Raw genomic sequence first — 72,089 nt, forward strand, 5'->3', positions numbered from 1 at the left:
GCATTAAGCAACTCAATGAGACCATGTCTCTAAATAAATACAAAATAGGGCTGGGGATGTGACTGAATGGTCAAGCACTACTGAGTTCAATCCTCAGTATCCTCCCCCCCAAAAAAAAAAAAAAAAAAAACTTATCTGGCTCACCTGAGATGTTCACTGTACAACCACATACTTCTAGTGTTTTTACTTTGTCTTAGAATTGGGTTGGCACTATGTGATCACTTATGTGATGTTTAACATTTAATTTAAATGTATTGGTAGTCATCATGTTGGCATGTACTGGCTTCAAAATAAAAACCATTCTGTTTGATAAGAATCATTGAATTATCTTACAAGTTTGAAAGCTGAAACTACTCATTTTTAGTGATAAGATACAATTGAGTTTAGTCTCTTATTTTTTTTAAATAAATGAATTTCAATTTCACATCATTAAAATAACCCTGGTACTTGAATTGTCACAGACTAATGAGCAAAAAGCAAGGCTGATTTAATACACAAATGATGCATTCGTGTAAAATAAAGACCAAATGGGTCACGGTATCCAGTATAAATGAAATTTTACAGTAGTTTCAATACAGAAACTTTGTGAGGAAATTGAGTCTGAGTCATTACAGGGCTAATTGACAACATGGACTGAACTAAGAAGAAGCCAAGCAAAATAGTCCCGTTTGTCAAAATATAACCAACTGATTATGAGCACAGGTTTGATTCTGTGTTTATATGACATAGCAACTTGCAAATATTCTCTGTAAAGAGCTTTTTATTAATGTTTTTTAATTACAATAAAAAAGAATGAATCAATGAAAAAAAATTATCATAGCTGGGTGTGGTGGCACATAACTATAATCCTAGCAACTCAGAAGGCTCAGTCAGGAGAATTAAGTTCAAGCCTCAATAACTTACTGAGCCTCTGTCTCAAAACAACTGGGGATGTAGTTCAGTGGTAAAAATGCCCCAGGTTAAATCTTTGGTACAAAATAAATAGATAGATATTTATCAATATCATAGTTTGGAAAACATCATTTTCATATCAGTTGCACCAATCAAAATAATAACTGATAGTTTCCAATTAGTAACCTGATGAGAGGAAAAACAGATGATAATAATGATTATGAGTGAAATGACTGTCATGCTCAAAATCAAATATATGTCAACAATTAAAACATAAAATGCTTACAAGCATCATATTATGCTCTTGTGATCACATGTATATATTGTAATTAAACTAATCATTGGCCATTTAGTTTCAATAAAAAGTTAGCATCTTCACCTTTGTCTAATGTTTTGCATTTGAATTTATTTTAGTTTTCATTTAATCTGTAAATTTGATTTTTTTTCTTATAGTTTTAAAAATTATAGTGAAATAAATGTAAAATTAACCACCTTGACCATTTTTTAAATATACAGTTTAGTAGGGGCTGGGGTTGTTGCTCAGTGGTAGAGTGCTCGCCTACCATACACGAGGCACTGGGTCCTCAGCACCACAGAAATGTAAAATAAAGATGTGTGTCCATCTAAAACTTAAGAATAAATATTTAAAAAATAAAAAAAATATATACAGTTCAGTGGGTTAAGTGTATCTCATAATAATAATTAATTTATTAAAAGAAATAAGAGATCTCAAGAACTTTTTCCCTTTGTGTTAGTATAGTTTTTAAATGAACTATGACTATAAAGCCTGTATACATAATTATATATTTGTATGAATTTAAGAAACAAGGTAATGAAAGTTATTTAAGTTAACACAAGAGAATTTTCCTCCTAAAAGACAAAAAAGAGAGAGATTTGAGATGCACATTAATATGGTAACCCTCTTTTAGTTTAAATGTTTGCTTAACCTGTCCTCTTGGCTTTTCCTCTGTGGTTAGCCTACCTAACAGGCTATGTTGGAGATGACAGTGAGCCCTCTTTTTTTTTGAAAAGCAGAACTAGAGGAGAACATAGCATGATTCCCAACTGAATTCAAATTTTCCTTTTTAAATAATAGGTATAATGCGAACACAATACTGTCTTTCAGATTACTGTTCAAAATACTTTCAAATCCATTATCCTATTTTTGAGGCCCCATTGTGAATCTCTAAAGTAAGTTTCCTTACTTTAAAGTTAAACATCATTGGCAGGTTTCAATATGCTATACCTTTCATCATTCTAGCTAGTGCTGCCAGGAGCCCTGATCCCTAGCAAGATACTAGAAGAGAGAAGCCTGTCTCCAGATGCTGGGATTGTTCTGTGAGTCTGCTGTGGCTTCTCTCAGGTTTTATTAAGAAAACAAACTATGCTGATTAGCTTCTCTGAAAAACTAGATGGAAGTTTTAAGCTCAAAAGCTCTTATTGACCTCTCCTAAGGCTTCATTTTTAAAATGAAAAATTCTTTTTGTTAGGATTTACTGTTTGACTTTTTTTAAAAAAATATTCAAAGTCCCCATAAATATTTCATAACTGTGGGATAGGAAGCAAGATGAAAAGGCAAGAAAGGAGGGAATATTTTTAAGCATTTACTACATGCCAGGCACTATTCTAGAAGCTTTCTATCCTTCATCTTACCTTATTCTGACAACCTCCCCAGGAGTCAGTTCTGTTTTCCCCATTTTATTAGCAGAAATTCTGAGAGATAAAGTAGTTTGCTTAAGGTCACACAACTTATAAGTGAACTGAGATTCAAACCCAAGTATGTCTGATTAAAAGCTTTACCATGCCAATGGAAAAACATGTGAAAGTACATCACAGACTCAGATTGGTCAGTGTTTTCTGCCCCATATTGTATTTGGGGAACTTGGACAATGCCATTATTCATTCATAGAATTTCTTTGCCCATTCCAGCAAATTATCATTTCCTGTTTCCTCAATTATCTGTATATTTAGCAGAAACATTTAACTTTAAATATTTCCCAAACCTGATCAGGCAGCGTGCAGAAATCCTTTTACTCTATCTCTGGAGGTTTCTGCCTTCTCAGCTGTGAAGGTTTCAGTGTAAAGAGCACATCTGCACCTTCCTACCTGCTGCAATGTTTTCTAGTCCTTTCTGGGGCAGGGATCTAGGCTGCTCTTTAGGAAGGCATGATGGATGCCCTCTGGGCTGCATTGTCTATTGGTTTAATAAGCACGTTCCATGGTGCTTTTACAGATTTTTCTCATTTCTTACATTCTGTCTCTTAATCTCTGCTCTCATTTACATGGTGATTTATAGGAACTTTGAATATGATAATCTAAAAGGTATATGTGAGAAGGAGGAATGAACAGGTTTCTGCTTATTAGGAAAAAATCTGCAGTCACCTGCTTCTTTGAAAACCTGACCTTGAAACTGAGCTCAGTCTTGGGTCACAGTGAGGGTCAACAAAAAGAGACCAGCTGTCACTTCTTTCACATTTACTGTGTACTGCCTTGGGTGGTTAATGATTCTTTCCCCTGCTGACATCATATGTCCCCAACTACATTTTAAATAATTGCAGGGCAAGAGTGTATCACTCCTGTTTATACCAAACATAGTATGCTGCACATACTAGGCATTTAATGAGTAGATAGAGGTTGGCTGCCAATCTGTTGAACTCTTTTTTGAATGACAGCTTCATTAGAAATGGTGGCATGATGGAACCAGGCCTCTCATACTCTGGAGTGTCAGGGACCGGCTTCTGCTTCAGCACTCAGATGCTAGCCTGAGTCAGAAGTAGACTAGGCAGCCACTTATGGAGACACAATGCGAAGTGTCCTAAGTGCTCCCTCTGCTAAATCTGCTTTGATGCCTGAGGACCTAGATCTTAGGTTTCTTTGGACTGAGGCTCTGACAAGGTCATGTAAGGCTGGCTGAGCTGAGCCCTGACTTGGTTAAGGTTTGTTGGGGATAGTCATCTGTGAACAGAATGAGTGAATGACTCACATTAGGGAAACTCTATAAATGAGATGCTGAGCTTCTTAAACAAAATAGAGAAAACACGATGGTGAAAACACTATTTGTTAAAGAAATAGAGAAAACAAAATAGTAAAGACACTATCTTTAAAGCCAGTCAGTCATGAAAGATGTGATGTTACTGGGAACTTTTGAATGGTGTTTATTATTACAGTATATCCATCTGAACCACTAAGGTGGTGGCTCTTTTGATTTGACCCAGGTGAAAATTAGATATAAGATTGTTTTTATAAATATTACTGGACTTTTAAAAATTTGAATATTTAGAGCTTGTTTTTCAAGCTACTTCAAAATATTTGCATGAAAAACCTGCCTTCTCAAAATGTCAGGTATCATTTCCATCAGCATGTCAGTTTTTAAGTCATCTTTCCTGTTTTCCTCCTAAATTTGTAACTTCTTACTTAGGACTGAGAAAACAGGCACCTGCACTTCAAACTGAGTATAAAAGTAAGAGTAATTGTGATCTGAGTGAAGGTTCAATGGTTGTGTTTGGAGTACGAGTAGGGGTGTTTAGTGCCTAGTAATAGTATTTCACCTGGAAGGATTAGCTCACGAAACCCTTTCCTTGAGTGACGCCATTGCTCAAATTAGTTCTTCAAGCAGCCATTTTTTTTTTCCTCTTGGGGTCAAAGATAAGGTGGTGTGTGAAGGGACAGCCTGAGTATCCTCTGGGAGGATAGGGCTGTATGTGTAGGGCCAGGGTAGGGGTGTTGAGCATCTTGTTGGAGGAAAGTGGGAGCCCAGGCAGAAGCAGTGAGGGGGTTAGCATTCTGATCATAAACTGTTGCTTTACTATTTTGCAGTTTCTCTGGCTACACAAATTCTCCTCAGGTCAGCTGCTTTCCACAACTATGTTTAGAAATTGTGTTCTAGGAGCCCATTTGAGAATGAGCATCTTGTTTTGAAAATCATTTTGAAACTAGAGTTGAGTGAATTTATTTTTAGTCATAAATGAGAGTAATGAAAATATGACTACTCTGCTTTTTCATTACTTTGACCTTGTAAAAATTAAAAATAAACTATTATTTTTCTTTTTACCTTGGGAGGACTGTATAAAATTCCACATTTTGTGTGCATTTCCTCCATGAGAATCTACCACCCAGAACCCATTTGAGAGGGATTTTTCAAACTCTACGAAACAAAACTTCTCTTAAGTCTCTGAGTAACTGAACTTCACAGGTAACAACAGATTGCAAAATAAAATCAGTTAACCCCTGTACTCCAGGAACATTGACCCATGTCCTAGATAATACAGGATGCTGAAAACTGGTCATGCCCCAGCCTCACCTAAACACGGTTCTTCTCTCCTCAGAGGAGTGGAGCATTTGACCACTGCCATTATTGAGAGCCAGGCCTCATTGTCATGCCTAAATGAACACAGCTACAAGCAGCTGTCTGTGGAGGGCACTGCCTGTGAGATGGCAAAGGCCAGGCAGGTACCTGCGGCCCAGCTGCCACTCAGCCATGAGGCTGGCAGGCCAGCCTAGCGCCAGCCTTTTCAAAAGCAGCCCTTTTGATAACACTGATTACATTCGCCTCACTAGAGCCTGGGGTGATTGAGCAACAGCCAACTTCTCTAGGTAACAAAGAGGAGGGAAAGTAATCCAAACACAGGTTTTATTATAAAAACCAGGGAGTGAGAGAAGTATGTTTATTCTGTAAGATAACACACCTGCTCTGTGCTGGGAGGCTCATTTCCATCAGTTGCCATGGCAAACTGGTTATACTTCAAGGCCATGTGGCTTTGTTTCCTTTGGAGATCTGGTCCTTGTCCTACCTTTTCTAACAACTCCAACACAATGACATGGAAGCCTGCAACAGCATAATTGATTTCTCCTTCCCTCTATCAACAGTTCGCATTTGTTCGGCACAGAACTGAGTCTGCCTTCTCCTTTGAACTCCTTGCTAACCATGAAGGCATGCTTCAGAGAGCTATCCTCATTAACATTCCAGGTCCCTCTTCCCTGTCAGCAATAAACAAGCCCTGCATCAATGGCCTTCTTCCTTCCAGCTTTACAAATGAGTGGCTCAGTTCCATGTTTTACTGCGGATCCAGGTGCCCAGGCATACAACGCTGGGCTAAGAAGCACGCAGGAGAGTCTAAAAATAGAACAGCAGTTTTGGACGCATACCAGAGCAGCTACTTCATCTCAACTTGCTTTGCACACTAAGCCTAATGGGATCCATCAGGCGGGAGTTCTCTTGTGCACTCTCTCTCACCGCCTTTCCCCTCTCTCCCCAGCTGCCTTCTACCATCAGCACCTTCCTGGTGAAGGGAGCAAAGGGAGGTCAGGCAGGGTTCAAAAATAGTGTGCCCTCATGGTTTTAGTTTACAAGCCCCGAGAGACCTGGGAGCTGCAATTACTCCTTTCTTGAGAGAATTTCTAGAAAAGAACAGGAGGCCCAGCACACGGTCACCTTTGCCCATGTACACTTTGGTCCAAAACCAAGACTGTCATATTTAGCAAAGGCTCAAGTAGCATTTCCTAATCTCTCAAATAAATGTGACCTAGGCCCATACTTACAGATTCCTTGAGAAGTTAAATAGAAAACTTGACTAAACTGACTATTCCTCTTAAAGGTACCACCTGCTTGGCTTGAGGCTAAGAACTTGAGATCAAATACACAGTCACATATGGAGGGACTGTCTAGGGTCTGTGAAAGCCACCCTCCTTCCACCAAGTATCCTAATGCTATCCTGCCTGGGCACAAGGCCTCTCAGAATGCCAACTGTACTAAATAAGCAAGGCTCCTTTGTGCTGTGGATACACCTCATGATAAAGAATACTGATCACAGAAAGAGACTTAGCATGACCCGAGTATTTCTTCTATTACTATCTGCAAGATAATGCAGATGTTCCAAACAGGGATGTATTATTCCAACAAGTGCCACCCTTGTAGAGTCAGAGTATGAGAAAGATTGAGTATCACAGAAACTAAAATATAAACCCCTTTTTCATTTTAATTGTTTTGGAGATTAGCCAGATACATTTTTAAAAAATTGATCCAACAGCAGATTTTGTCTACTAGCTTTGTGATGGTGTTAAGGCCTTTTAAGTTATAACTTGGTTTCACATAATACCATTACAAAACAAATATGCCAAACCACCTCAAGAAAAGCCATCCTCCATATAATCAGCAATAATTAATTCCCCTAAGAATTTCTCTCAGAACAAGTTGCAACACGATCATTTAATCCTCCAGCCACCAGAGGACAGAGGTACATCTTCCCTCAGGCCCCCCACATTCGTTGACAACGTTTCTTTTACCTCAGGGAGATCCTGGGTCATTTGTTGAACAAATTTCTCATCAAAATCCAGAAAGCTTTCTAGGTTTGCCAATCAATGGCTGCAGTCTAGGAACCAGAACACCTGGGTGTTAGCCCTAGCTAAACTTTGAGGAGCCACAGTTTCCCTGGGCCCTGCTTTCCTCCCATGTAAAGAAAAGCTTGGTGCTGGAGGGGTGGGGGGAATGTGATTTCTAGGGTCCCTCCCAGACTGAGAATTCCATGATAGAAATAAAGGCTCTGAGAATGTCATTATTTTGGTCCTTGCTTTCTTCCTTGTATTTTGTTGTTTATTTGGTCAGTAGTCTCATACAGAGCTCTTTATCTTGAAAGATAGTGTGTAATTTTTTTTTTAATATTTTTATTTTTTAGTTTTCGGCGGACACAACATCTTTGTATGTGGTGCTCAGGATCGAACCTGGGCCGCAGGCTTGCCAGGCGAGCGCGCTACTGCTTGAGCCACATCCCCAGCCCCGATAGTGTGTAATTTTTCAGGATGAAAGGCATTGCTTCTTTGGGGTATTTTCCCACAGAGTAACCTTCCTTCTCTTTGCATTTTCTACTAGGAGGTGAGTTTCACTGATTCTTCTTGGTTCATTAAGAAGAAACAGAAAGATCCTGTGTTTTGTGAGACTCTTTCTGGATCATTTCCCAATGATCACAGGACTTTGCAATCCATTTGGCAAAGGTGATGGTGACAGTGGGGTATTTGGCAAAGTAGATGAGGTAGTTGACGAAGTGACTGGGCTAAGAAAAATGCTCTTGGCAAAACATCATGAAACAAGGATGGAATGTTCAAAATGGGGAATTTGTACCCCTTGCTGAGATGTCTGAGAAAAACTCCCCTTTAAGAGGTGATATATTTAATAGAAAACAAAAGGGTATCAACAACAGTAATTTTTCGGAGCACTGAGTGAGAAATAACTAATCTAATACTTTGGGTCTAGCCGTGTACCAAGACATCTTTGAACAATATAGAAGTTAAATTAAACTAGACAGGCAGATATTTTCTGAAACCAGTTACAAAAATTAAATATTACCTTTAAAATTCTAAATTAGTCACTAAATATTAGACAAGAATCTAAACTGGCATCAAAAATCAGTTTCGATTTGAATAAAGCCTCGGGTTTAAGAGGTTATTTTTTACTAAGTCAGCCCTACCCCACGTCCACCCCCAAAATATCAGCAGATGGATACATGAAGACCAGGATAAAGTCTAAATAAACCATGTGTTAATCTGAGTGTCAGCGCTCTAAAATAGTTGTTAAAATTCCTTTGATGTTGGTGGTCATCACATTTCATAGAAATTTCAGGGACCAAGCTGCCATCACTTGGCTAGGTGGTGCGCGTGCCTATGCATGCTTAAGTGCTTTTTGTTGTGTTTTGTTTTGTTTTGCAACCAGTGGTACCAGCTGTAACACTTTAATGACTATTTGTGGAACACCAGGGACCTTTCTTTTAACCAGCTGGGATAGGAGGAATAGAAGAAACTCATGGATGAGAGGTCTTTGAAGGGAAAAGGGGGTAATAACATCCAAATTATTAAATCTTTGCAAACTAGAAACAGTTCAGAGTAATAATTGCTGATATCATTTTATTTACATATGTGTAGAATCCTTAATAATGGTGTCACCTCAAGCCAAAAAATAATAATAATAATAAAAAGAGAGAAAGAAGTTTTATGAGTCTGTTTGGGATGTTTTCTAGGAATTTCAAGTTGACCAAACAAGAAAGTTTACTAGGTCTCAAATGCTACAGAATTAAAGACTCTTATCAAAAGGTCTTGCAAATGGGTAATTCAGTTATGCTAGCTTTTCTCTTCCTGTAGTCAGCTCTACCCCACTTCTACCTTACTAGGGTGTCTACTACGTAAGTTAAAGACATTTAACTTACCTAGTAGACATCTAAATTATATAATAAAACTAGTATGCCTTGTAATTCATTAGCAGTATTTCTTATTTATAATGGACATATATGTGGTGACATATAAAGATTGAACTGTGTTATTACAAAGTTGAGACTTGTTTAAGAGGTTAAGGGCACAGACAAGAAGAGCAGTTGGTCATTCTCTGATTGGAGATGGCCCATTCTCTCTTTTCAGAGGGTGCTGTGCTTGAGCCTTACTTAGCTTTTACTTTATCTTCATCTCACTTCAATTCTGCTGTCACTTATAATAAAGTTCTTTTACATGGCCTTTAAGGGGATAAAAAAGAGGAAGCAGTAGTTTCCACTCCCCAAAAGTCTTCATATCAACCTACTATTTGAGTCATAAAGCCTTCCTACCTTGCTAATTTATTTATTTAGATTTTATATACATGTATACGTATTTTGTCTAAACACATGTGTATGGATTCTTTTGAGATCAGATAAGCTATATACATATATATGAATAAATAAATACATTTACAAGATTGTTAACTTGTTATTTTTGAAGATATTAAAAAAGACACGGTTTCTCTTAAGAAAATGGATGTATTAATATGTACAATTTTTATATTTTTATGTATTAGTTAACAATAAATTTACTTTAAAAGGAAAATGTAAATTTATCTCTTGGGGGTTTTAATTATGAAAATAAAAACTCAGTCACTCCTCAAAAGAGAACTTAGAATTTAGGCCCCAGACCTTAAACCTTCTGGGGTCATTAGAGGGATCTTTGTCCTATCATTTTACATATGAATTCCCAGAGTCTCAGAAAAGTGAAAGAGGACTTGCCAAAGGTCAGTCTGGTAGTTAGTGACAAGATCAAGACAGTGTTAGGACTAAAATTAGAAGACAGGTTTCCTAAACTACATCTCTGGCCTGCATTATGCATCCCCTGTCACTTTATACACATACTCAAATATTTTTACATATATTGTCAGACCTTAAGAATGATAACCACACTCTTTTTTTGGTTTGTTTGATTTTTTTTTCTTCTTTTTGCTCTACCACTGAGCTATACCCCAGCCCAGTGATACTGTTCAGAATCATGGTTGTGTCCTATACAAGGTTGTTTTATTTAAAAATTTCTACTGTAAGAATAAAGCTTTCATAATTATGTTTAAAAGGAGTTTTTACCTGGTTTTCATTCTTTAACACAGAGAAGTCTGTTACATTTATCTAATATTATATTTAAGCAACTTTGTTGATGTCCCAGGAAGCGACTGCCCATATCATTATAAATTAGTATCTATCTCCTTTGAGATAAGTGAAACACACTCTTACAAAAAAGCAAATATTTTATTATTTATACATGAATCAGTTTGATGTGAAGACACTCAAACATCTGGCTAATTCATAAAAGTAGCCTGAAGCAATGGGAGTGTGTTTGTGGTCATTTACATTTGTTACAACATTACTTACATTATCTAGTCGCTAAGTACTGAGGGGCACATCAGATGGTTAGAACACATCAGACATTCCCACCTTTGGTGGGGAATGGAGTGCAACAAGTCACAAGGGCAGATATTCTGCAGTACTGGTTTTCTGGGGTCTGAGGGCCTCAGAGGGAGGGAATGAGAAACAAATAGCTGTGAGTGCCACTGACCAGCCTCAGCCACAAGAATGCTGTCAAAACAGGGCCCCAGGCATGGCCAGACTCCAGTGGTCTGGGAATGGCCCCTATCACAAGGGGACCACTTGAAGGGTGGGCAGGGGCCCCCGGGGAGGAGCCACATACTCTTCTTCTCTGAGCAGCCGCAGCAGGATGTTTTTTTTATTCTTGGGCCAGCTGTAGACATGAGTGTTCTGAAGCCAGGTGGGCACATGCTCCTACAGGAGAGACAATGACAAAAGCAAAGGTCATTAGAGAAAAACCTGGATTCCAGATCCCAGGCTTGGTTCCCAAACATCTCTGGCTTTCCCTTCATGGGCGTTTCCTACTGAACTATCCTGGGAGTTGTTCTGTTTTGCTTTTGGAAGGGTCTTAGCATGTGCAATGCTCTTGGCTTCGGGTGCAAGCTGTAGATCTCATTATGGAAAACACATGTGCACAGCATTTTCTGTCAGTCTCCCAGGCTACCTGCCCTTTGCATTTCAACGTGCTTTTCACCACCTTCACATAAAAGGGGTAGGACAGAGGTCACACAGAGTGATGTGAATTCCCCCGTGACTTCAGGAGAAGCATGCCAAGGCTGTGGGCTTAATCTAATTCATCATCCTTTCACTTCAGCCCCAGGTCTGGCCTGCAGTAGAAGGAGCCCATCAGACTCGTGTTGTCAGGCAAAGGCAGAAACTGAGAGCCTGGGGTTCTGGGAGCTCAGTTTCTGACTGCCCTCATGGAGCGGATGTTCTGGCGGGTAGAGGCAGATGATTAGTAAGTAAAATGGGTAGGGCGGTCAGTAGTAATGTGTGTTGTGGAGTAAAATAAAACAGAAAGAGGAGAGGCGGTGCTGAGGCAGGGGTGAAAGGTTTGCAGTTTTAAATAAGATGCCTAGAAAGGTCTCCCTGAGAAAATGAGCAAAGACCTAAAAGAACAGATGGACAGAGCTTTGTGGTTGTCCAAGTCCAGGCAACTAGAAAAGCAGTGCAAAGGCCCTGAGGTGGGCTTCCACTGTGACTGGAGCAGAGTGAGCAGGGGAGGAGGATGTGGCAGGGCCTTGTAAGGCCTATGGCTTTACTTTGAGATGGACTCCTTTGGGGATCCTAGGATGAGCTTAGAAACAGCACCTGGTATGTCAGGCATCATTTTGAGTTTTGAAGAGAGACAATGAAAAAGAGCCCATAACTGCCCTTTGGAGTTCAAAATCTTCTTTGGAGATAAAGTACATAAACTATTTTCTAGGCAGTGGCATATCAAGGGGCAGTGGTGAGAGCCACCTGTCCCCAGTTCTGGCAATAAGGGGATTTAAAAATAATAATAAAACCAACTAGAAGTTGGTCTATTTTATATTGCCATACTCCAGTTATCTTAACAATAATTCCCAGTACCCCCAGCCCCAACCACATACCACTGATTCAAGAAAGACCAGACAATGAAATATATCAACATGGAGAGGAGAGGTCTCAGGGGACCCTAGGGAGGTTGAGTGATATAAGGATAAGCAAGGATTCACTCAGCTGACAAGTTAGTTAAGGGCATTACATGTAGAAAGAACAGAAAGGGCAAAGACATAGACATGAAGGGACATGTCATATGTGAGGGCATGCTGACATGGTCCAGGGTCCAAAGATAGAACATAGGGTAATAAGAAAGAAGACTGAGCAAAGTGGGCACCATCTTTTTCAGAGTGGCCCCATATATGACATGACGCTAAGAAACATAGGTATGATCTTTTATTCTGTGGGAAAATGCCACATTTTTAAACTGGAGAGAAAGACAGATCAGGTGTACATTTTGGGGTGTTCCTCTTTGGTGATAGAACAGAGGATGACTGGTATCGGGTCATAGTGGAGATGGGAGACCAGGAAGGAGACTTACCAGAACAATGAGGGTCTGGGCAAGGGAGGGTCAGGGAGGATGATAAGGCATCCTACGGTACAGGCTGTTTACTGTACAACCCTACATGTCCCATTCATATAAACTGGACCCTCCCTCATCCAGAGCAGAGAGGTCTCAGTGTAGTCCTCACATCTGGGGGTCCTCCAGAGTGAGCTGGGTTTGGGTTCAGGGTGCTGTGGTCTGATTCTCAAGATGTTTATTTCACTACCACCTTTCCTTTGCCACGCCTGGAACATACTCTCCCATGGTTTTGCCCCTGTTCTCTCAACCTGTTGGCATCCCCACATATGAAGTTAGCATATAGCAAAGTTAATTTCAGGTAACCGTAGGTTTAATTCTCTGCCGCTTTGAGAACTGAACTATGTACAACAAAATGCTTATGTGGAAGGAAGTTAGCAAAAATGTCCACATCTTGACTCTTACGTACAAGAGATAAGAAGCATCAGATGAATGTTCTTTTTTGAATTTAAACTCAAGCTACCTCTTTTTGTTACGGGGCTGTTTGAACAATTAGGACAGCCTCAATCCTATCAGACAACACTTTAAACCTTCCTGATCCATGCTGCCAGAGTGAATGGTACAACTTGTTGATCTTTCAGGTAATACTCTTTTCTCTAAGGATCGACAGAGAGTTGACAAGGTTTTCCACTTAAATTCCCAGGTGGCAAACAAACCAGAAATTGAATTGTAAGGCTTCTTGTTTCTTCATTTGTTTACCTTCGTGGCATTTGGGAAGAGTACAGGGATGAATCTGAAATTCATGCTTCCTTGTTTTATGAATTCAATCTGCATCTGAAATGAAACAAATAGAAATGTTTAATTTCAGGGAAAGAGGAGGGATTAATTGTACCCACAACAATGCAGGCCCACATGGTCATTTTATTTCAGTTTTCTTATTTGAGTGCCACATACTTATACCTTTAAACCCTCCCCATTAGAAACCATGCCATCTACTTGTTTATCAATCATTCATTGAAAGCCTATTAAAAGTCACATTTTCTGGGATTTAAGGACTAGGATATACTCTAGAGTACTGGAGCTGGCTAGTTTGTATCTTTTCCCAATTCTGTGTTCAGTGGTTTTATTTTAGTAGCTTGAAAGTGTCCATGGTGAGAGTATTTATCCCAAGAAAATGAGTAAGCACTACAAATCCAGACTTTTTATTTTTTAGAACAAGTTTAGCAGACCACTGATGCAATCCCTGTCCTCCCAAAGCCAGCAGTCTATTAAGCAGACAGATAAGGTACCAACCAGAGGGCGGTGCAAAAAGTATGAATGTTTGCTGTGGAAGTCCAGAATGGGGGCTATCCATTCAGCATCAAGAATTTTAAAGGCCAATTACAAGGGAGAGGACATTTGGGTATGGAAGTAAAGAAATTGTAGCCAGCTAGGGAAATGGGGAAAGCAAAAGGACAGTCACAGCCCAGGACAGAGCATGGGCACCGCTCTGGGGTGTGGAAGCATGTTAATGTGCAGTCCATTGTGGCTGGAGTGTGAGATGTGTTTGGCAGAGAGGGAGGGACATGGTTGGGAGGTCAACTGTGAAGAGCCCAGGCAGCCAGGCCTGAGGTTCCCACTCAGTTCAGTTTGTTCTCACACTGTGGTGGCCCAAGAAGATTTAGCTGCCAGGACTCTAGCAAAATCAGAATTTTCAATAGCAGGGGAGTTAGATGCTTCCAAATCCCATGACCAGTATACGCTTTCAGTCATCTGATGACAAGAAGATGAGAAATTATGTGCTCCCAACTATTTTATCTTCCAATTGATTTTTATAACTGATAAGTCTTCATCATGCATGGGAATAAAAACAGAAAAGAAGAAAGTGGCAGTAGTGATAAGTGGTTTTGAAATCACCATAGAAATCCTTATTAAATACTCTCTCTCTCTCTCTCTCTCTCTCACACACACACACACACACACACACACACGCCCACATACATCACAAAACATAAATCTACCACAAGGTGTTTTCTCAGAATCGCCTCCCTTCAAAAATCAGAAGATAACGCCAAAAGTATATTTTAAGTTAACCCAAGTACTATGCAGCTAACAGTACCAACCACACCAGCACAGAGTAAATACATGAAAAGATGGGCACAGAGTTAAAAGAAGTAGGTTTTGTTTCTGACTGCTCAGACACAAACTGTGAAGTTTGGTTTGTCCACTAGGCTACCCAGTCTGTTGAGGGACTAGCCAGCAGCAGTGCATTTTAATTTTCTTTCACTTTCTGGATGTTGGCTTTCTCTGAATAGCTTGCCCTGTCATGCAGCTACTTGTGGGTGCCTTTTCATTCCTTTTGTCATGGTCAAATTCTTATTGTCCCAGGTTTTCTGGCACCTGGTGAGGTTCAGCAAGTCAGCCAGGTGGGCAGGAAGGCGCTTCTGCATCTGACCTATTCAGCCCTTTCTGTGATGAGGAAAGGCCCAAGACATTGATGCCCAAGAAACCAAGTTTGGAGATATGGTGCTTACAGCTGGTGTAGTCAGCCACGCTCTGGAGTTGAGCTTTGCCACATACCCGCAGAGCTAGACAGATCTCCTCAGGAACTGGCAGAGACCTGGAGCCCTTCCCACATACCAGCTATCAGCTCCTGGGACTGGCAGGTTCTTAGAAAAGCAGACAAGACATCAGGTGTTCTGGGAACATGCAGATGTGCTGCAGCCAGCCCAGAGATGGCAGCACCCTGAACCAGCTGTGACCTTTTAGGTGAATTTACTTCCAGAAACATACCTTTTTTGAGCCCTGCCCATGCACTGACAGACTAGGTGAGACTGGAATAGAAGGGAGACTTATCTCTTGACTCTTGGCCTTATTTTTTAACCTCACCACCATGCTTTGGCTTTTGCTTTGGGATGGTTGTGAGCAGTCCACACGGTAAAAGAAGAGATATAAAACCTGAAGACTCAGATAGGGAACACCCACTAATGCACCCACCCTGCTCCCTTCCCATGTTCCTGACCCACAGAACAGAACTGGGATTTACCTTTGCTTCCCCTGAGATAAAACTATGTCCTGAGACTGCCTGACTGCTTTCTGTATCATGCTGCTCACTTATTCCATCTGGACCACTTCTGCTTCCAGTCCCATCTGCCCATCCTAGTCAGTGATTCTCTATGCCTATTTCAGGTGCCCCCCACCCTCTCTCCCTGGGCAGTGTTACAGCTGAAATGGAGCTTACAGAGTTCTAGTCCAGTGATTTTTCACACCTTTTTAAATCTCAGAATCCTTGGAAACAAGCAAGCTGAGAAACACAAACCAGTTCTGGCTGAGGTGCCGACGGGAGGCCCAGAGCCAGCCCCACCCCCAGGACATATGGGAATCCATTAGAGACGCCACAGGACAGTTTGAAAGTCACAGGTCTAGTCTGGCTTCCTAGCCAAGCAGAAATTCTCCTCAGCGCATCTGAAATCACCAAGAGCAAAAGGATTGCTGGCCATAAAACAGCCAGTTCCAACGCTGGGTGATATATTTGCCCAGAATGTTCTCTCAGATGCTGAGCAAGTTTAATTCCCTCTAAATTTCTCCTACTGTTTTTTATTCCATCAGGCCCCATGGTGCAGGTATGACAGTGGAATGATTCCCCACCTATCGTGAGCTAAGAACAATTCCCTGTGAGTAAGCATCTGATATGTGCCAGATACTTCACAACCATTACTTCATTTCATCTTCACGACACTGCTCAGTATTAGTGATCCATTTTATGAATAGGGATAGGGGCACAAGAAGATTTAAGCAGTTGGGCCATGGTGCTTTAGGAAGCCAAATTTGAACAAAGTCTTTCTGATGGAACAGCATGTGTCCTTTCCACTACGCCACCTGCCTCTCTGAAAAGGCAGGGGACCAAATATGACACAGCTGCAGGAGCCCTCTCTCCTCACAGCCCTGTCTCCACCCTCCTAAGGAATTCTCATTTCTTGGTAAGCAGCCAAGCCAGCAGAGTACACTTTCCAGAATCTTGGCTCTCAGAGATCACAGCGATCTCCCCTTGTCACTGATGAGAACTGAGTCCTATCAGAGGCATGGTGACTCACCAGGGTCTCAAAGGTAGATGGAACCTCGACTGATTGTCCCTCTCCTGACCTGGTAGACCTGGGATTCATGCTGCCTTCAGTTGGTCCCAGTGAAGAACTGATCTTCCCTGGAGAGAGAGCCCATCCCTGAGGGACGATGAGGCCCTGTGGTCCCTCACCACTCACCATTCGATGAATGTACTTAGTATGTAAGCCATGCTCATCCTCGTCCAGCTGCGACTCAGCGCCTTCCACATCCTGTTTGTATTTGGGGCTGATTGCTACGATTATCATCACTGTCTTCTGTTAATGAGAGGGAGAGAAGTATGTTTATGGAAGTGGGAAGTGTGGTCCATTTGGTGAAGGCTGGCTGGAAGCTGGCCAGCAAGACTGTGTGCATTCCCTGACCTGCTCACAGATGGAGGGCCAGCCTCCATCTCCATGGAAAGTGAAAAGCACTGGCCCCGACTCAGGCACGCCGTTGTCTCCACTCCTCCCCACTGCCTGCCTGCCCAGCTCCCTAGCAAAGGGCTCAGAGAAGAGCTCTCTTGTGCAGATGTGGTTTGCCCACCATTTTCCACAACCATCTCTAATAAACAGCTAATGAAAGCCTGAATCACTGAGTGAGCCTGCAAAAAAAGGCGCTGCCGCCAGATGATGGAAAGATTTCCCCCTCCCCGAAGCTGGATCTGAGCTATCAGTTTCTGTACTCTCCACTGCCCTGCTTTCCACGTCCGCATTAGCACAGTCAGTAGGAACAGACTCTTCAGCACAAAGCAAACATCAGGCTGCAGACAAAGGGAAAAGCTGCAAAACCCAAGCCTGCTGAGATCCCGTCCCCCACCGGCAGCCGCCCAAAGAAGCGGCCATGGACAGGGACACACTGGCAGCAATCAATTTCTATCTTGTTAAAGCACAAAGTGTCCCAGTGGCTGGTATAGATTCTGTCAGCAGAAAACAGATCACGAATCAAGGGGCTGCGAGTGGGAGCCTTGGGGCAGGGTGCTGCAGCTTTAAGGCTGCAGGGAAACCTCTTCAGTCCAGTCCTACAGAACACTTGGGGCGCCTTGCATTCAATTGAATTCTGCTCCCTCCCCACTCCCTGCCTTCATTTCCTCCTTTCCTCTTCTGGTCTAGAAATTGTTTGCTCTGATTGTTATCAACCACCTGTGTCTGGTTTGACCGTTATTTCCTGCCTATGCATGTCCAGGAGAGTGACCCCATCCTTCCTTTCCAAGTCTCTGCAGGACTTCCAACAAGGGAGGCTTTGTCCAGACTTTTTCAGCTCCACACTTGGGTGCATATGCCAGTGCTTCTTCCGTGGGGGGGCAGGGGGAGCCTCACAAGCTAAGCTAATTGTCTTATTCGCCAGCAAAAGTTCTCAGAATTTTGGAATGTACTTACATCCCGAAGGTAACGCTCCATCCATTTAATGATATCAATACCTCGGATTCTATCTTCAAATATATCAATCTACAAAAGAAAAATGTGGGAGGTGGCCCTTAATAAGTTTTCTCTGGATATAGAGTTTGAGAAAACACAAGATGTTATACACATTTACAACTCATAAAGTTACTGGAACTCAGGGCCTCACACATACTATGCAAGCCCTCTACCACTGAGCTATATCACCAGCCCTAATTATGTTTTTGCAAAACCTAAGAGACACAGTATACCACTAAATTGGATGTAAACCAACAATATACTATATATTACTATACACACACACACATTTGAAAGACAAACATAATTCTGGAACATCTTAATGAATATGTATCATGCAAGTGCTGAGAGACACACTGTGGTACTTTACTTGCATTAGTCAGCTCATTATTATGGTATTATGTCCAGATCCAACATATACGTTTCAAAATTATTGTATGAAACTTGGAGCAGATCCAAGGAACTGTCACAGAAACAACTACTGAGATGGTAGGGAAAGGTTTATGATGGGAGTCTCTTGACTTTCATCTTAGTAGAACTCTTGGGCCTTGACAAGACTGATATTTAGTATTGGCCTTCAAGCCTTTGAAGGGGTATATAAAGAGGAGAAAAACAAAATCTGTTATTTTCTATTTTACCGAAGACAAATAAGAGGGCCTTTCTTAAGCTCAGAATTGTACTGCAGCAAGGTGTGTGTGTGTGTGTGTGTGTGTGTGTGTGTGTAAGGTGTTCCTGATTGGAAGGAGGATTATATACCAGAAAGGGGACTTAGGGGAAGAGTCCTTGGAGAGGGTTTATTTGATTCAGCCATATTGCTCCCAGATTAATTGTCCTAAATGTCACTCTGCTGTTTAAGTCCATCAAGTCAAGTCCTAGCCACTCATCAGGCTTCCTGTGTCATCTATGATCCATTCTTGTGTCCTCTTTCCCCACATGCTCTATTACTTTAATCTCCATGTTGGTGGCCCCTGTACCCTAAAAGTGTAACACATGTCCCCCGCTCTGTGAATCTTTCTTACATGCTGACCTCCTCCTCCTCACTTCATATAATTCTCCTCCATTGTGACCAATAATGGTACTGAACAATCAACAAACTAATAAAGTATTCTTCCATTCACTGAATGTCTCATTTATGTAAGCTTTCTATGAAAAGAGATCATTTAGCCAGGCACAGTGGCTGTGCCTATGATTCCAGCGATTCAAGAGGCTAAAGCAGGAGAATCTTATGTTTGAGGCCAGTCTCAACAACTTAGCAAGACCCTGTCTCAAAAAGTAAACAGGGCTGGGGGCATAGTTCAGTGATAGAATATCCCCAGGGTTCAATCAACAAAACAAAACAGAAAAACAGAGAAAGATCATGCCATGTGTTCACTGAATTCTCAAATACATAGGGTACATAATAAAAGTTCCTTTTCTTATGGAACATGAAAAATGGAATGGCTTTCCTTTTGGATTGGGATGATTCTGTTTTAAAATGTGTGCTGGCCAATGACAACAGTAGGTAATCTGTTAAAAGCTTTTGTACCTCCCTAACTCTATCAATAATCCATTTTCATTGTGTAAGAGAGAAGCAATACAATGTCAGGGTTGAGAAGAGATGGGCTGCATGGATTCTACTCTTTCTCTGCCACTTCCTACCTTCATAACTTTGAAATGTTACCAAAACTCTTCCAAGTTTCATTATCTTCATTTGCAACATGTGGCTAATCAATCTACTTTCTATGGTTGTGAGTATTAAAATGACTTATTATGGAAAAGGCATATCATAATGCCAGGCATGAAGTAACCACTCAAAAAATAGTAATTATTATTATCCCAGCACCTGCTATTGAGGTGGATACAATGTGGCAGATAGCTTTCATTTACCTATCCAGATTTCTACCAAAATACACACAGCTGCAGTTACAGACTGAGTTGTGTCCCCCCGCTAAATTTATTTTAAACCCCAGTACTTTAGAATATGACTGTATTTGGAGACAGAGCCTTTAGGAGCTAATTAAGGTGATAGGAAATCATAGAGGCATACCCTACTTGCAACAGGACTGGTATCCATGCAAGAAGAGGCGATTAGGACACAGATGTGTGCATACAGAGGAGAGACCACATGAAGACAGAGAGAGGGGATGGCCTTCTATAAGCCATGGAGAGAGGCCTCGGGATGAAACCAATCCTGCTGTAACCTTTAGCTTACACTTGCAACCTCCAGAACTGTGAAAGTACGTTTCTGTCATATAAGCCATCCTGTCTGCAGAACCTTATGGCATCCTTAGGAAACTCATACAGCACCCCCTTCAGGTTCCGGTCACCATTGCTCCCTTGCCTCTTCAGACCTAGGGGCAATAATTACTCCCTGCTTTTGCTAGTGCTAAGATATTGTACTAATCCCTTTGGAGTCCCTAAAACCTACCCAGAGACTTGGGTAGGTTATTGAACTTCCTTTATTGAACTCTCCTCAAATTACCCATGAAGTATTTCATCCCACTACCACAGTCTTAATGTATCAATAGTAATATAACTGTCCAGATCTGGGCTCTGTGATTCTACCACGAGATTTCCCTGGATGAGGGTCAAGATCAATTTAAATTTTGCCTAAATAGCCTTGATTGTTAAGGTCAAAAAAGTCTGGGCTTGTCTTAAGGGGCAATTAGTATGTATATATTTGGAAAAGATTAAAAATAGAATTTCTTCTTAAATATTGATCTTATATCTTATAATTTGATTTTATGTCACGGTGGCCACACCTCTTTTTTACTTTAGAAATGAGAAAGGGATGTGATGGTCTCTACATAGTCATGAAGTTGTATTGTATAAATTTTCAGCATTTTTTTAACTTTTAGACACTCCTGTTTAAAAAACATTTATAGAATATAGAAAACTTCCAATAAAAACTGTTAAGCAATGCTAAGTAATCTTTTTATGCTTTACTTTCTAAGTATTCTTCTGTATCCTCCAACATTCTTACTTACCACTAATTTTTCACCACTCTCTAGAATTCATTGCCACTGAATACCTAAAAGAGGCTTAGGGAGGAAAAGAAGTGATTTCAGGGTTTGAGAAAAGCCAGTTCTCCAAGTGGCATCCTGTGGCATTTTATTTATCCTAAGGAAAAACTTACATGGCTTTAAGCTGTGTTGTTTCAGGCGATGGTAGGGGGACAGAAGGAGTATAAGCTTGAGAGTCCTTAGGCCAAGATCACAGTGGACCTGCAGGTCTGGATTAGGTCTGCCTGCTCTAGACTTTGACTAGACCAGCCGAAAACCCAGCCGTAGACTCCCTGTCCCGGAGCTTCACTGTATGTCACTGTGTGAAGGGGCAGCTGTGTGCAGTGGGGGACCCAAGTAGCCAGGGTTCTACTTCAAACCTCATGGCCAGTGCAGAACAAAAGAACCTTGTTAAATAAGCAGGTTGCTGTGGTGAAGCCTGTGGCTTCCTGCATCACAGGAAGCATAACCAAAGTGGACATGATTGGTCAGAAGGGGCAAAGGTACAAAGTGCAGCAACAACCTGCCTTTCTTCCAACCCAGAGCCAGCTGCGTATATGGTGGGCATTATTAGCATGATTCTTGCTGTTTGGAGTACTCACGCTCACTCCAAAAACATAAAGGAAAAAAAAATGCTGGAGACTTTGCATAGTTTAAAATCTAGACATTAATTACCTAAATTCATAATCATTTAACTCAAAACCACAAAAATAAAAAAATATCACTTTAAACATTAATGTCTATTTATACTTTTGCTTCAAATGATTTTCCTTATCATTGTTCTCACTTCAGATATTCACTTTTCTCTTTGGTTAAAATACATACCGCAGTTTGGAAGCCATTTACCAACAAAAAATTCACAAATTTCACCACCTCCATGGCTGTATCCATAGAATAAGTGATAAAGACTTTCCCTAAGAGAAAAAAAAATTCACATTTATTAGAAACATGTCAAATTATATTTTATATAATATAGTGTAGTGTAGTATATTCTATACTACACTTGTAAATTGTACACAACATCTTCTGTACTTCTGGAATAATAAGGGAAACCTCCGAGTGAGGGTGGCCTAAGGGTTTAAACTTGCAGTGGTGTGGATTATGTCTCAGGGCATGTTTCCCCAGTCACAGGGGCTAGAGCCTGTCCCAGGTAATACAGACTACTCAGGGTGACTGGAAATCAAAGGGACAGAGGAGAGCAATGGCAGGCTCAGATTAGCTTCCAAGGTCTTCTGAAAAACCACAGGAGGCATTACCAAAAAGTCCACCACACAGAACCCACAGGTCCTTAAGTTCAAGTATCTGCCTTGTTTCTTAGAGCTACTTGGCACTGTGCCTGAGGAAAATACTCTCACAGCAGGCCAAGAAGCTGTAGCTGCTAAGGGGCCACCCAGCAGAGTCCTCTTTTGATCTCATCATGCTCTCTGTTGCTCTGAACTCTTGCCTTACAAGAGCAAGTCGGGAGAGAGTGAGAAAGCAGTCCCTGACCCACTTCTTGCCCCTACCTTTTTGGAGAAAGGCCAGGAAACTGGAGTAGACGAATGCACGACTCTGAAATGTTAGTAAAACTGTAACAGCTTGAAGGAGAGACACTGCTCAGGGCAGTCAACATCAGACACTCCCTCTCTCATCCCTAGGCCCGATTAGAGCAGCAGACAGACAGTACTATTTGGACAAAATTGCCCCCACTAAGATGAGAACCAGTGTTTTCTCAGGCTAAAGTCTTGGGGAAATTATCTAGCTAGCATTTTAGTGTGAGAAATGAATAATCTCTGTTGATTTTTAGTCTGGAATGGATCAGTAGAATCTCAAGAATTCCTTGGGTCAGAGAGTAGAGAGGAAGGGGAGCTGAAGAGAATGTGAGTCTGCATGTGTTCCTCTGTGCTCAGGCTCCTGTTTTTTGAGACACCCCTCTCAAGTGGAAACGTGTATAATGATCATGTCAACTCATTTAAGAAGGCAGGCATATTGATGGCACTCAATTCATTTTTCTCAACACTTACTTCACTCAGTTCCTATGAAAGTAATTTTAGGACTCCTTTCATAAATTATAATAAGATGGATAAGATCTATAAACTGATATTGGGTCTATACCCCATGCAGGGCAGCATCTGTATGCAAAATTAAAATATATACAATTTTAAGGTGTTCAGAAAGAAAGTTTTTAATGAAGACAGCAGTGGATCCTTGTCATAGAAAACTTTCAGAGTTGTAAACGATGGGAAGAGCACAGAGCCCCTCAAAGGAATTAGCAAATCCACACAAAGAGCTTCATTTCAAGTTTGGTTCAGTTTTCCAGATTTGGAAAGAGCTTATTAGAATGAACTGAGCTTCTCTAGCAAGCACGATGGGTAATAATTTCACAAGTAGTGGTTGTTTTCGTAAGATTTCTGGAACTAACTATCCTGACTGACCTTATTCTGAGAACATTTTGGTGATATTTCAACATTTCTGGTTCTGGCAGCAAAACGTGGAAAAAGAATCATCACCTGACACTTAGTCAAATGTTTCTTTAAATAAAAGGCTTAGTTTGCATTTGGTTGTAAAGCAGAGTGGAGAATGTGAGACCATTTTTTTTCCAAATGAGATTGCTCATTCCTACAGGAAATGACCTCGTTCTTGATGGCTGCTGCTAATTTATGGTAAGGCACTAGGTTTCTCTCCAATGCCACATGGACATCCAATCAATTTACCCAGGGACAAGTCCACTCAAGAGCATCGTTTAGGAGAGGAAAAAAGTGTTGGAGTTATTTGTTGCTGAAGTATGTGTTGAAGAAAATTTAGTGGTAAGCACTTCATGAGCATTACTAATAGTGTTGGAATCTATAAAAACATTCATGCAAAATTCCGGTTACTTTGTAAGCAAAAAAATGAATTTTATTTCACTGCATATATGAGAAATATCTGAGATCATGGATGAATGATCAAGAAATACTTTCAACTAATTTGTCATATTAATATTTGTAATAATAAAAAGTTGAAATATGTATTATGAGAATATATAGTATATGTGTGTGTATATATATATAAAATGAATATATATTTATATTTATATATATAAAATGAATCAACAAAAAATAAAGAAGTAAAAGAAGTACTTTTGGGGGCAGGGTTGTGGCTCAGTGGTAGAGCACTTGCCTAGTATGCATGAGGCACTGGATTTTATCCCCGGCACCACATAAAAATAAAAACAAATAAAATAAAGGTATTTTGTCCATCTGCAACTAAAAAAAAAAATTATATTAAAAAAAAGAAGAAATACTTTTGAAGTGTAAGGCCTGACAAGAAGGAGAAAACCACATTGCAAACAACTTACGCAATTCTTCTGGCAAGTTGCTTGTTTTCAGAGTTCCTCTCACTGGAGGGTTACTAGGGGGTCTAGGCACAGCAACTGGGGGTGGAGCCTGGGGTCCCTGTGGTCTCAGCTCTGCAGGATGTTCCAAGGACTCCTTAGGAGCTCCAGCTCCATTAGGTGGCTGGTGATACTGCTGGTCCCTGGAGAAGAATGTGTTTTCAGTAAATTCTCTCTCTCTCTCTCTTTTTTTTTTTTTTAACAAAAGCAAATCTTGGGACACAGAAAGCCTTTAATAACTGTAGGAAAATACCAATGAACTTTATTTCTCCTCTGCCTTCATTTCTTATCAGAGAACAGAAAGAAGAGCTTCATGGAGTTTCTGTCAATAAGCAATTCAGCTGGCTGCCATATGTAAGGACCTGTGCTAAGGGTCAAAAGAGAGAAGCAGGATTTGATTTCTGTATTCAAGGACTGTTTAATTAGAAAATAAGTCTCAAGCAGGGGGGCAGACAAGGTCATCAACAAAACCAAGTAGTGTGATGGTGACATAGGTTGATGTTATAAGCATTCAGATTGAAAAGACATGACTTTTAGCTCATGATAGATAACATTTAATCATGTATCAAAAGGTAAAAAAAAAAAAGTCATGTAGGTTTTAAAGTATTTAAGTTATTAATATATGAATGAAAATCTGATTCCGAAGAACCTTTAGAAAAATATCTACCACACTGTGTTATGGTATGCTGGCTTTTTGATTCTCCACCTTCCTGCATGTCAGAGTGGTCCTACTGTGTGGGATTGCTCTGTGATCATTTTCTGAAGCCCAGCCTAAAGCTTCCTCCTCTAACCTTCAACAATTCTGTAAGCACTCAATTCCCTATCCTTTCTATCTAAAATAGCTAGAATTGTTCTTATTTTCTGCAAATGAATCCTAGCTGTTAGGGAGACTTAAAACTGTACATCTAACATTTTATTTCACTAAAAACTATTCTGCAAATGTGGCAATATGTTAAAATTTTTAATATCTGGATAGTGGAAACACAAATATTTGTTATTTGCTATCTATTTGAAATTATTTCATTGTGTATATGTGTGTGTGGTACTGGAGATTGAACCCATGGTGCTATACCATTGAGCTACATCAAACTTAAAATAGTCCTGCCTCAGCCTCCTGAATATTTGAGATTATAGTGTGTGCCACTGCACTAAGCTTACATTATAAATTTTTTAAAAATGTTTTGATTACAAATCTATGTGTTTATGCTTTCTATAGATTATTGCTTATTCTTTCATATTTTTATATAAGCATCATAAAACATTCTTAAAAGTCTAACATAACAAGATTTAAAATAAAATTATACAACATCTCAACTATATTTCTAAAATATGAATGTTTAAGAATGTTATTTTACTTTACATTTTTATTAATATAGAGAAAATAATTTCTATAAAATATACTTTCATCTAATGGAGATTCAGTTCCTCACTCTTTTGCATTAAATCTTTTTATACCAAAAATCACTTAGTTGTTATGAAAGATGATTGTTAGTTTGATAAAGAAGTATTAAGGCCTTGATAATATTAAAAAACTTCCATGTAAAAACAACATCATGGAGATTAATGATAGAATAAACTTTCTCTATTAAGATTATCTTCCAAGTTATCAGTAAGAGGAGAATTAGCTCCTTACCTGAACTCATTTTTCATTATTCTAAAATGATAAAATAAATCAAGGAGACCATAGCAGAGTTAAATTGATGTTATAAAACCAATTACTCTGTAGTACCATTGCAATTGTTCTGTAAATCTAAAGTTATTTTTTTAAAAAGTTTATTTAAAAAATTACAATTTCCTCCCCTATTCAATACCAAACTTAGAGATGCTTAAATTTTGTTTATTTTCTTATATGATTATCCTGCTATAAAAATCTCTTTTTTACTAGGCACAGTAGTGCATGCCTGTAATCCCAGCAGCTTAAGAGGCTGAAGTAGGAAGATCACAAGTTCAAGGCCAGACTCAGCAACTTAGCAAGATCCTGTGTCAAAATAAAAAATAGACATGGGCTGGGAGTGGTTAAGCACCCCTGGGTTCAATCCCTACTAACACACACAAATTGCATTTTACTTAATTCCATTATTTTTGTTTGAGAAAAAAGAGGTGTCTGTCTGGAAAGAAAATATAAGGGTTTATGAACTTTCTAGAAAAGGGGAAATCAGGCATATAGCTTATTTGCCAATGTTAATGAGTGAGCTATTTTCCTTTCAATAAAAATTTTGAGCTAATTACCAATTTCTGTAGTTCTGAAAAATCTACTTTAATAGGATCTCCATATCTCATTCAGTTCTATAAAAACAGAATATAGTTTTAGAGTGGCATGTGAAAGTTCTACTTGAACAAGAGCAAACATTTCATCTTTCTTTCCAATTTCATCATAAATTAGGAAGCTTCATTTATGAGTCTTATATAAATTAGATTCATAAATTAAGAAAAGAAAAATTTGAGAGTGAAAAGAGCAATAAGGAGAAAAATGACTGAAAGATGATATGATCTGGATATAGTTTGAGTATGTTCCCCAAGGGTTCCTGGGTTGGGAGGTTGGTTCTCAGTGTGACAGTGCTTAGGAGACATTGTGGAACCTTTGAGGGGGGGGTTCTAGTGGGAAGTAATTAGGTCATTGAGGATGCTGCCCTTGAAAGGAATTGATATAGTTCTCATAGGAACCTGGATAATTCTTCTTTTTTTCTAATATTTTTAATTATAGATGGACGCAATACCTTTTTTGTATTATTTATTTTTATGTGGTGCTAAAGATTGAACCCAGTGCCTCACAGGTGCTAGATAAGCACTCCACTACTGAGCTACAACCCCAGCCCTGACCCTGGTTAATTCTTAAAAGAGAGTTGTTATAAAGAGCAAACCTAAAAAGTTGGGAGTAGTGGCACCACATATCTGTAATTCCAGCTGCTTGGGAGGCTGAGGCAGAAGATCACAAGTTCAAGAGTTCAATGCTACCCTGGAGAACATAGCAAGACTCCTATATTTAAAAAAAAAATAAAAGCAATACTTCTGCCATCATGTCAGTCTGCTATGATGTAAGGCGGTGAAGAGGGTCCTCACTGGAGACTAAATAGATATAGCCACAGATCTTAGACATTCAGCCTTCAAAACTATGAGCTAAATAAATATCTTTTCTTTTTAAAGTATCTTGCTTTAGATATTTTGTTAAACCAATGGAAAAAAGAGTTAGACAACTGAAGTCATAAAAAATCAGAATTCCTTTTCTGGAAGAAGCCTAGGAGAGGGCCAATAATGGTACTCAACGTGTATGAACGTTTTCATTACAAAAGATAATGACAGGTTATTTAAAATTTCTATTTGGAATTAATTGAATTTTAAAATTTAAAGGAATAAGATTAAACAGGAACACAAACAAGGAATATAAAAATAATTTTATAGAAGTAGAAGTTGATATTAAAAACAAAAACTATTTTGCAACTAAAAGTTCAGGTGATCTGAAAGTAAATGAAGAAGGTGTAACTCAGAGAATATCTTAAGAGCTTTCCCTTGAAAGGCATTTTGACTAGTCATTAGTGGCTTTTCTATAACTGGTAAAGAGATACTTGTCAACTAGTTTCCACTTCCTTCTGACCTGAAAAGTTTACAGTGGGTGGTTCCACTGTGTGACTGTCACTAACCTGGGCAGTAAACCTACAGAGAATTTTGAAACATCTTTGTTGCACTGTCATGATGCTTTCTCATGTTAGAAATATGTGAAGGTTAGCCCTGCCATACTTACTGACACCTTGGAAGTCCTGGAAAGGAGTAGTCTCTTTGTATAGGCCTCTCTTCTTGGTGCCAGGGACTGGGATAATTAGGGATGACCTTCTGCACAGGTGGCAGGCCTCTCACAGTTGGCTGGATCACTTGTTGGTAGGCTGCTCGAGGGTAGTTGTGGCCATCTGTAGGTGAAGACAACAAGGAGAACAGGGATGATGGACTTCAACTCCTTTGTAAAACAGGAGAGGTAAGTTCAGTGAAAATGTTTGTCTCCATACCAACAGAGGGGTCTGGGTATAAGCTACCATCTCCATGATATTTTTCTTATTTCTGTACCACTACTTAATAGTTCTCTCAAAATTGATTCACTTTTTTTTCCCTAAATAAAAAAATTTATGCAATCACAAGTTTGGTCTTCTAATTAGAAAGCTCAAAGAACTTTTAAAAAACTCTATATGGACTCCTGTTTTAATAAGATACTTAAGATAAAACAACCATGAAGACCTTCTCTCACACCATCATTCCTACCATAATTTCCCAAGGGTCCAGAACCCAAGACTAGGAGAAATTGTCCTAATGATAGATACAGAATTGCTATTCTCTCCTCTCCACCCCTTTGCATACACACACACTCCACTTCATCTTTTGAAGAGTAAATGAATGAAAACTTGACTCATCCCTCTGGGAAATTTAGCCAACCAGTCAACAACATCTTCCAGCTTCCATGGTCTCTCTTGCCTATGTGCACTTAGGGCCAGGGCAATTTGATGAGGACAGGGATTGGAGTAAAGCCAGGGCTGACAGGGACTTATGTGAATGTGTAACCTGAAGGAAGTTGGCTCTAGCCAGACCCAGAAGTAGCAGGGTCCCCAGGGAAGAAGGGCAATTCAACTGATCAGATAAGAGAACTGAAGAGAGATATAGAGATAAATATAGGAAACCAGTCTGGGAACCCAGACAGGGTGAGTGAGGTGGCCTGTGAGGGAACCGCTCAGGCCCAGAGAGGCTAAAGCTTGGGGAAATCTGAGAGGTTCAAGGAAACTGGAGAGAACTAACTGGATGGCCCTTTAGGATGAACCATGAGCATCTTCTGGTGGCCCAAGCACTGCCACCTCTGCCCAGGTTAGAAGTAGGATGATCCAGTGAGCATAACTACTTGGGACAAGAAGGATCTTTAAAAAAAAAAAAAAACATGTATTTTTTGGTTTTAATTCTTTTTCTGATTTTAAATAATTTCTGATTATAAGTAACATTCATGTTTGTCTGCCATGTAAGTAGGCTATATGCAGGGACGCATGGTGTAATAAAACTGTCAAGAAAGTATCTTGTAAGTGTCAAGCAAGAAAGCATCAGGTAAGGTAGATTGGAACCAGAATTGAGAGGTGAGAATGAGGCTAAGAATTTAATTTCTAGTTTTGTAGGCAGTCAAGTAGCCATGATGTTTTCAAGGAAATAAACAAGGAAGTGATGAACACGAGTTCAGAACAGAAGACAATGTACATGTCATTAGTGTGGTTGCCTCCAGGTCCTCCTCTGGACTCAGCAAACTTGGTTGGGTGACCCTGGTAATGTGCCCAAGCCAGTCTCATGCCTGGTCAAATTCCCTGGAGTCAATCTATTGTCTGTTTTAACACTGACATCAGCAGGGTCCTTTCTGTCATGATTCCTCTGGCAAAAGTGAGCATGCCCCCCAACCTGTGTCATCTCCTGACTCCAGCCAGTGGCCCTTGCCCTGCTTTGACTTAGGCTTGGTCATGACAAGTGGCAGGGTTCAAGGAAGGGACAAAGGAGAAAGAGATCTGATAGGGCCTACCCAGCATCCAGATGATGAAAGAGACCAGGAATCAGGGGGCAGCTCCATGAGTGGCAAGTGAGATCTCTGTGGTCCAGGACAAGATATTTCACAGAGGCTTTCCTTTTACTGCCTTTTTATTTTTATTTTGAGACAGGGTCTCACTAAGTTGCTAAAACTGGCCTTGAACTTGCAATCTTCCTGCCTCAGCTTCCTGAGTCTGGGATTACATGTGTGAGCCATAGCACCTGGCTGCTTTTACAGCCTGCTTAGGGCAGACCGGATACATTCCAGGGAGTCTAGATTGCCAGTTAGAGTTTCAGGGCAACAGGGTAGGTCACTACTGCTGCTCCAGCTAGAAAAGAATAAAAAGTGCCACTGCCATCAGGTAACCAGACAGGGGCCAAACCTGCTTTTAGATCAGCTTTGCATAATTGGGCCATTTAGAAATCCAACTATTGATACAACCTTCTAGACATTATTGCGATTCAGATCCACCCTGCATGATCAGATCTGTGCCCTTCTTGATCTTATCTCTCCTATGCTCTCACTGGCTTACCAGCCCCATCTTTTTCTTGAACATCTCAAGCTGGTCTCCACCTCTGGAACCTGAGTTGCCATCTTCTCTTCCAGAATGTTTTTGCCCTAGATCTTCACAGATGAACTTCTGTCATTCGGGGCTCCTCCAGACATCACCTGTTCAAAGAGGCCTGCCCCTTCATCCAGTTATCTTTTCCCAACCCCAATTTATTTTCCTCATCACTCTTCTGGGTCTATGTGAGCCTGACTTACTTGTCAGCTACTTGCCTGCCTTCCTCACTAGAATGCAAACTCTATGAAAACAGGGACCTTGTCTGTTTGCCACCATGTCACCACACACAGTACTGCTTCATGGGCAATGCTTAATGTGCATATGAAGCCTGAAAAGTCCCAAAGCTGACTTACCCACAGGAAGAGAAGCCATTTTGGACTCTACTGTCTGCTTGCTAAGTCTTGTGTTTCCTAAACCATCTACTTCTACTTCTTGTCTGGTGGGTTTTTTTTGTTTGTTTGTTTGTTTTTCTTTTTTTTTTTTTAAGTCTGTCTCCAAAAGTAGAAAGAAGAAAGACAAGGTCAAAGAGGAGAAACTGTTAGTAGCCTTGAAAGCTTTTCCAAGGGAGGGGCTGAAAGGAACTCATCTGAAGTTTTTAATATTGGAGCCATTTTTGCTTCCCATATCCATTAATAAGTGGCTAATAACATTTTATTTGCTTTAAAAGAACTACCAAGCTCTAATCATAGGGTTTGTTTCTTTTCCAGAAAGCGGATGTTAGTGCTGTTAATCAAAAGCCTTTGAATCAAGGTCATATGATTTCTAACAGATTATTTCCCTCACAACATGTTTTTGTCTCATAGCAACAAATCGTATCATTAAAATCACTAAGGCATGTGGGCTAAGTGTTTGATTAGCTGTAACTTTCATTTCTGAAATGGCCACCTGTGGTAAAAAGTTATATGAGCAGATGAAAATGATCCACCTCATTGATTTTAAAAGTTGGGGTACTGACAGTATAATCCTCTGTGCTGTCCTTTTATTGTTTAAAACAAAGAAATATTTAATATTAGAGGGTCAACCAAATATAAGCTTCCTTTTTGTTTCCCCCCCTCCCCCTGTAAATTTGGCTGGTTGTATGGAAAAGTTGCTAAATAAAAAGTGTGTTTTGTCAGGTAAATGAATATCTTTTCATTGCTGAAGTTTTAATCATTCTGTTCTGTTATTATGACCATACCTTATAGTTTAGTTGGCTGCTATATACAACAATGGCTAACATTTATGATCCCTTGCCACATGTCAAATACTGTTCTAGGAAGAATGTTCAGAATAGAATCTGAATTCAACATGGCCCTTGCATCCTTCATCCTCTGTCACATTATTCTCTCCCTGCTCCTCCTCCTCCAGCCCTGCTGCTTTGCTTTTGGTACTTTAACATAGAGCTCCTTGCTTCCTCATCTTTCTCAGCCTTTAGGTTTCAGCTCATCTGTCTCTTCAAAGAGACATTCTCTGGTCAGCCTATCAACATCTGTTCCAACACCTGGTTATTTCATTGATAGTATACATTATCTGTCTTTTTTTTTTTTTTTGGTGCTGATATCTACTTCTTTTGTCTCCCCAGTAGATTGTGAACTCCACAAAGATAAAGACCATGTGTGTTGTATTCACCACTATATATGCAGTGCCTACTAGATGACCTGGCAAATATTTGTTGAATAAATTGATAAATAAATGGATAGGTTCTGTTTCTAGGTTCCATTTTCCTCCCTCCTTTTCTTCCCTCCAAAACAATTAAAGATGGCTTTTGCAAGGCTTGACATCACAAAGACTACTCTTGATTAGGGGGTCACTCCTTTCCCCAGAAAGCAAAGAACAGATTTATTTTTGTTCATTCAACAAATATTTATAGAATTTCTATGGCTGGGCACTTGGTGAACTGAGATAAATAGGATACAGTTCCTTTGAGTAGCTCAAAATAAATGGAGAGAGGAAGAGAGAAAAATCTGTCTCTGTGTGGGTGTCTGTTTTTAAACACAAACCCACACTAGTTCATGTGTGAGAATGGGAGGCACACAAGTCGGCAACCACCTTCTTAAGAATCACTGCTCAAAAATAGTTTCTTACAGACTTATCCCCAGTGCCTAAAATTCCATCAGGAGAGTTTACTATAGGAGATGGAAGGTGGGTGATGTGATAGACAAATGATTTGTCAGCATGGTAACTCCTCAGTTCTGAGGCAGTGTTGATCACACAACAGAAATGAAAATCTTGCACAATCCTAAGTGGGTGCCCAGTACTGTACGTTATTTGTCAGTCCTGTGATCCTCTTGGCCTGTGTTCACATGGTCTTCATGTTACTAGGCTTTTAGCACTTGGAATTTGTAAACCAAATCCTAAACGAGGTTTTCCATTTATCAGTGAAAACATTCAACATTTTTCTTCCTTATTAAGAATGGTATTAAGAGAGTCTGTGAGAGAGAAAATAAAATCTGATTTTCAAGTTGTCAAAAAAACATCATAATAAAATGCAATCGGTTTAGCCAGGAAACAAAATAGCCAACATAAACTGTTAACAGGAACTCCCACAGCTGTAACCAGCTGTGGTTCCTACAAGGCAACTCCTTTCTTTATCATTTCTTCCATCTGGTTTAATTTTTCCTTTTTTAAATTGTGTGTGTAAATGATCACTTTTTAGGGTTCATGAGAACAATTGTAGGCATGTACCCACAAACTTTATTTTATTCTGTCTCCTTGGTAGAGAAAGCAAGAATCTTATAATAAAATAAGGCCTTGCTACACTTAATTCTTTCTTTCTCTCCAATATATCTGCATCATGGGTTTTATTTGATTGTGCAGTCATGAACTCCACTCTGCTGACCTTCAACAGAAGGATTCTGAAGCAGTAGAGGCTGACTTCTCCTGGGGGTGCAATGAGGAGAAAACAAGCTATTCTGTTTCTCTTTCATCTGCTTTGAAAACTTTTTTTTTAAAACATGAAAGGGATGACCAGTAACCATTTTTGCTTTAACTTGCAAAAAGCTAACCTACGCCATTTGCATGGTGATCATTATTTATTTATATATTCATTAACAGGCAAGGAAGTAATGCTCTTCTAAAGCCAAGTGGAACCACATAGCCATGGTTTCCAACTGCATAAGCATCCCTCAGGTGAACGGCTCTTTTGAAGTGGTTTTGTTGGCAATTAAGTGCAGTTATAGCCCTGACACGAAATTAAGCATTTGTACACCTGCTCTGAATGCTTAAAATCTGTGCTAGTGAGAGGGATCTGGAAGTAAGGCATACTCTGCAGGGCTGGGCTACAGGATCCATTAAAAAATAACAATAATAACTAAGAGCTGCTAGTATTGAGGACTTACTAGCAGCCAGCCACATTCCGGGTGCCTTTAATACATTATCTCATTTAATCCCCTCAGCAGCCTTCCTGGGAGTCATTGCTGCTCCAATCCTCATTAGTATTCTGGGGCTGCAGTGCCCTACAGGAAAATCACAAGCACTGTGCAACCCTGACCTCTTCCCTGTGATTAGGTGCCCTTGGGAGCCAGGGCCACAGTACCTGCGGGATGAACTAAGGCAAGCTCGTCTTTGTGCATTCTTAGTTCTGCTTACTTTTCCCTCCCTCCCTTCCTTCCTTCTTTTTTTTTTTTTTTCCTTGCTTTTGTTGTTGTTGTTGTTTGTTTTGGTTTGGTTCTAGGGATTGAACCCAGGAGTGCTCTACCTCAGAGCTATATCCCCAGCCCTTTTTATTTTATTTTTGAGAGAGGATCTCTCTAAACTGCAGAGTTGACTTTGAATTTGTAATCCCCCTGCCTTAGATTCCCAAATCACTGGAATTATGGGTGTGTGCTACTGTGTGCAATTTATTCTCCAATTATAGAAGTGATATTTGCTATAAAAAATTTTAACAAAGCATAATAGTTAGAAGGAAAATATTCTTGTCTCATCTTAATTCTCTGCACCCGCCTCCCAACCCTTGTCACTTGTAACAGTTGGTACAATCCTTCTGGAGTTTTAAAATGTATGAATAAACACATATAAACTTTAAAAAATGAATATATATGGGATCAGTATTGCATCTTGTTTTTTGACTTTATCTTTCAGAATGTGGACAGTATTTTATTCTATGCAATAGGGACCTTTTAGACCATTGTATAAATAAACCATAAATTGTAAATGTTCTTTGACTTATGATGGGGCTGTGCCCCAATAAACCCACAGTAAGATGGAAACAGCAAATCAAAAATGCATTTACTGCACCTAACCTATGGAATATCATACCTTAGCAACACAGTACACTGTAGAACAGGGGTTGTTTACTTGTTGAGCATGTGACTGTCTTGAGAGCTGTGCCTCACAAATGTCTATTGATTTCACACTGTTACAAAGTCAACAAATATTAAGTCAGGGACCATCTGTACTCATCCAGCCCCTTGTTGATAGACAGTATAGTACTTTAATGCAACACTGTTATGTAATAAACTTCCTTGTTCATATTCTTTTATATACTTGTTCAAAGTTTCTACAGCATAGAGTATGACAGATGAGACTTCTGGCCAAAGGAGCACATGTAAAATTCTGATAGTAAAATTGCCCCCCATGAGATCGCATCAACTTACACGCCTATCAAAAGTGTATCAGAGTATTCAGAACCCCACTAATACTAGGGGTTGTCTGAGGTTTTTATTTTTGCACCTCTGAACAAGGAAAATGTATCTTTTAATTTTTTTGCATTTCTTAAATGTTAAGCTTGGTTTCTTATGCATATTGGCTGTTTATACCTCTTCTGTGAATTATTCCCATCTCCTGTCCAAGTTCTCGCCTGTCTGCCTTTCATCATCCCTCTGCACTCCCAGGATCCTAAACATCCCCCTTCCAAGTCAACAGAAGGAAATAAAACAGAGGGGAAGGTGAACAGATGAAAGAAAGCAGGTCCTGAGGTATAAAAGGTGAAGCATTCCCAGTTGGGTGTATTTGTCTTTTAAAGGAGCCTGCCAGAGGGGACAATGTTTACTTCCAAAGACTGGATTGCTAATGGCACCATTTCAGGCTTCAATGGGAAAAACACTTTCCAGTGCGAAGATCTTCTTGAGATCCTCATTATTACATTGAGTCAGATGTTTGCTTTGTCTATGACACTGAGACTTTCTACTGTTAGTAGATAAAGCTCAGGCCTTAATATCACAAAGCCTTTGACTAAGTATTCATGCTTCTGCACATTTACCCAAGAAATTAATCAGACATGCAGATAAAATCTTGTGTGCATAATGTTTGCTGTAGCACCACTTGCTGAATCATAAAACTGGAATCTAGTTGAAATGTCCAAAAATAGAGAATGGGTTAATAACAATTTGGTAGATCTATCTGGTGAAATACAGTGCAGCATTTTTAAATGATACTGGAAGAAGTACTACTCAGTGTCATTTTATGCAAAGGAAAAAAAACACTAGAAGTAAATAATGTCAGAACCTTAACAAGGAATTATATTTGAGTAATGGAAATCCAAGTCTTTTTTCTTTTTTGAGCTTTTGGACATATTTCAGTTGGGAGGAGGTGACAAATATTATAGCTATGACCAGAAAAATTATCTTTAAATGTAGATAGCAGAATATTAAAAAGTACCTCATGGTATTATGCTCATAAAGTATTCCTTTTTTAACCTGGAAATCACTGGGAAATAAACATAGGCCTGGACTTGCCAAAGTTCAGTTCTCAGTGAGTCATACTTAAGGGAATCTACCACCACACCCATGCTGTGACTGGGCAATCAGAGCAGCCAGTGGCATCCATGCCCCTCCCACACCCTTTCTCTGCCACATCTAAGGGAAGAAGAATGAAGAGGAAGAAGAACCCAAAAGCCCAAGAATATGAACAACAGAGAAGTTTTCTAGAAATCATTTGGGTCAGCTCTCTACCTTTAAGCAGGATTCAGGTAAACTATCAAAAGTGTATCAGAGTATACAGAGTATAACCCAGACAGAGGCAGCTACTTTGTCCTTAAAATTTCCTGAGAAGTTTCCATGTGAGATAGGTTTGGGCTAAGAAAAAGCATCCTCTCAAGGCCCTTGCAAATCTAACCACACATGGAAGGCCTCTCTACATTTGGACAAGTCTGTGCTGGTCTAGTGACATGAGGTATTGATGTAGGACCTTGTTTCTTCTGTCACCCAGCCCAGAATGTCCACAGGCAGTGAGGATCACTTACATGGTACCCGGGGATGGCACGTTCCGGGACAATGGCAATAGTTCCATGGAGCATGTGGGGAAGGATTGGGAGGCAACATCTGGGCACATGCTGGATACCTCTGTTCAAACTGAGGGAACTCTCGAGACCTGAGAGGTCCGGGGAGGTCCTGAAAGCAACACACGGAGGTGAGGGGGAGGGGCCTTTCCAGCTGTCTGATGCCCAGGACATCCTGGGGTTGGGAATCGTACCCCGTGTCTATCGTCGGCACATCTGGGGCTGCTCGGTTCCTGTGGGGCTGTGGTGGAGGCATCGTGACTTGGCTACTGCCCGAGGAGTCTGCTGAGGCATTGGATAAACTTTGGTCTGATTTGTCTGAGTCATGGCCAGTGTCAGGAGAAGCTGCTGAAAGCTGAGATTCCAGCCATTGATGACGTTTTTCCATAAATGAAAACTGATGCTGTAGTGGGAGGGCTCCGACCACAGACTCAGGCTCAGGCTCACTGGCTGCAGAGGAGCCTGAGGAAAAATCTTTGCCTGGGTCTGGATGCCTCCTGAAGAAACTGTCTTCAGTCTCCTCCAGGACATTAGAGCGTAGGCAGCTGATCTGCTGGGACATAGGCTGATATTGATTTGCAAGTTTCAGGGGAGGGTGAACCTGAGGAATGTCTCCTGGGGAATAGAGAGGATCTTTAGGTGCAGACAAGCTGTTGGGCGCCATGTTTCCTATATTTGGAACAGGTGGTTCTGATTCCTCTTCCAGGGAATATTCTGGGATTGGTTTCAGCAACTGAGTTGGGTATGGTTCTGATTCATCAACCTCCACAGGAATGCTTCGGTTCATTCTAGTTTCTGGAACAAGAGAAAACATGCGATAGCCTTAGCAGACAGTTCAATTCTTGGAGTCCCCACTTTATGACCTGAAGGGACCTCCTTTAGGATGTGGTTTAAATTAACAGTAGTGTGACACCACTGTGCTTGCAGGGCCCCATCACATAAAGTTGTTTACTTATCCTCCAGGCAAAGCCGCTAATGCTTACGAAGATATTTTATCTGAAAGGCAATTCAAAGAAAGTGACTAGAAGTCATCCTGTGGTAAAAGTCACTCACCAGCAAGGAGAAAACATGGATGAAAATCAACTGCCAGGTATTGAGAAAAGAAATTATCATAATGTGGGGCTGCTTCGTGTGTGTTTGGAATACACGATGAAATGCATTTCAGTAACTGATGTGGAATGATTTCCAAGATATACTCTAAGATGTCAAAAAAAAGAAAGAAAAAAAACAAGGTACAGAACAATGCTGCTACTTTGTGTAACAAAATTAGGAGAGGGGAATGTGTGTTTATCCTTGTGTGTGGGTATCTGCTTATACCTGCGTAAGAGGTGTGAAGGGTTTGGGGGTATTAGTACATTGCCTTTGAAGATAGACTAGGCTGGGGAAGAGGAGTGGGAGGGAGAACTTTTGAACTTTTACAATTTTGCTCTATTGCTTAATTAAAAAATAAATAATTTTTTTTAATTAGAAAAACAAAGCACAAGTTTAAAACACACTGAAAAAAGGTCATAATGACATTTTCCACTTAACAATGTTAGGTCATTTGGAGAACTTAATTCCCTCTGGCACTATCCCTGCAGTGAAGGTAGCCATGACCATATGGTTTATGTGTGTGGTTGAAGTTAGAGAATAGAGCCCAAGCAATATTATTTTAATCTATAAAAAGAGAATTATTAGCCAGGCATAGTGGTAGTATATGCCTGTAATCCCAGTGACTCAGGAGGATAAAGCAGGAGGATTGGGAGTTTGAGGCTAGCCTCAGCAATTTATTGAGACCTTCAGCAACTCAGCAAGACCCTGTCTCTAAACAAAATATAAACAAGGGCTGGGGATGTGGCTCAGTGCTTAAGCACCCCCTGAGTTCAATCTCTCATACCACAAAAAAAAAAAAAGGAACTCTTAATCGGCATAACGATTTCCTTCCTCTTATCATCAATTTGTTGAAATGATGACTGGCTCAAGGGGAAGCAATAGGCAGGCCAGTGTGGAGTGGAGGCACGGGTGGTTTGTAGAAGGCTGAAGAGCAGATGTGGTAAAAAGGCAAGTAAGTGAAAAAGAAAAAAATCCCAGAGGTTTATTCTATGCAAGGCCTTTGTACATAGCATACTTCAAATACGAGAGAGAGAGAAAAGAGACTGTGTGTGGATTTCTAAATTCTTACTTTGGATCCATGCAGCATTTCAACCACAAACGTTTACTGAGGGCTTACTGTGCCTGAAGTCACTGAGTACAGAAATTATTGTTCTAAGACAGCTTTTGAAGAACATGAATTCACTTTCTCTTGTGTCCTGAACCCAATCCAATGAGAACAAGACTGCATTTTGAAATGCTCCCCCTTTGCAGAGGTGAAGCCAACAGTTTGCTACCAGATGTATCTTTTGCTTTTCTTTTCCTTCTTTCTTTCTTCTTCTTCCTCTTCTTCTTCTTCTTCTTCTTCTTTTTTTTTTTTTTTTTTTCCTGTGCGGGGGACCAAACCCAGGGCCTCATGCATACTAGACAAACACTCTACCACCAAGTTACATCCACATTCTTTAGTAGATGTATCTTAACTGCCTATAGAAAGCCAGGCATGGTAGCCCATACCTGTAGTCCCAGCTATTTGAGAGTCTGAGCGGGGAGGATCACTTGAACCCACAAGTTGGAGATCAGCCTGGACAACATAAGAAGACCTTCACCTCAAAATAATAAAAACAAATAGCTGCCTATAGAAAGTTCCCTGGCTGGCCCTCCCTCATCCTTCAGTCTTTCCCTTCTGGTTTGTCTCCTCTTCAGGTTGTGTGTGTCCCTTGTCCCTTGACTCTACAGAAAAGAGACCTCACCATCTAAATTGATTAGATCTTGAAAAAATGAGTAAGAACCTACCCCAAACCACGAATGTTCGCCTTTCTACTCTCTAAAAATGCTCACCATTGTTTTCCTTTCTTCCTTACAATTTGTCTGCAGCTATGAAATTGAATATGCCCTACAACATGCTCTTCAGCTGGACAGGAAACAAAAGTATTTTCTCAAGGGCTGGCTGAGTGCTGGATAATCTCCTGCTTGCATCTGTGAGCCCCCAGCCAAATGAGAGGGCAAAGAGATGCGGAAAGTGAGCCAGCTAAGGAGGACGCGACTCCAGCAGCTCTTGCTTGTCAGGTGGGTTTCCATTACTTCCACTTCAGGCAGCTCAGGGACAGCCGTTTACAATCTCCCTAGATTTCTAAGCATGAATGAGAAAATGCTTCTTTCCAGAAAACAAGTTGCACATTTGACTCTTCTAGTTGAGGGGCCTCCAGAGGCTTGGAGGAAGCTGATAGAAAAGGTGAGTAGAGTGGTTATTTCATGACTGCGAGTCTGAGTTCCATCAATGGTTACTTATGGCTGATTTGGAAAGGAACACAGGGCCCCTCAGATGATAGTAAATAAACCTGCCACGACAACAGCCAACCTCTTAGTAAAACTATAGGATTAGTAATCACTACAAACACAAAATGGACCCTGATGTTTTAAATATGTCGCTATCTTACTTTGGATCCATGCAGCATTTCAACCACAAACGTTTACTGAGGGCTTATCAAATACTCAAATAGCAAATAATTATGGAAACCTTACTGTGTTCTATGTGGTTCATCCCCCTTCTAAGGCATATGCTCAATAAAACTCCTTCCTTCTAAAATATCTATAAGTGATACAAAATCCAAGAGCTACAGAAGGTTATACATTGAAAAAATAATCAAAATTCTTTAAAAACAAATTTTTTTTATTGTGACAATAGAGATTGTACCCAGGCCTTGAACATGCGAAGCAAGCACTCTACCACTGAGCTAGACCTCCAGGCCTCAAAATTATTTCTAAAGACAAGTAAAGCATTATCCCTACCTTTAGGTTTCTTTTGATTCAGAACAAGAGAAAAACAAACAGAAAGGAAAGCAAAGGCTCTACCTCAGGGCCTTTGCACTTGTCATTCCCTTTTATATCTGCATGGCTCTCTTCCCTTTTCCTTCAGATCTTTCCTCAGCTGTCCCCCTGTTAGTGAGATATGCCTGGGCACAGTTTCTAAAATTTTTACACTCTCCTCCCACTCTGTTCTCCCTTGCTTGTTTTTCTCCTCTATAGCAATAATCACATCTTATATAGTATCTAAATGTATATTATAAATGCAAATATATAGTAGATTACTACTTTATTGCCTCTCCCTTCTTTCCAGAATAGAAACTTCACAAGGGCCTATTTTTCAACTGTTCTAGTCACAGCTCTATTCTTGGCACTTAGAACTGTATCCAGCACTAGTAGGTGTATAGTCAAGATTTGCTGAATGAATAAATAATTGATGCCTATTTCAGACTGGGCAGATCTGCGTAGCTAGAAGGGTCACTGACAGAATGTTAGGCTCCATGGGGGGCTAGCAGGGAGTATCTAGTGGGCCAAGTTCTCAGGGCTCTTATAATTATGCCACATGGGTGACCCTGACCACTGCTTCTCTTTCCTACTCTCACAAATATTCATGAAATGTTCACTGATTGTCAAGCTGTCAAGGCAGGCCTGGGTCATGCCTGAGAGATCCTGCCTATGGGCAGGGTTGACCATAGCTGTCACCGACAAAATAAGAATATTCCACCAGCCAGTGCGATGGGGCATCTGTTTTTTGGTTCCACACAGGGAGTGCTGGTCTGTTTGTATGTCCACAGAGCTCTGCCCAGAACAGAGGAGGGCAAAGCCCACTTGCCACTACCACATGGGCCCCTTATGGCCCCAACCCTCTGCCAGAAGTGGCAGAATATGGCCAACTCTGCCAGCCCTCTCCAGGCAGTCACAGAGGACAGTTATATACAAATGTACATCAGGGCCACACGGAGATATGTGGGTTTTGTTGGAGATGCAGTTTTATCTGTTTTATCTTTAATATAAACATTGTAAAAAAATAATGGACCTTAAAAATATCATTGAGTGTCTCTTCACTGCTAACCATTTTCTCCTCTTTTCTTCCAGACCTTCTCCGTATACTGTGCCTGTGGTTATAACCCCAGTACAGTCTGTGCTGCAGTCCTTAACAGAAGGCCACCTGGATTGAAGTAGAAAATGCATGTTTTCTAGCGATGACCTAGAGAAAAAGCACTGACCCCCAAGAGGACAGAATATCTGCTCACCAGGACCCGGGACTCCAAACACCTGCATTGTCTAGACAGCCTGGACTCCTGTGGTGCTCAGAATGCCTGGGAGAAACTGAAGCCTGTCTGGCCTGGAGGACAGTGACCATGATTACTGCACTGGGACCCATCCCTGAGGAGAAAGGACTTGCTGGAGGATGAGGAGAGTTTCTGGCTCAGACTCCCCTTGTGAGGATCCTAATGCAGATGCCCAGGCCCCACACATAGGGACTATGAGGTGGGGCCAGGGCCTCCCAGTGTCTTAAGTCCCAGATGTAAACAGGTCCTCTCTTGCTTTGCCAAGAGGAGTGAAATCTGTACAGTTTGGCAATAACTCTCAGAAGTTTTAAAAGCTTCTGACCTTTGACCTAGTAATTTCACTTCTGAGAATTTCCTCTGCAGAGCATGTAAGTGCACACTGTGTGAAATGAAGAGGCTATGAAGATGGGCAGTGCAGAGAGGTTTATGTAGCCAAGACTAGAAACAACCCACATGTCCAAAGAAGTGCTGAGTTTTCAAACTGTTCTGTATCTGGACAATGGATATTTGTATCTTAAAAAAAAAAAAAAAATGAGGAAGTGCTATGTGATTGAAATGGAAGCAACTACAAAACTTATTAAATTCAAAAAATTAAAGAACAGTGTGTAGGGTATGCCACCTTTGCATGATGTAAGAGCACAGCTGCATGTCTCCCCTTAGAAATTAGGAAAAATGTTTGCCTCCAAGAAGGGAACCGGATGACTGGGAAGAGGGCAGGAGAGAGATCTGCCTTTCAGAATGGGTTATACCTTTTAAGTTTTATACCAAGTGCCTATATATCTCTAATAAAAATGAAAAGGAGCCAGGTGGAGTGGCGCATGTCTGTAATCTTGGAGACTTGGGAGGCTGAAGCAGGAGGATCGTGAGTTTAAAGCCAGCCTCAGCAACTTAGTGAGGCCCTGAGCAACTTAGCAAGACCCTGTCTCAAAATAAAAAAAAGCTGGGGATGTGGCTCAGTGGTGAAGCACCCCTGGGTTCAATCTCTGGAACCAAAAAATTACATTGAATTAAAAAATAAAAAGGAAAAGGAAAAGTGGTGTTGATTCTGATGTTCACAAAGATTAAGAACCAATGTGAATGAGGAACACATAAGCCTCCCAGGAGAGAGTGAACATGTCCCTCAGAATAGAAAAACCATTTGTCAGAGGGTGAGGATGTTTCTGGGGTGGGCATGGAGGAGCAGGAGCTATGAAGAGCCAAGTCCCAGAAACACTGACCAAACTGCGACAGTTTACATGTGAGTCTAGTTCATACTCCTGATCCGACTCCAAAGAGAAAAGGTTTTCTTGTCTAAAACCTCATTGCCCTTTGGGCCGAGAGCTGTGTCTCCAGTTCTTTGATTCTGACCACCTTTCTGATTTTATGATTCTGCCTTCAAATCTCTATCAGTTTCTCTGTCTCTCCCCGAGTCACTCACTTTGGTTTCCTTTTTGCCTCCTCAGACCCCAGACCTTTCTCCTGACTCCTCTATCCTGCTCCACTCTCGCCCCACCCCACCCCCAGCCTGGTTTTGCAGATAAGATCTTCTCCAGATGTCAGCAACCTTGACATCCTTGACAATGCTCCCTGGTTCCCATCCACAGAATTTCCCACACTTTCCCCCCACCACCATTTTTTTCTGTATATAGCTCTGCCAACCTCCTCGAGCTGCCTCCAACCCTGCTCACCTCTATTCCCAGCATCCTTCACCTCCTGTAGCACATTTTGCATTAAATTACTAGTATTTCAAAACAGAGTCTTTTAGTCTTCACAATCCCACCTTTCTGATCTCCTGGTCCATTAGAAGCTTCTTTCCCCCCCATCAGGCCTGCCTTCTTTTCTGCAGGTCCATTAGACCCCAACCTGGCCTGTGTGGGAAGCAAGTCTCTTTCAGGGTACACATTAGCAGAACTAAAGCCTACCTTCACAGTAACTGTGGTTTATGCCTTCCAGATGCTCTTTACTCAGAATCAACACTTATTTCTAAGATGTGGGAAAATACACAGTGATTGAACACATTGGCTCTGAACTTAGACTCCCCAGACTTGACTTCTTTCTCTGACAGCTGTGTAATTAGATTGACAAAATTACTTAACTTCTCTGGATCTTTTTTTTCTCATCTACAAAATGGAGAAATAGCAATACTTGCCCCAGAGGGATAAAAGAAGATACACAGTACTGAATGCAGAGCCTGGACCATATCAACCTCTTAAAAAAATGACCTTTGTTATTATTTTTCCTGCAGTGAGTGATTTGGCTTTGGAACTCTTTTTTTCTAGACTGTGTTGCCTGGTTTTATACCCAGGTGCTAAAAGTACCATATGAATCTAATGTATGGACACTGAATCTTTTTAACCAACATGTACATATGAGAGTCATTTCTAGCACATTTGGTTAGCATCATCTCATTTGGTCCTTGAAGAAGCCTGGGCCACAGGAGGGGGAGAGGTACCATCCTGCCATTCCTGTTCCACAAAGGCTTAGATACCTTATGTCGCTTTTCCAAAGTCACACAACAAGTGACTGGTAAAAGCAAATCTTAACTGTAATCTGCTAGGTCTTTCCATTAAACCATACAGAACTTTTCTTCCAAAGGACCAAATAGTAAATCATTTATGCTTTATGGGCTTAACACTGTCTCTGTCTCATATTCTGTTTCTTATTCTTATTTTAAACAACCCTTTAGAAATGTAATGATTCTTAGCAATAGGCTAGTATAAAGAAATCACAGTTACCTTTGGCCCAAGGGTTGTAGTTTATTGACCACTAACACAGATTATACTGATATACCAAAATACAAGCCTAACGAAGTGGATCTACCCAAGAAACTTTACCCTTTGTTAGCAATCACTTGTTAATATTTATTGAATGGTTACTATGTGTGAAATACTGTTCCAAGTTTTTTATATGCATTAACTCATTTAGTCCCCATGGTAACCTTAGTTGATAGGTACTTCACTTTATAAATGGGGAAACTGAGGCATGGGGAAGGTAAGACACTTCCTCAAAGTCACATGGCCAATAATCGCAGAACTGGGGTTCAAATCTGAGCAGTTCAGCCCCAGATCCTGTGCACTGAACCATGTGTATCTTGTGTGGGAGCATTGATGGATATTTGGGAGAGAGAGAGGGGATAAAGGAAGCCATGAAGCCTCTCGAAGCTTCTGGATTAAATATGTTTCAGACTGATTCACTTTAATGCTAAGGGATGTTAAAACATGCCACCTGTGTTCTGTAAAGCATCACCAGGCCGGAAACCTGCAGGAGCTTTCCTTCATGCCATTGTAATAGAGGGTACAGAGGCAACCTTAGGGGCATCTTGATTTGAGAAAAGCACTTGATTGGATCTCATTAAATTTTAATCATAAACTGAATTCCAAATAAATTGAAAACTGGTTGACAGAGCACAAACAAAGGGTGATGATAAATGGTGATGCATCTAGAGAGGGGATATCTTCCAGGGGACGCCTCTGAGCCAAGGACGGGAGGGATTTAATGAAGGTATTACGTCCCTGTAAGAAGACAAATCACATAGCAAGGAAGAGAGGGAGGGCAGGAGTGAGCAGCCTGGGTAATTAATAAACCACATTAACAGCTCCTAAATAGTCAAGGCTGGGTATTCACCAACTGCTTAGGTTTTTTTTTTTTTTTTTTTTTTTTTTTTAAGTATTCTCTAGGTCAACCAGAGGGTTGAAGAGTTCTGTGAACGCAAAACATGCACATTTCAGATGGACATAATAAATAAATATATAAATTTATAATTGGAGGATCCTCAGATTCAATTTGGATCAGATACTTTCCATTATAGATTCTCAAGGTCTTAGTTTTCATTCCCCAGAGAACAATTTTTAATGTGTCTTAAAGACATGATTTTTTTAAAAAATCTATAAACTCATTAATGTTCTTTGTTTACTGTCCAAATGCATGCAAAACTTACATAACATTGGTTTTGCTTAATGGCTCAGATTCAAACTCCAGCAAACATATGCTTCCAAGTTCACTTGCAGAACTTCCCTGTCAGAGAAGTTCTTCCATTAAGTTTGCCAGAGAATTTGCAACTGTGAGGCCTGGATACAAGGCGGCGTTTACTGATCCCCAGATACAACCCTGCATAGGAAGACTCGGGTCAGGCAGAGCACAACATAGTGTGAACTGACCTGATTTGAGGAAGTCTACTCTGGGGTTCCTGAGAGCAGGTGAGGGAGGAGCAGGTGGACTCAGGGGAGCAGACTCATTCTGCCACTTTGGAAGTCGGTTGTAAACATTTAGAGAACAACCTCAAGCCAGCCCATGTTCTGGCTGTCGTTGTTTTTGTTTTCAGATAAGATGGGTTTTTATTAAGATTTTATTAATTCAGTCCAGGCCACAGAGTGCAGGAGAGGAAGGGATGGAAAGGCAGAAAGGCGTATGGAAGAGAAGTATGGCATGTGGGGAAGAAGTAGGGAGAGAGACTCATTTAATTGTAATTTGTATGTGTCACGGGTCAGGTGGGAAGAGAGGGGAAGAATGAACAGAGGTCAAAGGCAAGAGCATTGCCTGGAAAGCCAGTAGCCACAAAGAGTCTGGACAGACAGCTCAGAGGAGGAAGCAGCTCAGGGATGCGAGGGAGACCTGTTGACCCTGAGAAGAAAAAGGGAAAACACAGAACTCCGGCCAGGACAACAATGCAGCAAAGGAAAGCCAAGTTCCCTCATTGCTGAGGGAGCTGCCAAGGTCCCCTGCAGCCCAGGTCTGCAGGGGGTTGCATGGGTGGGGGCTCCCCAAGGTCCATCCCATCCCTCCCAAATAGCTTGACTTCAGCTGCCTTGGCAGGGAACCAAGCCAATCTGGCACAACTCCACAGGCCACCATGTGGAGGAAAGGCCGCCCCTCCTCAGCCAGTTTACAACTTCTGGTCTCCAGGAAGGTCTGAGTGCACACCAGAGAGCACACACGCAGGCACGGAATGAGCTGGGCGGTCAGGCTGCCAAGCACATGTGGGCTCCAGGAGGCCTGCTGGGCGCAAGACAAGGAATGTTGGAGGGAGAAAGGACAGCCTGGGTTTCAGGAACTAAAAATATCTTGGTGACAATGCATTGAGAAGAAATAGGAGAGGCCCAGGGGGACAGCTTCTCGATTCCAGTCCTCAGATGCTTTTTCACGAAAGGCCTGCTGGATTGTTTTGATAAGGAAATGTGATCAAACATTAGGGGTCATTTAGTTGGATCTGAAAGGAATTTAAAGTTTAATGTGCCTCATCTGTGTGCTTTTTTTTTTTCCTGCAGCAGTTGCCTGCAATTCATATATGTACGTTTTTAAAGGCTAATCTAAAATTGCCTGCAGCAGAAAAATGATTTGAATTCAGGATATATCTGAGATCTTCATTCTTCGATGTGTAAAACATTGATTTAATTTAGACAAACTGCTCCACCATCATCTATCTTGCTGAATGCCTGTTAGAGTATGCCTGCAAATATGACTTTCTCCTCTCCTTTTAATTTTCAGAGCATTTGAAAGTCACAAACTCCTTAATCCTGGGAGAAGCAGGCTTTAGTATTTTCTGTCTTTGCACCCTCCAAAAATGAGAATCCCTGAGTTAGAAAGTTTTCTCTCTAACACAATGACATATTATCTAGACCCCCACTCCTACTTAACCACCCCCACGCAATGAACAGAGCAGAGTGGCCGCATTAACCATCTCGACCCTCCTTGTAGAATGATTTGAAGTGGCAGTACCAGATAAGAATAAGGAGGCTGAGGCTGGGGCCTTTGGAGATTGACACAAGATAGCAACTGAACAATAGTTTGCATGATTTCAGATAATGGTGCATCGTTATTTGAAAGTAAAACTGGGAACTTGCTGCAGGTGAAATGTTGAAATTCCTGTACTGTCATCCCAAAGAGAGAGAGAAACATCCAAAACATGCCAAGGGCAATAACAAGGCCTCACTATCCCACAGAAAGTTCAGCAATAACAAAAGCTCTGAATCAGTCTGTCCCAGTCAGCCAAAGCCTGTTGGAACTGTCCTGACAGAGACTAATTGCCCAAAAGAAACAATAACAATTTTTTTTTCAAAGCAGTGGTTTGGAAAAGGTTAAGAATTCAGCATATCCGCCATCTAATAATGAGTCTAATCATAATCATCACCCTTCCATGGTGCTAGGATATGTTTCACTGTTTCCCCTTCCATTAAAGGACCCCCACACCGGCAGCTCCAGCCAGGAGACGTTGCCAGCAAAGTCAGTTACTGGCTTCTGGAGCCAAGCTTGCCTGCCAGTTCTCTGCCTCTGTGAGCACGGGGCGATGCTTCCTGGGTAACCCAAATGGGACATGAACTAATTCAAGAAATCCCCTGTTTTCTCCTATGTGCCTAGAGCCAATGATGACGCCTCAATTCTAGACAGCCCTCCTGCAGAACCACTCGGCCACCCTGTCTCCTCCAGTCCCAAGGGCTGCTTTACCTGTGGCCTAGACAACAGATGAGTGAAACAGAAATCAAAGAAACTTACATGGAAGGAGCCTTGGCACCTCCAAGGCATTTGACAGTATGCTGGCTTCTGGGGGCTAGAAAAGTATAAAGAAACAAAGTCCCTTTTCTTGGGCTAACCGACTAGTAGCAGGAGATAAAATTTATGCACATAGTAATCACTATACAAAACATATCTTCTAAGACCACCCATTACGGCTACCCCTCTGGGACGACCCCAGCCTTGTTTTGTTAGACAGGAATGTAGACATCATCATATTAGTTCACACGCACTCACTTTACCGATGAAGAAATCCAGGCCTCGGGGAGCCAAAGTGAATTGCCCAAGAGATGGAACCACACAAAGTGGTGAGAGCTTGGAGCCAAGTTTCCTGTCCTTTTTAAAATGTATTTACTTGAACTAATTTTCTCCCATTCCTTTAAAAATCAACCCCCCTGTTCTAAGAGACCTCCTTAGCCAGGTACAGTGGCATGTGCCTATAATCCCAGCGGCTCAGGAGGCTGAGGCAGGACTGTGAGTTCAAAGCCAGTCTCAGCAAAAGTGAGGTGCTAAACAACTCAGTGAGACCCTGTCTCTAAATAAAATACAAAATAGGGCTGGGGATGTGGCTCAGTGGCCAAGTGCCCCTGGGTTGAATCCCTGGTACCCCTTCCCTCCAAAAAAGGGACCTCCTGGACCTGGAAGTCACAAGAAGCTCGATCAGCTTCTAAAACCAAGTACTAGTTTCTTCCCTTACGTGCCCCCAAGGCTCCATCCAGTGCCAGCAAATGTCTAGCTGCTAGAGAGGAGTGGAAGGCCCGGAGAGGGGCTGGGGAGGCTTACATCCAACCCCCACAAGCTGAACCGGATTTCCTGGCCTAAGAATGCACTGTTGATTTTTTTTTCCCTGCATGGAAATCAGGATAGAGAAAATTTGGGAATTTTCCTTCCCACTCTGTCCCTGACGTTTTCTGGGGCTGGAAGCCAATTACTTAATTTTTGCCATCGCCAACTCCTTCTCTGGAAAAGTGGGGTTTGAATTCTTGAAGGCAACTCGAGGGACACTGAGTACCTAACAAACTGTTCCCAGGCAGCTCAGTAGCTGGGCCGCCCCTCCTCAAAGAGTTAATCTCGGCTCGCCTGTTTGAAACACTAAACTAGCAACACATTTTGGCTGCAGACACCCACTATCATCTTCTCAGTCCAAGCTGGTCTCCCTACCAGCAAGTTAAAGGTGGAGAGAGGAGGGCAGAGGAAATGTAGGGGCAGCACATTTCAGCGAAGGAGAAAACAGTGTTTTGGAAAATGGGTCGGTGGTTAAGAAATCAGAGGAGGCAAAACAGCACTTACCTTAGATCCACTACGGACAGACAAACTGGGGCCCAAGGAGTGGTCACGCTCTCTGTTTCTCTGTCTTGGGTCTCTCTCCACCGACCTTCCTCGCCTCCTCCAAGCCCAGGTAAGTTGTAGAACAGGCTCTGAAGCAGGAAGTGGAAGTTGTATGCAAATCTCTACGGAGGCTAGGAAGCCTCTGTTCAGAATCTCCCTGTGGGCAGTGAATCAACGGCTAAGTCACTTTATTTTTTTAAAACAGAAACCTCCTTCATTCACTAGAAAGAGGCAGTGACCAAATTGGCTGTATTTTTTGTTTTCACCACCAGGCTAAGAAACTTCGGAGGAATGCCCTGGGCCTTGGGGTTAGAACAGGGCCCTCCCCAGGAAGATGTCTGGGAGGAGACAACTTGGGTGTTAAAGTTGCTAATGCATTAGCAGCTTCAAACGAAGAGGAGGATGGGGACAGATGATGGGGAGGAATAGCAAACAAGAGCTGCTGACTGTCTCCCCTAACTGCTTAAAACATTTGCTGCCCATGACCATGGAGGGGGCAGGCACTGCCCATGTCCCCTTTCCCCTCTGGCTTCCCATTTCTTGACCTGTGGTTATAGTCATCCCCTTTCCATTGTTTGATCAGTAGCCAACATAATTACTGTTGAAGGAGATGCTAGAGGCAGGATTAGCCTCAGCAACATACACGTATGTAGGTGCAGCAGAGGGTGATGGGAGTCACATCAGTGGGGATTTTGGAGCCAGAGGGCCTGGACATGGACCACCTGAGCTTCTATACACAGTGCTCCTGCTGCTGGATTTGGCTGCTTCCTGAAGAAGTATGAGATTAGGCCCTTCTGCTGGCTGTCACTCCACCCTCATGCAGGGGACAGCCCTAGAACATCCCCATCCAGATTGTCTCCTGTTCTGCTCAAGCATGATACATACCTACAGCAGATTGTTCAACATCCTACAAAGGAAGCATGGCTTTTGAAAAAACAGTATAACAAAGATAATACACATTTTGGTGTATCTTTTTACAGCAAAACACTTCTGCTGTTAAAAATCAAATATTGCCGGGTGCAATGGCACACACCTGTAATCCTAGTGGCTTGGGAGGCTGAGGCAGGAGGATCTCAAGTTCAAAACCAGCCTCAGCAACAGCAAGATGGTAAGAAACTCAGCAGAACCTGTCTCTAAGTAAAATGCAAAATAGAGCTGGTGATGTGGTCAGTGATTGAGGGCTGCTGGGTTTAATCCCCGGTCACTCCCCACCACCCAAAAAAATCACAAATATTTATGTTTATTATTTCTACATGCTCACCTGGAATAGTCACCTGAGATGTTATTTGGTGAAAAATATTATCCTATTCTTGCCAATGTATATGACAGATGCACACACACACGTATGTAGATTTGTGTTCATTCATCACTGGTCCCTAGCACCTAGGGTATGGCTCAGAACATTACAGGCAATCACTATTTACCTGTTAGATGATCAAATCAGAAATCTCTGTAAGGATGCAAGACTAATGGTGTTCACTTCAAGGGAACAGGATTGAGGGAAATAAGTGAGAACAGAGTGCTTTATTCTATACACACATTTGGGTTGATTGCTTTTCCCCCCACAAGCATATAGTAATTTTTCATTAAAAATAAAGTTTTAAATTTTTTAAAATGTACTTATTACCTTGACCTTGAACTCTGTTTCAAAATTATTATCCGAACAATCTTTGGGGATGTAGAAGCTGGGGTTGCAACTGAATGGTAGAGTGCTTGCCTAAGATATGAGAAGATGGGTTAGGCCAACAGCACTATAAGAAAAAAAATCACTAGAATGATCTGTTGGGGTGTAAGGGGAAATAGCACTTTTTTGTGAAATAGTTGGTACCAGGGTAGTTTGAAGAAGCTGTCAGTGTTGGGAGATGAGAACAGAAAAGAATAGCATGGGGAAATAATAGTAGGGAGAGCAAGGGAAGGGGAGAGATGAAAAGATCTTTCACTTCTCTTAGATGTCCTTGAGTGGATTGAGAAAAGCTGGGAAGATACTTCTTTCAAATGCCACATTTGGAACACCATCCATCAGGAGGAAAAATTGGAACCTTTTCTTCCAGTGCTCCGCCAACTATTTTCAGGGATGCGGGGCCTAAGGACTCAGTGGGAAGAGCATCAGTGCTGAAATGCTGCTCTTAACTGCTGTTAGCTGAGACTTTCTTCCCTCTAAATTCATCCTGGGCAGGAAGGCAGACATGTGGGAGAGTGGCCTTGGCTGAGGCCCCTCCTGAAAAGCAGACTGAGGATGTAAATGGTTTAGAGTGTTTTGGACTGGAGAAATTTCTGTTTGAACATCCCTATTGCAATTACAGCAAAATATGGGTGACAGGGGGATATCAGGGAGACTGGGATATAAATACCTCTAGGCCCAGGGGCTTCCCGCTGGTTTTCAGGCTAACACATCTAGCCTTTTAGGTGCCATCTCAGGGGATCATGACCTCATTGAGGACCTGTTAGCACATTTAATCCTCCAAACGGTCCTGTGAGGTGCATTGGTTATCATCCCCCCTTTACCTTTGAGGAAACTGAGGCCCAAAGACATTGGGTAACTTCTTCAATCACACTCATGTATTCAATGGAGGAGGATTGAGATGCCCAGCGGTCTCACTGCCAGTTCCTCCATTACCCACTTGCAGTCCGTGTTTCCTGAGCTCAGGTGGAGCACAGTAATTTGCTTTCTTTGCACAACTCTTGACAACACTCAAGAGGGGAATGAAAGGTGTAGGCAATACAAGGGTGGGGCTGTGACTGTGCCAGCTAGTCTCCCTGGTGCTATTTATACAGTGACAGCTGCAGAATTAATAGATAGAGCAGCTAAGGTGTGGGTCAGCCCTCCCTCCTGCTAAAAGGAGGGGAGAATTTGTGTCTGCTAGATTCTAGAGTTTGCTACATCTTTATCAGTTTGGGAGGCTATAACAGAATATCAGAGACTGGGTGGTCAAAGCAAAAAACAGTCTTTTTTTTTTTTTAATAGTTCAGGAGGTTGTGAAGTTCAAGGTCAAAGCACCAGTAGATGGAAGATGAGAACAGAAAAGAATAGCATGGGAAGGAAATAGTAGGGAGAGCAAGAGAAGGGGAGAGATGAAAAGATCTTTCACTTCTCTTAGATGTCCTTGAGTGGATTGAGAAAAGCTGGGAAGATACTTCTGTGTGTGGAAAGCCTACCTCTTGGTGCAAAGCCTTCTTCTTGGTGTGTCCTTATATGGCAGAAGGAGGGCTAGGGTGCTGGCTGGGATCCCTTCTGTAAGGGTGCTAATCCATTCATGAAGCCTCCACTGTCATGACTCAGTCCCCTCTCAAAGGCCCCACCTCCCAATGCCACCTACTTGGGGTTAAAATTTTAACATATAACCAACCAAATGCACAGCGACTCAGGAGGCTGAGGCAGGGGGATCACGAGTTCAAAGCCAGCCTCAGCAAAAGTGAGGTGCTAAGGAACTCAGTGAGACCCTGTCTCTAAAAAAAATACAAATAAGGCTGGGGATGCAACTCAGTGGTCAAGTGCCCCTGAGTTCAATCCCTAGTACCCCGCCCCCGCCAAAAATCAGTAGAAATTAATAAGTGTTGGTGAGGATATGAACAAAGTAGAACTTTTGTGCCCTGTTGGTGAGGATGGAAAATGGTAGTGCTGCTATGGAAAGCAGCACAATAGTTCCTCAAAAAATTAGACACACACATGGGCTGGGGATGTGGCTCAAGCGGTAGCGTGCTCGCCTGGCATGCGTGCGGCCTGGGTTCAATCCTCAGCACCACATAAATCTTTGTGTACGCCGAAAACTAAATAAATAAATAAATATTAAAAATTTCTCTCTCTCTCACTCTCTTTCTTAAAAAAAAAAAATTAAACACAGAATTACCATATGACCCAGCAATGCCACTTCAGGAGAAGCAGGGGCTTGAACAGGTATCTGTACACTTGCGTCCGCAGCTGAGATACAGAAACAACCCAGATGTCTATCAACAGATAAATGCATAAATAAAATGTGGTATATACAGAGAATGGTATATTACTCAGCCTTAAAAAGGAATCAAGTTTTGACACACGCTATAACACAGGTGAACATATGGATGTATACTAAATAAAATAAACCAGTCACAAAAAGACAAATACTGTGATCCACTTACATGAGGTACCTAGAGCAAACAAATTTATAGAGACAGAAATTGGACTGGTGGTTGAGAGGGGCTGGAGGAGGGGGAAATGAGGAGCTGTTTATGGAGTACAGAGTTTTAGTTCTGTGAGATAAAAAGGCTTCTGGAGATGGATAAGGATGATGGAAGTGGTTATGTGAATGAACCTAATGCCACTGAACTACACACTGGAAATGGTTAAGGTGGTAAGCATTATATATGTTTCAGCACAATTAAAAAGGAATCCCACAACTGCCATGTGAGGTTGGTTGTATTACTCTCATTTTATAGGTGAGGAGATTAAGGGGCAGAGAAGTCAGATAGCTTGTTAGGACTATACTGCTGGGTTTCAAATCAGATCTGATTCCTGGTGTACCACACTTGCCTGCACTGTGCAATGTGGTACCCCACTCAAGGAGCAACAGAGGGCATCAGGCACACACCAATGTCACAGGGCTTGACCTTGGGCAGCCCTAGCCTCTCCTTTCTGTGTGTACCCTTTCCCTTTCGAGACTGCCTTCCTCCAACACTGCTTCTCCTGTTCATAATCCCTCCTCCATCTTTCCCTCATCAAAACATGCTCTAAAGAAAACAAAAACAAAAAACCAATCACTCATTGATACTTAAATTACATGTTGTGAATTTAAATCATGCACTACCTCTCTGGGGGGGTGCTGGCATTTTAAGCCACACCAGCTGTGTGACACGAAAAGCTTTGTTCCATATTTAAGGACTTCCAAGTGTCAGGGAGCACATGGGGAAGAATTGGAGGGTGTGGTAGCAGCGATAACCCAAGAAAGGTATTAAGTGATGGAAACTTCAGGCTCAAAGTTAAAAAGAAGATGTATTTAGGGGGCGGGCAGATCTTCAGGGCTCCACAAAGGTACGAAGTGTGGGTGGAGGGAGTTACGTGGCTGGACTGTTTATGTCCAACTCTTCTCTTGAGCAAGCAGGGCTGCTAGATTTCCAAGACTCCAAACTCTTATTTTGTCATCAGAACTATGCACACTCTGGAAAAGAGAATGTGGAGGGTTGATTTCCTCGGGGTATCATGTCCCTGGCATTTCTCAATATCTCCTCTCTACTTGTTCCATTGCAAAATTCCAAGCAGCAAGATGTGGCAGCTGGAGATCTCTGTCCATAACATTGTGGGAAGGATTCCTTTAGCATCAAGAATGCATTTTCTCTAGGCGCGGTGGCACGCCCTGTCATTGCAGTGGCCTCGGAGGTTGAGGCAGGGGGATTGCAAGTTCGAGACCAGCCTCAGAAACTTAAGGAGACACTTTCTCAAAATAAAAAGGGCTGGGGATGTGGCTCAGTGGTTAAGCACTCCTGGCTTCAATCCTCAATTCTTTCCCCAAAAGAATGCATTTTATGCACTCCCTGGCATAGTGTGGCTGGAACTAAAGCAGATCAGAGCCTTCCCAGGGACTAGAAAAGACACTGCTCCAACAGCGTGCAGGTGGAGAGTCTAGTCTGGGCTCTGAGGTAGGCTTCTAGGTTTGAGACCACCACCTCCTGCCCATTGTGTGATCTCAGGGAAGTTTCTTAACTTCTCTGAACCCATTACGTAATGAGATAGTAAGGTGACTATTTCATGGGTAATCAAGGCTCTGTGTGAGAAAATGTCTGCTTTCCTTCATGGGGATGAAGCCTGTTTCTAATTTACAGCTTGGTAGGTGGGGACCAGGGTCTCCTGTGCCCTCCTCAGTAGCTCACACTGCACAATTGCACCCAACTGCCCCATGGGGTTATTATGAGGATTAGAGAAAATGACCTATGTGCTGTGTCTGGGAGTGTGCTCAATAAATATTAGCTACTATCATCATAATAAATATTAAATAACTGCAGAACTCCATTAGTGTTCTAAGAATCAGTTCTCAGTCAATACCAGAAGGGGAAAAGCTCAACAAAACAGAAGATAATACTAAAATATTCATATGTAGCAATGAATCTTTATGCTAACAATTGAATAAGGATTTATTGTATGTCTCAGAATTTACTACAAATCAGAGATTTCAACTACATGTGAGGATGCCCTTGAGAGAGCAAAGGTGGAAGCACAAACCTCTCGAGAGCTTTTGCCTGCCCTGCTCTCTGCTCTGGGGACATACTGGTCACACCGCAGGACAGCCCCAGCAGCAGCAGAGTTGCTGTCACTCTGAGTTTGCTACCTCCACACTGACACCTTCCTGGCAGGAGAAAAAATTATGGATTCTATTAATTTAAAAGATTATCCCTCTCAGCATTGCCTAGTTGGCAGAATGTATATAGCAGCCGAGAGTAAACAGGGGTGGAGAGGCTTTGTCTAAGAAAGATGTTCTTAAAATTGCAGCTTGAAAACGCAAAGCCAGGAAATGTACTGTGTGTGTGTGTGTGTGTGTGTGTGTGTGTGAGAGAGAGAGAGAGAGAGAGAGAGAGAGAGAGAGAGAGAGAGAGAGAGAAAGAGAGATCATTTTTAGCTAATGCACAAAACCTCAAAAAACAAAACCAAAAGCCCAACAACCCCTTTATCCTGACAAAGTTCAGTCTATTTCAGTTCATTCTTTCTGGGAATTACTCAGTCTTTTGGCATCTCTCCCTCCCCCTCCAGCTAGGATGTGGATGTAGGAGCAAGGCTTCCAGCCTTTGTATTAGTGAGTACAGGGCCTCAGGTCCATGTGGGGCTTTTCTGGCCTCTGTGGGATAGTTCTGGTGGCCCCCTGCCCTCTGAAGATGTGAAAGTGCATGATAAGCGGATCCCCTTCTGAGCTCACCTGGGCTCTCCAGGAAGGTAAGCTGACTTGTTCCTCAGCTTCTCCAGGAGACTCTCAAGAAACCAGACCAGCTTGGTACAGCTCAGGAATGTTCAGATTGTTGGCTGCGTTGAACCCTAATATCCATTCTCTTCTTTGGCCATAGTAATAGAACTTTTAGTTGGGCAGATGGCTACCTGGAAGAAAGACTGCATTACTCAGCTTTTCCTATAGGTAGGTATGGCCGTGTGGCTAAACTCTCATCAGTGAGATCTGAGAAGTGATGTGAGACTCTTTAGCCATGCCATCCTCTCTTTCATTGCCTAGAATATGGACATAGCGGTGGTGGTGAGCTTTTTGGGACCAGGTGGTTGACAGCAACACCCCAGGATGACAGCAACACAGTAGTAAGAGTCTAAGTCCCTGAAAACATCAGACCCTGTAGTAACCTAGGTATATAATTTTATAAAAAACTCCTGTTTGACTCTGACTTGATTGTCTTATTGGAATTTTCCCACCAAAATGGACAGAGCAGAAATTCTGACTGCTCTCCTTTTCCCTCATCCAATTCAAGAGCACTCTCTCCCCACCTCTAGTCCCCTAAGCACCCTTAAGCCAAGATTGGAATGTATAACCCTGTTCTTAAGGATTGGGAGTGATTGGTGGTAACAGAGAACATCAGTCATAGCAAGACTCAGGAAAGAGGTGAAAATTCAAGATAGGGTATCACAATTCCACACACCCCCTCCTACATTTATAGGGATGGGGCAAAGTTCAAATGGAGACCCCCACCCCTTACCTCCTTCTCTTCCTAACACCAATTTCATCCTACACCTGAGGGACCTTGTGTGTGAACATCCTGATTTATGTTTGAACTCTGTGTTGTCCCCATTGGGAAGAGTCCTGTATAGAACCAGGAAATTCCATGACTCTGCCAAGACAGAGATGCTCAGGGTGTGCACACCTGAGTGGCCCATGTAGTGGTGCTGGCTAGGGCAGGCTCTTGGGAGCTACTCTGAATGTCTCTTCCCAACTCCACCTTTGGTGACATTGCTCTGGTACTTTGAAATCAGCTATGGTGGGAATATTGACACTTTGGAAATTGGCAGACCCTACAAATTAGATTTTTTTTCCTGGAGAGCTGGATTACATCTACTGCTTCATGGATGCCTAATGCCTAACTCCAGGCATGGGGCATACCCAGAGAAATGCCAGGTCAGGGCTCTTGAAGCCAATGGTTTCAGATTTTGCTACTGAGCGCTTTGGTGTTTGGGAATTGGGTATTTTAAAAAGCTTCCCAAATAATTACAATACATAGTCAAAGTTGTAGACTAATACTCTAAAACATCTCTTATCAAAATATAGTATGCAGGGCTGGGGTTGTGGCTCAGTGGTAGAATGCTTGCCTAGCATGTGTGAGGCATTGGGTCCAATTCTCAGCACAGCATATAAATAAATGAATAAAATAAAGATCCATCAACAAATTAAAAACCAAATTAAAAAATAACATGCATGAGTTGAGGATGTAGTATAGTGGTATAGCTCTTTTCTAGCTGTGTCAGGCCCTGGGTTTGCTACACAGCATTGAAAAATAAATTAGGGTACATGTAAATTGCTTGAGGATCTTTTAAATGACAGATTCTGGTTCAGTAAGTTTGGGCTGGGCTTGGGACTCTCTTTCTTTCTTTCTTTCTTCCTTCTTTCTTTACCAGGGATTTAACCCAGGAGCACTTAACCACTGGTCTACATCCCCAGCTGTTTTTAATTTTTATTTTGAGACAGGATCTCCCTGAGTTGCTTAGAGCCTTGCTAAGTTGCTGAGGCTGGCCTTGAACTTGTGATGCACCTGCCTCAGCCAGCCAAGCTTTGGGGTTACAGTTGTTAGCCACTATGCCCAGTTGGGACTCCATTTCTAACAAAGTTTCAAGCATTAGTAAGGTTGATATTCTGTGGACCACAATCTGAGTAGCAGCGGACAAAAGCATAGTTCCCAAGGGGGTCTGCTATTCTGAGGACCCTCAACTCCTCAGAATATATCTATCTATTCTGCTCTCTGCTATATCTGAAGATCCCCAGTCAGGGGGATTTCTCACTGGAGCTATCTTTTCTCTTAAGCCCTGGTCTCAGCCAATTTTTGGAGACTACTCTGACCCCTTTTGCCCTAACCTGGGTCATGGGACACCATTATCCCTTGAAGTAAAGGGACCATCCCCCATTTCCTGCCATCCCATTAAGAAGGTCTCTTCAGTTCTTCCAGACTATTACAAGGTTGGGGTGGGGTGGGGTGGAAGGAAACCTTGTGGGTATTTTCCTAAATAATCAATTCATTTTCCTCCTGTTCCCCCTCCCCACCCACCCTACACATCCAGAATTCAGATATACAACTACAGTACTTAACTTATCTTATATCTATTGTTTTTCTTTCCTGTTACATTGGCAAAGACTGAAGCTTAGTGATGGACCTGCCCCCAGCACCCAGGTGGGATGAGAACAAAGCAGGACCTGTAGCAGAGGGGCCAGGCAACAATCCTTCTTTCATGCAGACTGAGAATCATCACCAGACCTTCAGCAAAGAGAAACAGAGGGCTTATCTCAGAACCAACATGACACTGAATCTTTCATTGTTTGTTGTGTAAAAGCACAACTAGAGACTAATGGAATTACATCTAATTCTTCTTACAGACTGTGGGTTCAAGTCTTGTACTGCTTCAAGTCTTGAGATAAAGAAACTTCCCCTTGTTTATATAGATGGAGACCTGAACATAAGTGACTCTACCTGACTCTCGGGATCATATTTCTGAAGCCCACTGAGGCCTTCAGGAGGCTGGCAGCACTTTAAATGGATCTGCTGCAGTGAGAGGTGCCTGTCTCAGCAAGTTCAAATCAAGGCTGGTCCCTGCTATGTATTGATCAAGGTTGGCCTTCCCCAGGAGAAACCTGTTTGGGGATGTAGCTCACACTGATGGGAAGTTATAACTAATCTAAACTCCCGGGTTATCTCCCAGTGCCCTGAAGCCCATAGAGTTCTGTTTTACAGGCTGTACATTCTGCCAAAACTTGTCTTAGAGAGGGAGAGTCTTGGTCATGGGCCAGTTGGAGCATTTATTAAGCAGGGAATTTTGTCCAGCGTTTGACCTAATAGCTTTGCCTCAGGTCAGGGGCTGCAACCATTGGCACTGGTTTTCCTGTACAAAGACATGATAGTCTCAAGGTAATTGGAGAGCCCCATGTCCTCACCTTGTCCTGGAATCACCTTTTCTATTAATCTCCATTAAAAGTAGCTGCAGCCCCCACCTGGTTTCCTGTAAGCTTTCTGCAGTGCCTCACAGCTGCCTTACCCTTGGAGTTCCTGCTCCCACAGAATATGGGCCCAGCTCATCCCCGACCCACACATACATTTAAAGAACCCCTCCCCTGACTCTGTTCCTCCTATTCTCTACATTTGCCCAAAGGACCAAGATCACAATCCTTTTGCACATAAAAGACTTTAATTGAAGGTTTAGGGGCAATAGAGGGGGATTATGGCTCATGGCAGAAGAATAAACAGTTTCAAATGGAGTCTGAGGCACTCTAAGCTCACTGGACATCTTTGCCTGGGCAGATATCTCACTGCTTATCTTTCACCTCTGGGTGATGTCCCCTCTCTTCAGAGACCCCCTTCTCTCTCCTTTTAGAACTCTAGACCTGTGTCAGCACCACCCAGGCAAGACAAGCTTCGTGCAACTTTTTCAGACAGTACCATCCAGTGCCTCTTTTTGGGGGTAAGTCTCTCCTTCCTGACCATCACTGGCCATCTCATCTTCGTCACAGCCATGCCTCATAAAGGTATAATAATTCCATAAGCAGCTCTCTGCCACCAAGGTCAACACTGTCCCCTCAAAGCCAAAAGAAGCCATTGTTTTATCTTCTTGTAGTGATAATTTTTTTCTTTTTTGTTACTTCAGAAACTTTAGGATAGTAAAAAAATTAGGAAAGACTTGGGTGATTCTTTGGAAAGTTAAACATAGAATGACCATATGATCCAGCAGCTCCATTTCCAGGTAGAGCCCTGAAAGAATGGAAAGCACGGACTTGAACAGATATTTGTACACCAGTGTTCACAGTCAAAAGGTGCAAACAACCCAAATGTCCATCATCAGACAAATGGGTGAACAAAATGTGGTATATTTATATGATGGAATATTATTCACCCTTAGAAAGAACTCAAATGCCAACATATACTATATCATGGATGAATCTTGAAAACATTATGTGAAGAAAATAAGCCAGACACCTAAGGACAAATATTGTGTGATTCCAGTTATATAAGTTATCAGAGCCATCAAATTCATAGAGACAGAGGGGAGGGAAATTCATAGAGAAAGAGGGCCATCAGATTCATAGAGACAGAGGGTGCTTTTAAGGAGCTGGGGGAGGGGCAAATGGGGAGTTCTTGTTGAATGGATACAGAGTTTCAGTTTGGAAACGTTCCAGAAACTGATAGGTACACAACATAAATGTACTTAATGTCACTGAATCATACACTTTGAAATGACAAGTAAATAAATAAATAAAAGAAAGAAAGGAAAAAGAGAAAGAAAAGAAACGGTTAAAGGTAAATTTATGATATATCTATTTTTTCTTTCTTTCTTTTTTCTTTTTGGTACTGGGACTAGGGATTGAAACCAGGGGCGCTTAACCACTGAGCCCCAGCCCTTTTTAATATTTTATGTAGAGACAGGGTCTCACTGGGTTGCTCAGGACCTCACTGAGTTGCTGAGGCTGGCTTTGAACTTGCGATCCTGTCTCTGCCTCCTGAGCCACTGGGACTACAGGTATGCACCACCTCGCCTGGCGTATTATGCCCATTTTATTCCAAATTTAAAACCCACAAATTAAGAGTCTTGGCTCCTTTATCTTCTACACCCTCAAGCGCGGCCCTCCCCATACATGTCCCTGGAGAGTCCTTAAGTCCTAGAAGGGTGCTCAGGTTGTTACCGCACAGCTGTGCCTGGGAAGCGGGAGGGGCTGTTTTTCAGATTCTCTTCGGGGATGGCATCCAGGTTTGGCTCACAGGTAAACCCTCCCCAAAAAGATCCCAAATGTTTTGCTGTTTTCAGTTTTTACCTGACTTTTGATGGAGGAGAAGCCGGCTCTCTCCCTGGGATTAATATTCACAACAAGCAGTGAGCGATTAATTTAAGCAGTTGAAATTTATTGTGCGCTCGCCCTAACTCGGAGCCAGCTTCTGCTGGGTGTTTATTTTTCACTGCTGATGCATTGCACACGACAGCCCTTGAGCATCTGAATTTAAAGCACACACACCATTGTACAGAGTGCACAATGGTGCACCCCCTTCCTTTTGCCTGAACCCCTGAAATCTATGGAGCTCTGAGGTCCACACCGTGTCTCAGGAAAGGTAATTCTTGATTGATGGTCTATGGGAACAGCTGGGAGCCTTGAGTCTCATGCTCCGTGCATGGGAGCTGGTGACTCATTTCTTTTCAGGGGGCTTCAGTCAATAAATTCTGCCTCTAACTTATAAGCACACCCCACCCCCACTTCCCGGCTGTCACAGAAACAGCTAAGGACAGCTGAGGCTGTCTCTCAAACTGAGCAGGAAACACCCTGTGTGGTGTTCATCTGAATTCAGGGCTGCACATGTGCCACGAAACCCTCCCCACCTCACCTCGCCTCACCTCGTCCCACTCCCCCACCCTGTGAAGTGACTGTCTGGAGAGGACTCTGACTTACTGGTGCCTAACAAGGCAGAACAAAGGCCCACGTGCTCATGGAGTTCCATTTGGAGTGCATGACAATTTCAGAGCACAAATGGAAAATGGAAAAAAAAAAAAAAGCCTTGAAATCTATAGCTGGCTTTTATCAAACCAGAACTTGTAGCTCTCAGCTGACAATCAGCCAGCAGCTAAAGCCCACGAGGGACAGTTCTTACTCGCAGCTTCTGGCTGGCTATTAGCTACCAGCAGCCTCCTGACCCTTTTTCCAGGGAAGTAACAGCTGGCAGCTGACAAAGGCGCTGGCAGAGTGGGCAGCTTTGGCTTCTCTGGGAACAGATATAAGATTGGCAGGAAGTAAGGCATTTGAAACATGACAATTATAAGCATTTTTACTTGCTTTTCTTTATTATGCTTTTGGATTCTGGCTCTGACTGCTAAAATGTATTATGTGCTAAGGAGCTTTGATGGTATTGTTTTTGAAAAGTAGATATACTCGCTGTTTCCCAGGGACAAACATCAGTCCAGATAAAGGCTCATTCTGTGAGTGTTTTATACTTAGCCCTCTTTCAAACAATTCTTAATAACCAAAGTGATAGGCTAATGGCCATGAGATTATATGAGCTTAAGTATGGTGCTGTTGACTAATTAAAACACAGTTTTAGCTGGGCACTGGGGCACATGCCTGTAATCCCAGAGACTTGGGAAGCCAAGGCAGAAGGATCACAAGTTTGAGGCCAGCCTAGGCAACTTAGTGAAACCCTGTCTCAAAATTCAAAAAATTCTCAGGAAAGGGCTGGTGAAGTACTTGCCGAGTGTGCTTGGGGCCCTGGGTTTAATCCCCAGCACCACAAAGAAACAAAACCAACACAGTGGTAGCCCACTCAGGCCTATTGGGCAGGGCCTTCTGAGATGTCCCAGAAGTAGGGAAGAAATAGAAACTGGGAAAGAAGTATAGATGGATTGACTGGAAGTAGATTGGGATGAAGATCAATAGAGCCAATCTTCTCTCTGTATGTACCTCCAGTGTTCCATTTTCCCATCAGAAATGGTAGAGATGCAGTTGCTCATCAGGAAGCCCAAGTGCAGAAGCTAGTGGTTGTGAGATGGGGAAATCACCCTTGGGAATGTGGAAGGACATGCGTGATAACCCCTCACTTGAGACCTGGGCTCTGGCTGCTTTGCTGCTGTTCTCCCTAGGCAGGACTTTGGGGTTATGGCCATTACACTGTCTGTAGTATTGCTACTTTTTTTCTTTTAGTATTACAATCTGCATATTGTAATGATTGGTCTTTATTGAAAAGAAAAAAACAACTTTTTTTTATTTTTCTTTTTGAGACAGGGTCTCATTGTGTTGTGCAGTCTGGTCTCTAACTTGTGGGCTCAAGAGATCCACCCACTTCAGCCTCCCGAGTAGTTAGGACTACAGGTGTATGTCACCATGCCTGCTGCGCTTATCAAAAGTTTCACTAAGATGTAGCACTACTTTGAAATGCTAAAGAGCACCAGATAGATAACAGGAAGCAGCCTGAGTTCTGAACCTCAAGTAGCTAGTAGGAGAGACATCCCCAGGTCAAAAAAAAAAAAAAAAAAAAAAAAAAACCTAAACAAGATGGGAGAAATATGTTTCCATTACCGGCGCAAATGGTACAAATACATGCCTTTTTACTTAATAAACTGAGAGTATTTTCAGAATATCAGGTTCTGTTTCTTATGTTTTTGCCTAAGAATAAAATGAATCCACATCGAGAGAAAACTCATTTTTCGAGATGGTGAATTAAGCACATGGGTTTCTATCCACTACCTCTCAAGGACCCATTGAAATGATGACAAAGGCAAAATAAGGTCTAACCTGCAACACGAACAGAATTGAGAGGGAAATCAGCAGGCTGATTTTTAAATCATGTAGATATATTATCTTCAAGAAAAAGTTTTTTTTTTGGTTTTTGTTTTTGTTTTTTCCAAGTAGGAAGGAACCTTCCTTGTCTTGTTCCTACTCCAGCTTTTAATTAAGACCACGCTTAGTAGCTGGGCATGGTGGCACATACCTGTAGTCCCAGCTGAGGCGAGGGGATCCCATAAGCCCAAGAGTTCAAGGCCAGGCTGGGCAACACATTGAGATCCTGTCTCAGGAAAACAAAACCAAACAAAAAAGACTTTCTCTGAAATAGAGAAGCTGCCATCCTATTTTCAACAGTCCCCAGAGGAAGGCAAGGCTAGCAACACTAGCCTCTTCATAAACCGAGGCATTTCCTTCCTTGTCTGATGATCCATGCGTGGATTCATGTTTCCTGCGCAGCCTGAAGGTGATAACGCCCTGTCTGAAGGAGCTAATGTACACTCGGGGAGCAGCCCAGCTCTGTTCAATGAAATAAAATGTCCAGAAATGTCCTCTTTATGTTTCATATGGCAACACACTTTTATGTGTGATTAAGAAACAAAACAACAAAGTGGAGACAGTATTGAGCTTATCAAAGGACAATAGCTTCATGAGAAAAGCTAGTGCTTTCATTCTATTTCTGGTGCTGTTAGGCTGACCCTGGGGAACCAAAGACATTTTGCACTGAAATGAAGAATAACATTTAACAGCTCTAGTCAGCTCACAGCAAAATTGTGAAATAGGCAAAGTTTGTTATTAGGATTTTCCCATCTTCCTCTTGTTGGGGGGGGGGTCTTTCTTCTTACCCTCCCCTGGCTCAGCCCCAAGGCACATTTTGCTCCCTAGGTACCAGGAAAACAAAACAAACTATTTTATACTAAAGTGTCATTGACTTCTTGTGAATCCTATCCCAAGGACATTTGCATTCTACATCAATCTGGATCCAATCAAGAGGGATAAACTATACTATAATTTGAGCAGAGAAAGGGTAATATAAAGAATTATTTACTGTAACAGGAATTAAAGTAACAATTGGTTAGTAAGAAATAAAAAGAACCCCAAAGAATACGGGAATGGCAGATGTAAGAAGCAACCACTACCCTTGGGGCTGAGAGAGATGCCAAGGAAGAGTCCCCCAGGGCTGAGATCCAGATTTTGTAGAAGAGGGCATACTGGATGGCACAGAAGACACTGAGATGCCACACTGGAGAAATATGCTGTAAATCTGCCCTCTAATGGGTTTGAAAAAAATTGGTGAGATGTCTCACTACAGGCATTCAGCTATAATATCACGGAGGTGAGGGACGTGCCAGGATACCTGCTGGCCCTTGTCTGGTGCTGGCCACTATGCATCATAGATGCCAAGTGCTGGAGAAGCAGCCTGGGCTAGGTGCCTGGTAAGTGGGCCAAGAGGGCTTAAGGGCATCAGGACAGAAACCCCTTCCTCATGTAGGGTCTCTCCAGCGCCCTCTACTGGCAATATTAACATTACATCAATGGCAAGGGAAAACTAAAGGGCACAGATTCATTTTTGAGGAGCATGCAATGAAGGATAAATTTGGAGCTGAGAGGTAATAAATTGAAAACTGGTATACATTTCAGAAAACATCAAGACAACCTTGGATTAGATTTCTAACAGCAAGGTTACTGAGTAGGTGGGCTAGGAGAGCTTTCTAATGGTCCATAAATCACACTAGGTAGGTGACATACAGGTATATTGGGATTAAATGGGATTATTAAGTGTTGTTAAGTGTTTCTTCAAGGCAGGACGGGACTTGGATTCTTATGTTGTGCTTTAGATATGAGATGTTCCCCAAAAGCTCATGCATAAGGCAATGCAAGAATTTTCAGAGGTGAATTAATTAGATTGTGATATGTGACCTAATCAGTGGGTTAATCTACTGAAATGGATTAGTTGGGTGGTAACTGTAGGCAGGTAGGGTGTAGCTAGAGGAAACAGGTCACTGAGGGTGTGCCTTTGGGATTCATGTTTTGTCCCTGGTGGACAGAGCTCTCTCTGTTTCCTGGTAGCCATACCCTGAGCTGCTGCTTCCACCACACCCTTCTGCCATGATGTTCAGCCTCATCTTGGGCCCAGAGCTATGTAGTCAGCTAACAATGGACTGAACCTCTGAAACCATGAGCCAGAATAAAAATTTTCTTCTTTAAGTTGTTCTTGTTAGGTCCTTTGGTTACAAAGATGCAAAACTAAAACATCTTAGCTTAGGTTCACTTCCATTCCTAGATGTGTCTTCATTCTCACCAATTTCATTTCTGCTTTCAAGCATTTGAGGAGACAACATTCTCCAGATTCCTTGCCCTTAGGTGGAACATGCAACAGGTTGTGGGCACTGGAATGTGAACATACATAATAATAAATGCCATGTCCAGATGTGGCCCCTAAAATGTCCCATTAGATGGTCAATTCACTGATGGCTAGATGAAGGCAGAAGATCCAGTGGAGGGCTCCAAAGAAGTCTAGGGAATGGTAGTGGTAGACAGTGGAAAGAGGTTGAGTCAAGGCTCAGAGAAGAGACATCCAGTAGAGTTGCTCAGTCCACACTGGACATGACTAAGTTGTATTAAGACCTGAGACCTCTGGGATTTTTGTTACCAAAGCTATAGACAATTAACCTGACCGATACACTGCACAAATTAAGAACCCTAGGACAGTTTCAATCTTAAATAACAGAAAGAGATAGTATCCATCATTCCTTTTGTTTGAGCTTGTTAAAACAAGGAAGCTAGGTCATATGTTTTCTTTGGTTTTATATCTTATATGTGTGGAATATCTGAGTCCACAAATAATTTCCTGTGACCCAATGTGGTGTGTGAAACATAGCAACTTGGATACTCAAGGGAACCAGGACTCCCTGAATGTAAACATCAGGGTATGTTCTTTTCTCACTTTAGGGAGTTAGTCATTGGTACAAACAGACTTGACACACAGGAACACATTCGAATGCACAAGACAACCTACTTTCTTTGTCATAGCTCAGCCTGGCTGCATCAGGTAGCTGCACTCCTGGTCCATGTCCTGTGCCCAGTGGGGGAGCCCCACAGACTCTCCTCTCCATTATTCACTGATGTGCAGAAACAGACTTGATCTCCCCTCTACAAATATTTAGGAAATGCATCCTTTTTTCCATGTTAGGTGTGTATATTTTCATTAAGCATGTATTTTATTCCCAAATGTCTGTATGTGCTACACACACACACACACACACACACACACACACACACACACTTTCCCTTCAGGCAAACCTCTCAGTATGTATGGACTCTTTCTGAGTATGTATGGGCAACCAAAGAAAGACATTGCACATTGGTTTTTTCCCTATCTGCAAAACCTAGTGAAGTCTCCTGCTGCAGCCTCCTGGGATTTTATGGTGTCAGGCTTTGATGCTGACCAGGAGACCCCTCCGAGATCGCAGCTGGGGAGAGCCTATCACCCCAACCTCTGCAATTTGAGGCCCTCTCTGACCCTTGCGGGGGTTTCTTTATGTGATGCCAGCAGGGTTAGCACAGATCTCCTGAAGGTCTGCATCCTGTGAGCTGACACCTCATGAGTAAATCACTTTTCACAGCAGCATGGAGCAGCATAAAGTTTATGGAGGATGGACATAAATTTGGGTCTAGAAAGAGCACAGTTTCCTGTGGTGACAGGCAGCCAGGTTGGTGTGCTTTAACGCCCTCACCGGCTTTATTGGGCTGCAAATGATATCAGCTGGAGGCCTCAGCAACAGAGCACAAAATGAGAGTCTGCAGAGGGAACCCAGTGGGACACCAGCACCTGGCATCCAAAATCCAAACTCAGGAACTGCTTCTCATAGTGTGGAATTTGCTTGATACAGGAAACAGTTGCACTGAAGGTAGCAAACATACCTTTCTGGAGTTCATGGTGAACTCCAGGAAAAGTAGGGGTAGGGGGAAAGATAGAAAATATTTTATTCTTCTGTCTCCTGACAGATGACTATGTAGTTCTACTTTAGAATTCTGTTTTGGGACAAAAGTTCTCCAAAAGAACTCAGTGAGTCTACCATTTTTAGGGGGCCTACAATATGAAATTGGTATCAGTCCCCTCCACCATATTTGCCCTCAGGATCCACATCTCAGCTTTGTGTTGTTTTTGTGGGACTGCACAGGTTGACATGTGTGAATAAAAGGGAACATGGAGGCTAAAGGGCTGAGGATTCTGCACAAACTTAAGCCCCAAACCAGACTTACTTGTGGTACCTGCGAGGCAACCCAAGATGTTACAGATCATTACTCTCCAGAAAAAGGTGCATGTTCGATTTGGAAGTGTGAGTGTGAGCCCAGGGGAGTGGGGTGGAGATTGGAGGAAGGGCACGCCATCTTGAAAAAAATATAACACGTCACTTCCGGATTAGACCGGAAACATTTGGGGGAGGCAGAGCTGGAGGGACTTCTGGTGAAAATAGGTTTAGAACGCAATGGGGCCACAGAGTAAGCTGAGTGACATTTGGGGCAGGGAACTGTGCTCTAGTGAAGACCTGGAATGCTAAGGCTACGTTGGCTCTTTCAATCTTAAGAAAGATGAGGCGAGGGACAGAGGAGGCAAAGGGCTTCAAGGAGTGATTTATGACCAGAAAGTTTTCAGCGAACATGGAGCCCCATAAGGGGAGGTGGCACAGTGCGGAGATTAGCAGAGGGGATTCTGGCACTAGTCGGTCTGCATTCAGTTCCTGGCTCCACCCACGTGGAGCTCTGTGACCCTGGGCAAGTCACTTAGACACTTTGTTTTTCAGTTATCTCCACAAAATGAGGATAATAAACCTTAATGCGTGTAACTGTTTTGAACAGAACCTGGTGCATAAAGGGTAACCTATTAGTCGAAGTCTCAGCATCCACAGGCAGGAAAAAGAAGGAATTCAAAGTCCTTCTGCTTCCCATGCTGCGGGCTGTCATATGCTCCCTAAACACAGAAATTTGTTGGCAGACACAGAGGGTCAGGCACAAAAAAAAAAAAAAAAAAATGCAGAATGAACGTTTTCCTGAATTCTAGAATCCTTCCCTTTGTTCAAGCAGCAAGGGGTGGTGGAAAGACATCTGGGCAATGAGGGACGTGGCTTTTCTCATTTCAGATCTGTTGCAGAGAATAGGAACCATATATACCCAATCATCTAAGCTTCCTAGAGACTCCTATAGCAACTGGGTGAGGCCTTGAAGTTAATCTAGTTCATATTCATAAAGTCAATATTAGCATTTATTGAGAGTATCCGAGTCAGACACTTTTAATGCTCTATACTTAGTGAATTGGCTCAGAATGACCTTTAGATATGAAATAGTTACTGTATTTGTACCCATTTTACAGATGGGAAAACTCAGGATGAGCCATTAAATATATTTTGTAAGCTTTACCTCATTATCAAATTAATACACACGAAGTAGGATATTATCTCTAATTACAGATGAAAAACTGGGGCTAAGAGAAATTAAATATTCTACCTCCCCCCCACAGAGGGAATGGTAGACTTATGTTTAAATCCTTATAAAGTTTCTCTTAGTATAAGTAGTCTCCTTCAATTATTTTATTTATTTATGTTTTTGGAGGGGCATGGGGAATTAAACTGAGAGACACCCAACCACTGAACCACATCCCCAGCTCTATTTTGTATTTTATTTAGAGACAGGGTCTCACTGAGTTGCTTAGTGCCTTGCCATTGCTGAGGCTGGCTTTGAATTCTTGATTTTCCTGCCTCAGCCTCCTGAGCCGCTGGGATTACAGGTGCAATTATTTTATTTTATTTTTTGTTGTTGAGGAATAGCTTCTATTTCAGTAATGTAAGCCAATTTTAAATGTGCTCAGTGGGTAGCTCAGTGGGTTTTCCCTTACATATATGCTAATGTAACTACCAACTTGATCAGGATTCAGAGCATTTCCTTTACTCCAGAAGGTTCCCCTATGCATGCCTCCTCCCACTCACCACTCCCAATCCTAAAATAACTACTAGCCTGACTTCTATCACCACTGATCATTTCTGCTTGCTTTTGAACTTCACATAAATGGAATCAAACAGAATTTACTGTCTTGTGTCTGGTTTCTTTCACTCAAAGTATATATATATTTTGAAATCCACATTGTGATGTGTATCAATAGTTTGTTCTTTGTTTGTCACTATGTAGTATTCCACCATGTGATTTATCTATAACACATTGACTCATCCTTCTATTGATGAACATTTGCATAGTTTCCAATTTGGGGCTATTTTGAGTAAAGTTGCTATGAATATTCATGTACAACTCTTTTTGTAGGCCTATCCAGTATTTTTTCTTGGATGGATACCCAGGAGTGGAATTGCTGAAAAAATAGAGTTGTAAGCATATGCTTAAGTTTAATACCAGTCTTCCAAAGTGGTGGAATAAATTGATACATCCAGCAAATGACCATTTAATGGCTTCACATCCTTGCCCAATGCTGGGATTGTCATTCCTTTTGCTATTAAGCCATTCAGTGTTATCCCACTGTGATTTTAATTTACATTCATTCCATGAGTCATATCACTGAACACATTTTGCTATGTTTATTGGCCATCAGAATAGCTTCTTTTGTGTTGGGCCTGTTGAAGTCCTTTGCCCATTTCAAAACGATTCCTAACATATTCTGGGTAAGAGTGTTTTGTAAGAAATATGTATTGCAAATATATTCTTCAATTCTGCGACTTGCCTATTCACTTGCTTAATGATATATTTGATAAACATACATTCTTATTTCAAAATAAGAATCCGTTTGTCATAGTCTTCTTTACAGCTTTTCTTTTCAATAGGTTGAATTTATTATGTTTTATTTTTATGGATTAAATCTTTTTGAGAAATCTCTGTTTAATTCAAAGTTATGAAGATATTCCACTTGTTTTCCTTATCGCTTTACCTTCCGCATTTAGGGATCTGATGCATTTTCAGATTAATTTTCATGTATGGTGGGAGGTAAGTGAAGGGTTTTTATAGACATGCAAATGGTTTGGCTTCACATACTGAAAAGATCACCTTTTTCCTATTGAAATGCAATAGTGCATTTGTTGCAAATCAAATGACTACCTATGTGTGGGTCTATCTGGAATTTCTATTCTGTTCACTGGCCTATGTGTTTATCCCTGTCCCAATACCAAACTCTGTTTTTATAGTTTTATAGCAAATCTTCAAATCTGATAGTGTATTCAAACTTTGTCACACTTCAAAACAATTTGGCTATTCTAAGACGTTGGCATTTCTTTACAAATTTAATAGTCTTGTCAATTTCCATACCTCTGCTGGGATTTTTTTTTTAATATTTATTTTTTAGTTTTCGGTGGACACAACATCTTTTTTTTTTTTTTAATGTGGTGCTGAGGATTGAACCCAGCACTTCGAGCATGCCAGGCGAGCGTGCTACCGTTTGAGCCACATCCCCAGCCCTCTGCTGGGATTTTTAATTGGGACTGCCTTGATTCTATTGAGTCAATCTGAAGAGAAGTGCTATTTTAATAGTATTAAATTTCCTAATCCATGAAGATAGAATACCTCTTCTTGATTATTTAGTTGTAATGACAATAATTTGAGTTACACTGTATTTTCAAATGGTTATACATAGTTACCATATGATACAATAATTCTATTCCACATGCTAAGAAAATTGAAAACATGTGTACACAAAAATTTGTACCTGAGTGCTCATAGCTGCATTATTCATAACAGCCCCAAAGTGAAAACAATCCAAATGTCCATCAACTGATGAATGGATAAATAAAAGGTGGTGTATCAATATAGTGGAATATTATTCAGCAATAAAAAATGAATCATCAATATATACTACAATGTGAGTGAAAATTGAAAATATTAGATTAAGAGAAAGAAGCCAGTTACAAATGACCACATATTGTATGATTCCATTTTTTTTAAAAAAATGTCCAGAATAGGTTATTATACAGAAAGATTAGTGGTTGCCCAGGGCTGGAGAGAAG

At 41.6% G+C, this 72,089-nt stretch overlaps 1 protein-coding gene and 1 long non-coding RNA gene across 3 annotated transcripts; one reads left to right on the forward strand and one right to left on the reverse strand.

The window, feature by feature from the left end:
- Nucleotides 1-10,393: 10,393 nt before the first annotated feature.
- On the reverse strand, nucleotides 10,394-49,954 carry Traf3ip2 (TRAF3 interacting protein 2). 2 transcript variants are annotated; one of them, XM_046429921.2, is made up of 9 exons: nucleotides 49,640-49,954; nucleotides 36,663-37,493; nucleotides 28,138-28,300; nucleotides 24,363-24,541; nucleotides 21,872-21,960; nucleotides 18,027-18,095; nucleotides 16,809-16,925; nucleotides 13,330-13,404; nucleotides 10,394-10,943 (listed from the first exon to the last, which is right to left on the reverse strand). In XM_046429921.2, exons 2-9 carry the CDS (start codon nucleotides 37,483-37,485, stop codon nucleotides 10,797-10,799), a joined length of 1,662 nt encoding a protein of 553 aa, XP_046285877.1. In that variant the 5' UTR covers nucleotides 37,486-37,493; nucleotides 49,640-49,954; the 3' UTR covers nucleotides 10,394-10,796. The 2 variants fall into 2 exon arrangements, with proteins under 2 accessions (XP_046285877.1, XP_046285878.1); XM_046429922.2 differs by lacking the exon at nucleotides 49,640-49,954 and adding an exon at nucleotides 48,587-49,579.
- On the forward strand, nucleotides 37,120-42,669 carry LOC131423636 (uncharacterized). Its single transcript, XR_009225460.1, has 4 exons — nucleotides 37,120-37,235; nucleotides 37,662-37,788; nucleotides 39,642-39,833; nucleotides 41,667-42,669. It is a non-coding gene; the product is annotated as an uncharacterized LOC131423636 (long non-coding RNA).
- Nucleotides 49,955-72,089: the final 22,135 nt, after the last annotated feature.

This window comes from Marmota monax, unplaced genomic scaffold (assembly GCF_021218885.2).
Source record: "Marmota monax isolate L192 unplaced genomic scaffold, Marmota_monax_Labrador192_F-V1.1 WCK01_AAM20220418_F8-fsc00276, whole genome shotgun sequence".
NCBI lineage: Eukaryota > Metazoa > Chordata > Mammalia > Rodentia > Sciuridae > Marmota > Marmota monax.

Coding starts and splice junctions, on each gene's coding strand:
- Traf3ip2 (XM_046429921.2), bottom strand. CDS start 37,485: ATGAACCGAAGCATTCCTGTGGAGGTTGATGAATCAGAACCATACCCA. Junction 24,542..28,137: donor CCAGGACTTCCAAGGTGTCA/GTAAGTATGGCA, acceptor ATTCTTCTCCAG/GGACCAGCAGTATCACCAGC. Junction 16,926..18,026: donor TGGAGCGTTACCTTCGGGAT/GTAAGTACATTC, acceptor TCTCATTAACAG/AAGACAGTGATGATAATCGT.